At 40.8% G+C, this 70,931-nt stretch overlaps 4 protein-coding genes across 10 annotated transcripts in view; 3 read left to right on the top strand and 1 right to left on the bottom strand.

Annotated features, from left to right (window-relative positions):
• The window catches only part of arvcfa (ARVCF delta catenin family member a), a gene marked incomplete at its 5' end in the record, with an annotated part of 16,901 nt that extends 8,489 nt beyond the window's left edge, over positions 1-8,412 (top strand). The window contains 11 exon segments of the mRNA XM_036134468.1: positions 1-12; positions 256-424; positions 3,236-3,253; positions 3,428-3,499; positions 5,099-5,226; positions 6,002-6,152; positions 6,253-6,445; positions 6,665-6,776; positions 7,073-7,160; positions 7,279-7,355; positions 7,504-8,412. The exon segment at positions 1-12 is cut by the window's left edge and continues 106 nt beyond it. Coding sequence (XP_035990361.1) covers positions 1-12; positions 256-424; positions 3,236-3,253; positions 3,428-3,499; positions 5,099-5,226; positions 6,002-6,152; positions 6,253-6,445; positions 6,665-6,776; positions 7,073-7,160; positions 7,279-7,355; positions 7,504-7,596 — 1,113 coding nt within the window.
• A 2,127-nt stretch (positions 8,413-10,539) lies between these two features.
• On the top strand, positions 10,540-13,702 carry LOC105930794 (bone morphogenetic protein 10-like). Its single transcript, XM_012869160.3, has 2 exons — positions 10,540-10,977; positions 11,256-13,702. The coding sequence occupies exons 1-2, from the start codon at positions 10,641-10,643 to the stop codon at positions 12,299-12,301; spliced, it is 1,383 nt and encodes a 460-aa protein (XP_012724614.2). The 5' UTR covers positions 10,540-10,640; the 3' UTR covers positions 12,302-13,702.
• A 7,086-nt stretch (positions 13,703-20,788) lies between these two features.
• On the top strand, positions 20,789-32,990 carry smad4a (SMAD family member 4a). 4 transcript variants are annotated; one of them, XM_036134441.1, is made up of 11 exons: positions 20,790-21,121; positions 23,223-23,585; positions 23,668-23,842; positions 24,031-24,060; positions 24,142-24,345; positions 26,606-26,713; positions 27,356-27,406; positions 27,486-27,666; positions 27,748-27,919; positions 30,321-30,459; positions 31,455-32,990. In XM_036134441.1, exons 2-11 carry the CDS (start codon positions 23,346-23,348, stop codon positions 31,664-31,666), a joined length of 1,512 nt encoding a protein of 503 aa, XP_035990334.1. In that variant the 5' UTR covers positions 20,790-21,121; positions 23,223-23,345; the 3' UTR covers positions 31,667-32,990. The 4 variants fall into 4 exon arrangements, with proteins under 4 accessions (XP_035990332.1, XP_035990334.1, XP_035990335.1 ...); XM_036134440.1 differs by having other exon boundaries at positions 20,791-21,121; positions 27,486-27,669; positions 27,751-27,919; XM_036134439.1 differs by having other exon boundaries at positions 20,789-21,121; positions 24,031-24,345; positions 27,486-27,669; positions 27,751-27,919.
• A 5,209-nt stretch (positions 32,991-38,199) lies between these two features.
• rfx3 (regulatory factor X, 3 (influences HLA class II expression)) lies at positions 38,200-64,743 on the bottom strand. Of its 4 annotated transcripts, none has more exons than XM_036134447.1 (17): positions 64,583-64,743; positions 58,033-58,148; positions 57,851-57,939; positions 53,519-53,777; positions 47,543-47,617; positions 47,041-47,222; positions 46,806-46,925; positions 46,594-46,718; positions 43,508-43,623; positions 43,234-43,349; positions 42,959-43,110; positions 42,776-42,873; positions 42,509-42,658; positions 42,211-42,419; positions 41,952-42,105; positions 41,763-41,805; positions 38,200-39,564 (listed from the first exon to the last, which is right to left on the bottom strand). In XM_036134447.1, exons 2-17 carry the CDS (start codon positions 58,141-58,143, stop codon positions 39,284-39,286), a joined length of 2,280 nt encoding a protein of 759 aa, XP_035990340.1. In that variant the 5' UTR covers positions 58,144-58,148; positions 64,583-64,743; the 3' UTR covers positions 38,200-39,283. The 4 variants fall into 4 exon arrangements, with proteins under 4 accessions (XP_035990340.1, XP_021175465.2, XP_035990337.1 ...); XM_036134444.1 differs by having other exon boundaries at positions 39,284-39,564; positions 42,959-43,113; XM_036134445.1 differs by lacking the exon at positions 64,583-64,743 and adding an exon at positions 64,037-64,428 and having other exon boundaries at positions 39,284-39,564; positions 42,959-43,113.
• Between the last annotated feature and the right edge of the window lie 6,188 nt (positions 64,744-70,931).

The following is a 70,931-nucleotide window of genomic DNA, read 5'->3' as shown; positions in this document are numbered from 1 at the left end:
GCCGACAATAAGGTGCCTCATGTAGTCCTTTTTAGTTTTTAGCCAGCTATACCTTGAAATGATGTAACTTGCATCCAGTTGGTTCCGACGTTCATAGCAGCGGAGCTAGGCGATAAAAGAGCAGATGCCATTCTTTAGATAAGAAAAGTCTTTTTTTTAAAAAACTCAGCTTTGGGACTAGAAAGTTGACTGATGTGATGCAACTTCAACCAGGCGTCGACTCTGACGGGAAATGTTCTGCCCCTCTCGATTTAGTCGGTGGAGAACTGCGTCTGCATCCTCCGGAACCTGTCCTACCACGTTCATAAAGAGATACCAGGCGCCGAGCGATTTCAGGAGCCCCACGCTGGCCATGTGATGAGAACAGTGGGGCATCAGAAGAAGAAGAACGAGCCCGAGTGTTGTACAGGGAAAAGGCCCAAAGGTTTGTAAAACACATCAGTTGAAGAGTTTGATCACCTCTGACATTTAGAAAGGATTTTATTTCTCCTCTACTCTACAAAGTTGTGTATTTCTTGGCACTGTAATTAAAGTTTCAGATTTCAAAGTGCAAATCTAAACCTTCGTCTTCCCTCGAGCACCTTATACTACACTGACCTAAGGTGTGTTTTCCTTTGATTTTTGAAACGTTGTGACGTGGGCACCCGAAGTTTCTTTCTGGTCTCTTGAATTTGAAATGAACCAGACATCTTCAATAAAATCCAGAAATGTTTCCTCCCTAGTTTTTATTAAGTAGAAGTTGCCTGCATGTATGGATCTATGCCTGCATCCATAAGTTGAATGCATTGGGAATAATTTTTGGAAACGCACTATGCTCTGCAGTAAATCTGAGCATTGTATAAAGAACTTGAATAAAACTCCAATAACGGATATTATTTTGCTTAATTTATAACTTGCTTTTATTTAATGCACTCTTATGCAGCACCTTGCAAGAGTATTTACATCCCTTGGACTTTTTTATATATTGGCAAATGTCACTGTATTTTATTAGCGCTTTATGTGATAGCCCACAAAACAACGGTGCGTATTTGTGAAGTGGAAGGAAGAGGAATTGCATTTTTGAATTGTTTCTTACAAATAAAGAAATAAAAGTGCTGGCTGGTTTAGCATTTTATTCCCCTAGTCAGCAGATTGTGGGACCACCTTTCGCTGCGATTACAGCTGCAGCTCTGTCGCTACAGCCTCGATCCTGAAGAGAACGCCATTTGTGGACATTCATCATTGGAAAGTAGCTCAAACTCAGACCGGATGGAGAACATCTGTGAACGGCAGTTTAAATTCTCATTTTAACGTTCTTCGGGACATTAACTGCACCTTTCTATCTCAATGAATATGTCTTAACCCAGCTTTGCCCCTGTAGAAGAAAAGCCTCCCCACAGCATGATGCTGCCGCCACTTTATTTCAAATCAGTTTTAGTCCCATTTCAGCAGACGACCTTCTTCCATAAATCTTGGGTTGACTAAGAAACCAGATTTCATATTATTTTGTTTCAACTTGTTTTTCGACTTAGAAAAAATTGCTTTTTGGCTTTTATGGAAGGGTTGGTCCTTAGCTGAGGATCTCTGCGTCTCCTGGAGAGTTACCATGGGCGTCTTAGCAGCTTCTCTGCTAAGGCTTGCTTTGACCAGGCTGTCTTTTTAGGTGGACCATCATGAGCTGGTGGCTTTGCAGTTCTGTAAACTTCATCCCTGAGATTGTCTGGCGTGTCCTTGGTCTCCATGACCTTGTTTGTCCACCAATGTTCTCCCACAAACCTCTAAGGCCTTCACAGACAGCTGTACCGCTTCTGCAGGTCACTTCTGAAGGCATTTGGTTGCTGTGGATTTTATTTAGGGGTATCAGAATATAGAGGCCTGAATGCAAAGGCACACCACAGTTGATGTTGTTTGATAGGATTGTTGTTCTTTGATGTTGTTTGATAGGATTTGAAGATTTATGGGCTGGACGATATAGAAAAAAAACCTCACATTAATAAAATGTGTTAATTATCAATAGCAATAATTAGAAAACAATTCAAAACATGTATTTTAAGTAAAGTCCTGGACATTTCATGATGTTGCTTAACAACCTATTTTAGATAAAGAACTCACAAACACTTTATTCAACCATTTTTTTGTGTGCAAATTTTGTATCAATTTTCTAAAGTTTTTAAGAAAGAAAAAGAACAAGTGCTCTCTGAACTTCTTGAAGGGGGCGGAGCTTGGTGACAGCACTTTCCTTGATTCCAATGATTGGTGGGGAGGATGTAATGACTCTAGTATTAATCTACATGGCTAGAAGGCAAAGGGAAGGAAAACTGTTCTTCTATTGAACTTTTTATTGACCCTTTTATTTCTATCGCAAGACACGTCTATTGATCATTATACATTGTTATTGAATTATCGTCTGGCCCTTATGGCTAAAAAGCCTCCCTTCATAAAACAAATATGTGTAGCATGACTGCAGCAGCCAGAGCACTGTTCTGCTTGAACATGACAAGGGGAAACGAATATAAAGATTTAATTTGTAAAACCCTCAGAGATCCAAAGGTTTCTGGCACAACTTCGCCAATTTCCAAGGTGCATGAAGAGGGTCAAAGATCTGATGAGGTGAAAACCTCTTGGAACCAACTTTATTGACAGACCAACGCGTTTCAGCTTGTGACCCTGGTGAAGGCCTTGCTCAGTCAATAAATTTGGCTCAAAGTACTTCAAGGGTTACTTAAGTTTTCCCCTCATTTGAAAAAACTTTGCGACTCATCTACTATTTTGCTTCTACTTTACAAATACGCTGATTTAGTTGGTGTTGGTCTATCACATAAAAAGAACAAGCAGAAAAAAAAAAGAGACCGATGTTTGTTTTTGTAATGTCTCAAAGAACGGAAAGATCAAGACGTGTAGAAAAAGTTTGCCAAAGAGAGCCTAATAGTTTACAGCTGATCTTATTGTAGGTTGACTTATTTTTCAAAAGATCTGGAAGTTTTTATTTAATTTGTATTTGATATACAGTAACAGAAGAGACGGGACCAGTTTTTCCCGAAGGCAAAAAAAGCAATGGGGTTATTGCCAGTAGTTGCTATATTGCTTTCAGGAAAGCTGCAGATCAAAGTTGAGCTGATCCAATCAGCAACTCGGTGTGCCGCCACACGGAGGAGCTCTGTCCGCTCCTCTGCCTCTCCGTCCCTTTGCACCACAATCTAATCTATGAAATTGTTCTTTTCTTCTTCTTCTTCTCCCGTCAAACTCGTCTCATCAGAGGAGTGGTTCAGTCAAGGTCAGTCTCCGTGCTACGGCAGAACATCTTCAAGGCAGTGGATACTGTGAATCAATGCTGCAGTGATTTTGTTTTCCCCCTGCTATTGTCTATATTTGCCTGCTGATGAAACGAAAATCGGTGCTTGTGATTGTGTGCATGTGTGTTTGTGTGTATATATCTTGTGATGTACAGGTTGGAAAAATGGATTTATGGAGAGGAAATACAATACTTTGGACTTACCAAAGTGTGCAGAGCTGATAAAAGGTACATATTTAAAAGAATTTAACTTTTACACAAGCAACCTTTTTATCAAGGTTATGAATGATAGAAAAAAATTACAATGTGTATCTTAAGAAGAGCCTTCATGTGGTTCAACGTTATCATCATCATACAGTAGTGCATCCAACCATCCGGGCTGCAGCTGCCTTCTGGGCTCTCTTATCTGCTGTATAAGCATGACATTGGCATGGCCATGGGAAGGAAATCATTTAAATGCAGCTCCGCACATCAGCACCTGCACCACTAAAGCAAAACGGCCCGACACCTGAGACACTGATGGCATTTTGAGTTTGCAGCAGCGAGAATCACCAGGCTGGCACTGGCTGCGCTTTAAACACTGCATGTTTCATCCTCTCCACATGTCTTCCTCTGCTGCTGCACCGTCTTAACATCGTGTTCGGCTTTGTGTTCGCTGCTTGTTGCCATGAGTACAGTGTGGATAGAAAAAAAAAAAAAAGAAGAACTGGGGGGGGGGGACCCATGGTGCTACAGGCCTGTGGCTCTGACTGCCATTAAAACAGAGATCAGAGCTTAGCTAATGCCTCCCACGCTGCAGCCAGTGAATGCAAATCAGGCCGACAATCATGTTACAGTTCAGGGTCAGCCTTATACTCTTACAGTTGTCAGCCATCCAGCTGCCTCCACTGGCTCAGCGCAAAATTGTCTGTTCACGAGTCTGTCACAGTTGCATTTACTATTCAGAGCTGTCTCAGCTGAGTGTATTTAATGCACCGTGCGTATTTATCCAGTAACCTACCAATCGACCAACTAAACTTTGATCAAATTGAAGAAAAGCGGAAGCATACACAGTGCCTTTGTAAAGTATTCATTGAACTTCTGCACATTATTTCTCTTTACAAACACAAAGTTCAGTGTATTTTAGGGCCGCATTATGGCGAAGTGGAAGGAAAAGGACGTGTGATTTTCAAAACTTATTAGAAAGGAAAGGCCTGGGTGTCATCAATCAGAGAAGCAGTCAAGCGACCCATAGTATCTCTAGAGAACCTGCAGGGATCCACAGCTCAGCTGGGAGAACCTGCTGACAGGATAACTAATAATAGTTTATGCAACACATCTGGCCTTTATGGAAAAAGAGGACAGAAGGAAGCCACGAGCGGGCCCAGTTAAAAGGTAGCCACAAGCCATGTTGGGGACATCACAAACGTGTGTAAGACGATGCTTCGAGTTAAGAAAGAGGACAAAGCTGAACTTTTGGGGCAACATGCAAAAGCCAAAAAACCAACATAATCTTCAGGAAGGCTGGCTGGAGCTGATGGGAGGAAATACGGAGCAATCCTGAAAGAAAAGTGGTCGGTGACCGCAAAAGACCTGAGACTCAGGCGGATTTGGATCTTCTAGCTGAACAAAGGCATGAAATATTCAGCCAGAGCTGTAATGAGATGCGTCAACGTATTTTTCAGATTTTGAAACGGTTCTCCTTCCAGTTCCCCATTATGCAACACTTTCTGTCTATATATGACATAAAAATATGACAAAAGAAGGAACAGTTCTAGAGGTTTGCAAATGACATTTTTTACCCTACAGGGTAAAGATATTGACTGTGTTGCTTAATTTCTCCTGCAGGCTTGGATCTGCTGTACCAGCCGGAGGTGGTGAGGCTTTACCTCTCCCTTCTCACCTGCAGTCACAACCACAACACCCTGGAGGCCGCCGCCGGAGCACTGCAGAACCTCGCTGCGGGACACTGGGCGGTAAGCAAACGGAAAAGTTCAAAAGTTATAGATTTCGTGTTCCCTAATTGCAGGAACTTTGCTCGGCTTGCGCGGAGCTTTGAGTCACAGCGCGTCTGGCCGATTTCTGCGGCGGTGCAACGCCCGCTTGTGAGGATGATCATTTATTTAGGTGAAGTCACCACGGCGGCTGTCACAGTCTGTAAACATCATCTCAGTGTCTTAGGGGCAGATCCAGGATGTGCTTCTTGACGGTATTGTTGCTGTCTCTGATGTTCAGCTCTAGGAGAGACTCAAAATAGAGCCGTGCTGGAATAGAGTGCTATAAGTAAAGTGTAAATATGCCTGCACGGCGCAGGGTCAAACAAGACAACATCTAGAGGCCAGCACTCGGGGGGGTGCCATGACGGCCCGAGGCTTTTCTTCTCTTCTCAGCTGGCTGGTTTTGTTTTTTTTTCAGGCGGTATCATTAATCAACCTAATGTAAATGTGCACTGACCTTGTCTCCAGCCAAGATACTCAGAAAAACCTTTCCCCTCGAGTGGCTCCATATGTCTTCTAAACAGCATTTAAAGTCAAATATAAGAATATCATACGAGTTTAGAAGCAAATCACGACAAAGGCTCATGAAAGCCTTGATTTCCTGGAGTTTAAAGCCGATGCCACAAAAGGCCGACATGAAGGTGTTTTACCAGGCAGGTGTTATTTAGGAACGGTCCTCTCAATGTTTCTTAATCCCTCGTGAAACAATCCAAGATCGGACTGAGCCAACAGACTCTCCCGTTTCCTCTCGCAGTGGTCGAGCTACATCCGAGCTACAGTGAGAAAAGAGAAAGGACTGCCGGTTTTAGTGGAGCTGCTGCGCTCAGACGTGGACAAAGTCGTGCGAGCTGTGGCCATCGCTCTCCGCAACCTCGCCATTGACAGAAGGAACAAAGATCTGATCGGTACCGAAACAAAAAAAAACCCCAAAAAACATCTGGCTTCATCCACGGGGAACCTGCAGACTCGCAGTAACTCTGCCCGTACCTGTCTGTTCATTCACAGGAAACTACGCTCTGAGGGACCTTGTTGCCAACTTGCCCTGTGGGCAGCAGCACCCCGTGAAAAACCTGGAGGGAGACACGGTGGTGTCTATTCTGAACACCATTTACGAGATCATCACAGATAACCCCGAGAACGCCCGAGTGCTCATACAGGGTCATGCTGTGCAGAAGCTGGTGGCCATCAATAAGTCAAGGTACGTGAATGCATCATGAAATTATTGGACACAAGTCGCAATAACTGGTACTACTTGTCAAGCATTTGATATAATGTTATGTGCAAAAATCGGAAGAATTGAAAGACTTCAAACCTTGGGGTTTAAAGGAGTGACTCGTGTTATTACGAGCACATTGACCACAATCATAGATTTCAGTCATTCAGGTATTATTCACCTTGTTATCTCACATGTTGTCAGCCAATCAGCACGAGAGACCAAAGCAGCTTCGCATGTACTTCAGGCGATATGGGCCTACAAGGAGCTGAGACACACCCTGACCAAGGCCGGGTGGAACAAGAGCAACTTTAAGGTAATTTAATTTTTTATAGCAATTACAGGTAATAATAATTATCAAAATTATATACAACAAAAACAAAATTACTTGATTGCATGGTTGTTTTTGTTCAGTTAATTTAAATCAGAAAACAATAAAAACATTTGATTACCAGAACACAAGATGATTTAATATATGTTTGTTTCTTAAAAAAGGTAAAGTAGAAAAAAAAACTGTGTGGAGTGTCCTGTGCTGTAATAACATTGTAGAGGAGTATATTTGTGAAGTGTTTTGTTTTAAAATCAGCAGGGAAATGTGTTTCTCTTTTAAAGCCGACAGCTTCAGGCGTCGCTAAAAAACCCAAGAACGGAAAGCAAAGCGGCGACGACATCACGTTGCCTCTCATGGAGAAAAACCAAGGTTAGAAAATTATGGTATATTTTCAACTTCCCAATCCATTCCCACTAATTCCTGGAAAGAAAAACTTTTTTTTTCTCCGCCTTTATGCTTCTTCATGTTGTGTCATGTTCTCTTGTAGATGTTTATTCCACCTTAGAGGCAAATGATCGAGTTGGAGATGGAAAGGGGCCTGTTGTAGAAAGAGACACTCTACAGGTAATCACATTTCTTAATGCACCTTCTTTTATATATATATATATATATATATAGATGCTTATTTCATCTTTTAATATCAAAATGAGGATTTCTTTCTTGTCTTTTTTCTGCTGAATGACATAAACCCGGGCTTTGTTTTCGGACACAGGCGATAAGTGAAAGAAAACACTTCATCCGAGCTGGCAGGCCGGCAGTGGGACTCATGGATAACAAACCTCCACCGCTGGACTCCTGGGTGTGAACCTGACAACACGTCCAACCAAGCTAGTTAAATCCTGTAGAGACACTTTCTGTTGGTGAAATGCAAATCTGTGTCATCTATTCATTCTTGTAAAAAAAAGAAGAAAAAAGTAAAAAAAAAAAAAGCTTATTTGTTTACAGAACTTAATGTGCCAAACACTTCTATGTATTTAACCTGGAGATTAGCTGACAATAGACTTCATTGTTTTAATATCTACGATGACTTCTGCAAGCCTGAAACATACAACTGATGACATGTGATGTATGAAATAGCCCGAATATGCAAACTGTGGTGAATCATGACTCCAAAGAATATATAACATGTACAAAGTGAATCTGAAAATTTATTTAAAGCATAACACATAATGCAAGTTAGTAAAAAAAAAAGTTTCACTTGTTTTTTTTTTCTTTTTTTCACTTTTATGATTCTGGACCAATTCTGATCTGAAGAAAAAAGTCTCAAAACACTTTTTCAGTTTCTGATAAATTCAGCGTCCGGGGCCCTTGTTGGCCAAACGACCCAAATCATTTGGTACTCAGCGTAATTTTGATAAGTCAGAGTAGACTCAATAAAACATAATTGCATTTGTTATAAAGAAAGGCAAAAGGGGATTGTACATGTGTATCAAAGGACTGTTAATATTCAAAATAAAGGCATTTATATTGTAATGTTTATTGTAATACCCATGTTATTAATTAAGAGCTAATTATGTGTCTTAGCTAATGCCTATAAATAATACAGCTCTGCTTTGCAGTGGTCATTTTTGCATTGCAATGTTGAATGAAAATGACAATAAATGCTGTGCATAGTTTCTCATTTATGTCTGTGTAACTTCTTAAAACGGTTCAGATCAGATGTTCACGGGCATTGAAGATGGGCTTAAATGTCATATTGATTTCAAGCTTCAATCTTTTATTTTTTGAAATCGTCACTTTCCAGGCAGGATTGGTCACACAGCACCCAATTTCAATGAATTTTAACAATGATAACTCAGCACAGAAATCAGAATTCACTGTGGATTGTCTCTAACCAACACAGGTTTAAAATTATACACAAAAGCTTATTTATGATTTAATTCAATTTAGTTTATACAGTGCCAAGAACAGCAAATACCCTGTCAATGCACTTTACAGAACAAAACAAAACATCCAATTTATAAACATGAATGTGAAGTTAATTTAATCAAATCCTACAGGCAGATTCAAAGTCAATTACATGTGCATTCTGAGTTTAGCCTATTAAAACAATGCAGACAAGTTCATATCATTTAACATTTGTAAAGATGTTTTCTAAGGAAACCAAGCCGTTTGCATCATGTCAGTGACTTGAATGTAAATATCTATACATACATTTAGCTAAATATTTCATAAAAGAGGGCTGAATCTTTTAGAGCAGGGGTCACCAACATGTTGCCCCCACCACCTTATGTGGGCCCTCAAGCCTGTTAAAAAAAAAACTTCAGTGAGCTGCATTTAAAATGCTATTTTATTCAGTTGCTCTTCCTTTTTAATCATGCTTGTATTTAATAGATTTAAAAGCATTAAAAACATGTTTATATTACATGAAGTTAAGGTAAGCTCTGGGTCTTTAGTTTAAAGGTCTTTACAGGTAGCCCTTCGTTTGATGCAGTACTGATGAAGTAGCTCTCAGTTTCAAAAAAGTCAGTGACCACGTTCTAGAGTGTGTTTTAGTTTACACAAGGCCAGGCATATTGGCCTCTGGTAGGTGATAATCATTGTCTGCAGCATGGACTTTCTCTTTGCCAGCATAAAAACAATTTGTTTGACAGCACCAACACTAAGAACAATGGAAAAGGATCTTAAAAGTAAAACTGTAGATTTACACATTGGAAAAGTCTTTTCCAGGCATTTAACAACAACTACAGATTCAAAACCCTCTTTGAACAACTGCACAGAAGTTAAGCAGATGTGCCACAACTTTGTCATTGTGGGGAAAGGCACAGACTGTTACGCAGAAGATAAATGCGATGTCTGGAAGACAAGGAAAGACGCTAGAACACAATGTAGCCAGTTTCTGTGTTCTCGTGGAATAAATGAGGGAAAATGTCCCATCTCCAAAATCTATACTTTTTTTTTGCCAGCTGCTCCAATTGACAAACCAAATGCATTCTGCAGAAATGGTTTATGTATTTAACAGCTAAATTAATGTTGTGGACCGTCAATGTGAGGATTACAAACCTAAAAGCTCTGTGCCATATTTCAAGGATGGTGGTCATACTGTGGGATTTCCTTGCTTTTGTATATATATATATATATATATATATATATATATATATATATATATATATATATATATATATATATATATATATATATATATATATATGACCGACAAGACAAGAATTCCTTGAAATTTGGGTCTAGTCTAAAATAAAATGAAATGCCAAGAATAAAAGATAAAAGTAAAATCCAGTGTAAATGTTGCAAAATTAAAGATATGGCATATTCAGGTAAAAAAATAAGATGAAAAAATAAAGTTTAACAGTGGAAATATATATAAAGTGTTTGCAAGTTGAAGATCACCTCCAAAATACGCTATGAAGTGAAATAGAAAGTATAAAAAACCCCAACTCTACAAGCTCTACGTGTTTGTTTATAAGAGACTGCGTAACGCTTAGTAGACTGAATGAAATGTTTAATGAAATGCATGCAGAGGATTTGTTGTTTAAGGGTAGTTTGTTGTCTGAATTGAAAGGCAGCCCAGCGAGAGGCATTTAAATCAAGAATCCCTGCTAGTTGAGGTAGAACCACATGCGTTGATGGATGATCATAGGTCCCTGCTGTGGTGAGAGAGAGGAGGGCAGAGCAGGGCCTTAAGTGACATCTCCAAACATGTCAGCAGAGCACATTGGCCAGCCCTGCCCTGCCCTCACAACCAAACTTCAAGATCAACCAGGGCAAAGCTGTTTTAACTTTGGCCCCAACAGCAACCTGCTGTCCTTTAATGAAGGAAAGTCTCCAGGAGATCCACATTTTCTCATCTAATGCTCAGTCTTTGGATTTAAATCTTTCGGCTGCTCAAGAATGATCGCTTCGGTTTTCTCAAACCTCGGGCTCCTAAACATCGTGATCGTGGCGTTAACTGGCTTGAGCCGCAGCAATCCAATCAAGCCTGCCGAGACTCACCACAGGGCATCGTCTGGCATGGATGTGATCCACAGTCCTCTCCACAGCGCACACGACTTTTTGAGCCTGTTTCTGTCCACCCTGAACCTCACCAGGCTGAGGGATGCCCAGCCTGGGATGCCCGCCGTCCAGAGAGAGCCGCTTCCCGAGTACATGCTGGAGCTCTACAACCGATTTGCCAACGACCGCACGGCGGTGCCGTCAGCCAACATTGCGCGCAGTTTCAAGAATGAAGGTACAGAGACTTCTTTGAGCAAATTTAGCTAAACGTGTTGCATGCTAATTCTTTTAAGTGAACTAAGATGATGTTTGAGATTATGAAGGATGTGCAGGACCATTTCGATTGGAAATCAACAAAAGGTGCAGCAAACGTGGCGTTACTCTAATTTATGTTGCACAGCAAAAAAAAAAAACATTGATAAAAATGTTACCATTTAACGCATCAGTGAAAGCTCACTTGAGTGAACCCATGCAAACAACACTAAGATGCTTCTCGTGGTATTTCGATTTCAGATTCTTCGCCCCAAAGCTTAAGCACCACCGATGTATGGATACATCCCCTCCTGTTCAATATCTCCGTGCCGCATCAGGAGCGCATTGAAATGGCCGAGCTACGACTCTTCATGCTTGTGCGAAAGGCCCAGAGACCACACGCCGGCTTCAGCTGCAAGGCGACGGTCTACAAGATCCATGACGGCGTCGTCTGGACAGAAGAGGTGGGGAAAGAAGGGAGAGGGCGGGATAAAGAGGAGGTGGTGCGGGTGAAGGATTTGGAGGAACTGGTGACAAAGCACATCCATGCCAAAGATAATGGCTGGGTGTCGTTTGACCTCACTAATGTGGTGACAGACTGGCAGAAGTCGGGGGGCACGACTCACAGACTGGAGGTTCACATCGAAAGCCTGGGGGCGGACGAGGACGGCGCCACGCGGCAAGCGCTAGAAAGCGGTGGAAGTTTGGCCGAGGTTGATATTGAGAGGAGCGTGGAGGGGCAACACAATTCGGTGGTGATTGTGTTCTCAGATGACCAGACCGGAGATCACAGAGAAGAGCTGAGTCAGGTGATCAAACATGAGAACGGCCTCTCTGATAACATGGCTACAAGCCAACAACCTCTTGCCGGTCATGCAGATCTCAACTCTGACAACTACGGCCAGAACGAGCCGGCCCAGCAGTCTGCCTCGGAGCCGCGGTCCAACCTTATCTACAACCCACCCCCTCGAATCCGACGCAGCGCCAACAGCGTGTCGTGCAGGCGCACGCCCCTTTTTGTGGATTTTAAAGACATTGGCTGGAACTGGATTATCCAGCCTTTGGGCTATGAAGCGTACAAGTGCAACGGGGTGTGCAGCACGCCCATGACCTCGGAGGTCTCCCCCACCAAACACGCCATAGTGCAGACTCAGCTGAGCCACAAGCGTCCCGAACGAGTGTCCGCGGCCTGCTGTGTTCCCACAAAGCTGGAGCCCATCTCCCTTCTTTACCGCGATGATGGCGGAGTGCCCACATTCAACCACAAGTACGAGGGGATGGTGGTGGCAGAGTGTGGCTGCAGATAACATCGCAGAGAAAACTAGACTTTTAGTTGAAGATCTAAATCTATCAGTCGAGTCTCATGCCGCTTGTTTGTTTCCACAGAATCCCAGATTACAGTGGACTAATTGTGCATTAGGGATGAACACGTGATGTAAATTTGAAGCTGTATAAAGGCAAGTCGCTGATTGTTACATTAATATAGAACAGGAACATTTTAAACCGGAGCAACAAAGTGTTTCACGTTATTCTGACACATTTCCATTTATAGGTTTGCATTACGTGGTGTTTTGCAAGCACTTCAATTTATCTTAATATATTGTAAGTGGACTGGCATATTAATGCAGCGTTAAACTGCCTTGCAAAATCGATCACAACCCTTGAAGATTTTTTCTCATTTTGTCACTTTATAAATACAAATTTCGGCATCTTTTATTGAGATTTCATGAGGTAGACCAACACAAAGTGGCACGTAACTGATGTGGAAGGAAACCAATTTAGCCAAGAACCTCCTGGTAACTCTGAACAAGCTGCAGAAATCCAACATTCACACTGATCAAGATGGCCAACTATTAATCGCACACTACCGATATTCCCATTAATATTTTTCAAGAAGGATAGGCATAAATGTAAGTATCTATATGTGCAAACTGGTGGAGACGTCCCACAAAATACAACTAAAAACTAAAATATGGTTCTGCAAAGTGTGTACTCAGGTAGCCTGGATACAAATTTGCACCACAATCTGTGACTTTTATTACATTTTCTCCACTTCACAGTTACGCACTACTTTGTGTTGGCCTTGTGGATATAATCCCAATAAAAAGCAATGATCTTTGTAGTTTTAAAATGATAAAGTGCAAGAACAGGTACGAATCCTTTTAAGGCATTGCATAGAAAAGAAAAGTGGGAAACAAGAAGGTAAAAAAAGAAAGCTTTGTTATATTTAAAAACAAATTAAAGGGGTCAAATGTTGCAACTCTTGATTTCATCCACTGTAAGAAATGTAATGAGATGTAGATGTCAGAGCTGTACAGATATAAAAGAGGCACTTTTATTTACAATAGCTAATGTAAAAAGTCAAGTTTGTAAGAAAGGGATGAGGCTAAAAATTTGAAAAACACCGTCCTGCCAAAATGCTTGAGAGGATTATGCACTCGCTGCAAAATTGTAATTTGCAAGTTTCCAGAGGCATGCTGGAACCTCTTAGATCATTTCACGACTGTAATATTCTGTCTGTAAAGTTGCTTGCCAAACTTGTAAAAATATGTTTTTACTGGCTTTTGACCAAGGAAGGATTTGACAAAGTCTCTTGGAGCAGAAAATGACGTCTCCCGTCCTGTCCGATGCGACAGTCAGCTGCTGTGAAATCTCTCCTGTACAAACAGATCACATCCTGCTTTTGTTTCACACACCCAAATGTGAATAGTTTTGTGCTTACCAAAATAAAACGTCTGAAAACACACCTATTCATTGAGCGACCGTTCCTGTTTTCTGCACACCGTGTCAATGTCATGTTAACACATCGTTCCCCATCTAACAAGCTTAATCCCCCATCCTTCCACAGCCACATGCCTGGCGGGCCTCTCTCGGTCCGCTTCCATGCCATATTGATAAAAAGGTGTCAGAGCCCGGGGTCTCGTAGGCCATCACTCAGGGTGAGACGCCACTCGAAGTGGCAGGATTTGTGAGAAGGTGGTGTCAGATTCCTGGTCTCCAGGACCGACGTGTCCTATTGACAATCGCGACATCAGGTTGCACGGTGGACTTGGAGCCCTCCTACTTCCCTTTTCTGACAGTGGCATGCGCACGCCCTTGTCAAAGCCACGGCAACGGTACAAATGGAAAAAGAAATATTCCCTCCACATCATCACCTAGCTTTCGCTGTTAACAGTTGGAAGTAGGTAGCAACGGAACGACCCTCAGGAACCGTCCAAAGCAGCGGATCTTCACTCAGCGTGTGGATTTACGGAGGCAAAATATGCAGGGCAGAGATCCAGGCAGTCAGCAGAGTGATCTGCATCTAACAGTGCCAAATCTACACTCACCAGTAAGCTTTTTAGGGTACGCCCGCTCAATAGCTTGTAAACCGAAATAGCGAATAAGCATAGAGGTGCATAAAGGCATCTGTATGTGGTGAAGACAACTTGCTGAAGTTGAAATTTAGCACCACACTGGGAAGTTTAGGAATTTCAATGTTGCCAAAATGCCTTTTCTGAGTGAAAGTGTTAGCTTTCTGTGATTTTCACTCACAGCCATCTCACAGGTTTACAGAGAACTGTCTGAAAAAGGTAAGCGAATATTGTGCAGACTAGTTCAGGACGATAGAGAGACAACCAAAACTCAAATAACCTCATTGTATTCCAAAAAAAAAGTAAAAAACAAAGCAACTGGACTTGTTTTCCGTAGTTGAAGAACGTTTCGCTTCCTCTCCAGGAAGCTTTCTCAATCGAAAAGGTGGAGTAATGATGAGTACCAAGCTTTATACTACTGCCCAAACAAAGGCCTTGTAATGGCTTAGACAACATGCAAATTCAACTGAAACAGGTCCACCCCTTAGTACTCCAGTTGCTTTGTTTTTTACTTTTTTTTGGAACGACCATGACCTGGATGACTGTGAATCTTCACCAGCAAACCTCATTGTATCCAAGATATAGAGAATACCATCACTGAACCCTTGAAGCAGCGTGAAACCTTGAAGCAGATGGGCTACGGCGGCAGAAGACCACACTGGATGCCACTCCTCTCAGCTGTACGCAGAAGACTGACGGTAAAATTCACACAGGTTCACCAAAACTGGATGGACAACAGATTGGAAAAATGTAGCTGGACCTGATGAGTTTGAGCATGGCTGCCTCCTATCACCAGATCAGCCTTGTGTTGGTGGCGTAATGGCATGGCGGATTCTTCACTGGCACACTCTGGGCCCCTTGGTACCAACTGAGTACACCACAGCCAACCTGTCCATCCCTTTATGACCACAGTGGACCCTTCTTCTGATGGCTACTGCCAGAAGAATAATGAACTACACCACAAAGCTGAAATCATCTCAAATTGCTATCTTGAACATGACTAAAAGTTCCCCTTACTCCAGTGGCTTCCACGGGCAAAAGACCTTAATGCAACAGAGCACCTTTTAGGATGTGGGGCAACAGTGGAAATTGTGTGACTCCTGTATTGCTTTTAATGAACCAAAAACTCTGATGAATGTTCCGACAGCGTGCCTTGAAGAATTTAAGCAGTTCTGAAGGCAACGTGGGGTACAATGTGGCAGTAAACTGGCTGGTTCCCAGCTGAAAGAGGAATCTTAGAGGAGACGAGGGGATGATGACGACGACGACGATGATGATGATGATGATGATGATGATGATGATGATGATGATGATGAGAGTCTAAGACTAAAGAAAAGTGTGAACATATTGGTGTCCCAATCTCCAGGTGTTTGCGTTTTGATTTTCCTTTGTGTGATTTTGATGGTTTATTTGCTGTTAGGTTTCCTATGTCGATTTTTTCTTTAATATAAGTTAAGAAATACCTCTATTGTCCTACAATGGGGAAATTTGGGCAGGACAGTGGCGAAATCACTTAGACAGAATTACACACACATTACTATATTTAGTTATTTCAGTTATTCTTGGGTGTTTGGATTTTTGGATTTCTTTCTGTTTTATTTTTTTTCCTTGTTTATATTTTATAGTTGCTCCTGTTTTAGCTCATAGTTGTGCAGATTATGTTCTTAGTTAATCTTAAGCACATTTTGAAATATTTCTTGCTAGATTCCTTCCATGTGTTTCCCTTCTGGTCCTGTTCATTGCACTCCTCCCCTCAGCTCACCTGGTCTTCATTGGTCTCAGCTGTTCATCGCCTCCTCCTGATTACCGTCACCCCAGCCTCTCTTTCCTAAATGTTCTATTTTTTTTTTTATTTTTTTTTTTACTTTGCTCCCCCTTAAATTGCATCACTTTACTGTTTTTGTTAAAGCTATATTTTATTTTTGGTTTTCTTACAATAAACTTACTGCAGCTCAACCACTACAGGCCTAGTCAGCCAAGAATTTGGACTTGCAATGCCAGATTCACATAAAAAATTTAAGGATGTATTTGGTTGTTACTAATAGGTGCCACTAATTGCTTCCTTATTTTTACCTCATCTGCTGAAAAAAAAATCACCTTGCAAGCCATTAAAAGCATGTAATTCATTGCCGATTTGACGCGATTGAATGATTACCCAACAGACAACTTCAGTGATTTGCAAAAAATTGGAATTAATTGTGAAGTTTCTCTAATCCGCACAGGGGCAACATTAAACATATCGGCTCAAATATATAAAAACACTCAGACACAGTAATATTTTCTTCAGCAAGACCTCTCCCTTTTTGAAGCCATCAATAGGTTTTTGGCAGAGTTCTAGCGCAAATGGTAGATGTCATTTAAACTGGTTGGTTTCTAAGAGCCACTTATATATAAGCAGTGTCCATGAACGGGGTTGATGTCGGGTTTTGAGGAAGGCATTTGCAGAACTGCTGTGTTAGCCTGCTTCGTATATTCAAAAGCCAGTTTTAACCATCTCGGCAAATTGGTCCCTCAATGGGTCGGGATGTCCAACAACAACCCAGGAGCAAACAGCATTATGCACCTGAAACCGCCGGGGCACCATCTCTGTTCATAGTGAAGCAATATTTAGATTGTTCTGTACTGAAAGGGTGTCAAAAGCTGAGCTCCTGATTCAAAATGCACACCTTTAATTTGGACTGAAAATTGTAGCTGCCCACGCGGAGAAGCCAAATGCCTTTAGGAGAGAGATTTTAGTGTCAGAAGTTAGAAAGCTTAAGCGATCTGGACACAGTGGACAGCAAAGCACGGTGGTGGCAGCACCAGGCTGTGGGCCCGTTGTGGTGCCATTGGCACTGGTGTTCTGCAGAAAGTGAGTGTCACAATGAAAATGGAGAACTGTTTTATAGCATAGCCACGTTATTTGACTTTTTTTTTTTTTTTTTTTTTTACCTAAAAATCGGCTAGATTTATGAAATTAGAGCACCCTTGTGTGTTCACTCATTAAAACTGGGTTTGTAATGGCTAAAGCTGGATAACTTGGAGCTTCTGGAACAGCCCCAAACTCAACTATATTGAAAAATTATGGACCGTGCTTTAAAGCCATTTTGACTGCACACCAACCATTTAAATTAACTCCATCAATTCTACTAGCAGGGATCATATATCCAACACGGAATATGCTCAGACCTTGGTGACATCTAAAGCTCCTAGTTTCTCTGCAACCTGTTAGGGAGCGGTTTTAAACTCAAAAACATCAAGTGTGCATGTATAGAAATGAGCCAGGATTCATAATTAACACCCAGCCCAAATTAAACAGTAATTGATTGAAACAAAAGGCCAAATCAGTTCTTTACATAACAATTTACTGAACACTTGTTTCTGTAATTTGGCACTTCATAAGAAGGCATAGCATTTAACCAATTTTTTGGCTGTTAGGAGACATTGTCAACTGTGGTAATGACAGCTGTAAAATGGGAATAACAAAGACCCTTTGTTATCTTTTAATAGCCGAAAGTTACTGCAGAAGAACTATATTTAATTGATAAATATGTAATATTATAATTATTTTTATGATTATTATTATTCATAGTGGTTTCACCGGAAACCATCATTCAGCTCATGCAGTGTGTGCACGAAAAAAACATTAAAGAGCCACGGTTTTCGCCTAGTATTAATAATTCATTGCGAATATCATTAAAATTTGATTTTGTTTTATATCATAATTATTCAAATTAAACCTTATATAGCCGCTGTGAAGTGCATCACGTGAATGTAGACATTGACGTGAACTCGATCGCCTTACCTGTATGGAGGACCAAGTCTTCCAGATCTAAAAATAAATACAGAAATAAATAAATGCTCAATAAATAAATAAGCATACAATTAATTGCCACCAAATTAATAAATGTAGGTAGAAATTAAATTATACAGTGAGACATAAATGTATATATCTCTTTTAATTAGCTTATTCTTTTATTCGCCTTTGTAATAATTACCTTATTTATTTATTGTGCGTTATAATCTTCAACTTTATTTATTAATTATTATTTTTTTTAAGTATTTATTTTTGTGCATGTTATAATATTTTTGTCTGTTTTATTCTTCCTTTGTATTTTTTTACCCTATATATTTCTGTGATGCTATTTATTTCTGCCTGTCGTTTTTACATTTCTGCCTGTCCTTTTTACATTTCTGTATGCATTTCTGCCTCATTATGCAAATGAGGAGGGGCTGTGTCTTAAGGGCTCAACTTCTTCCCATTGGTTGGTTAGCATTTTACTGCCTCGGTCAAATCTACATGGCTTTTCCCCGCACTAAAGCTTAAGTAATGTCAAACTCATCAGGCAGACGTTCAGTGTCCAACCTCTTAAGGAAAGCTGCTAATAGACTGGAAGAATTAGAACGCTGTACATTTGGGATTTGAATGTTTTTCTGAGGTTTCAGATTCGGTTTTTCCAGATCAGTAACTCATCGGCGGATGATTTCTTCTACAAAACAGACACCTCTCCGCAACCACAGCAAGGCAGACACTGAGCTACAACCGTAGTTTCCTCAAAACGAGTCTCCCATCGCGCTGGGTGAATTACATTGGACCCTATGCAGAGCTCGCTTGATAAGAAAATACTGTAGTTGATTATAAAAGGCACAATATGAATTATCAGATTCACATCCAGGCAATAAAAAGCACTACATATTATCATTATTCTATCCATGTTGGTCTAATTTGTGAAGGAGGCGGAGTTTCATCAAGCCGATCCAACATTTCCCCTCAGCTGCAACACTTGGGGTTCATGCTGCGTCTTTACGCATGATCCAGCACCGCACTGAAGTTGGTTTGAATTTGGATATTGGACATTACAGCTCCGCGCAGTCAGCAGGATCTAGCTCATGGTTAATCCGGTTGAGGGACTCCGATTTCGGCCAGCGTCTCTCAGCTGCTCCCTCCTCCCACACGCGGTGGTGCAGTTAGAGACCGTCAAAAAACTTTTGAACCAAGCTCTCTTGAGAAATAAAAATCAATAAATGTATTATCTTGTGACCAGCTAAGATAAAGTAATATAAATTGATGCCAATAGATAAAAATCTGTAAGGCACACTTGTTTTTATTAATTTTTAAGCTATTTTCAATTTTAAAGACAAAAATTTGGACTTTTCTTCAATAGCTTCCAGGTCATGTGACCCACTCACTCAAATTCTTTGTGAAATTGTTCTACTACTTCAGCCAACTATTGTCTTTGAATAAATCTTAAAAATTGAAAATAGCTTAAAATGGAATAAAAACAAGGGTGCCTTACAGATGTTATTTAGTGGCATGATTTTATATTAGTTTTGTCATAGGTGGTCACAAAATACGGAATTTATTGATTTTTGTTTCTCAAGAGTGCTTGATTCAAAGGTTTTTTGGCGGTCCCTAAATGCACCACGCGTGTGGGAGGACGAGGGAGCAGCTGAGAGACGCTGGCCGAAATCGGAGCCCCTCAACCGGATCAACCATGAGCTAGATCCTGTTGACTCCGTGGAGTCAACGGGACTTTTATAATCAACTACAGTATTTTCTTATCAAGCGAGCTCTGCATAGGGTCCAATGTAATTCACCCAGCGCGATGGGAGACTCGTTTTGAGGAAACTACGGTTGTAGCTCAGTGTCTGCCTTGCTGTGGTTGCGGAGAGGTGTCTGTTTTGTAGAAGAAATCATCCACGATGAGTTACTGATCTGGAAAAACCGAATCTGAAACCTCAGAAAAACATTCAGATCCCAAATGTACTTCTAATTCTTCCAGTCTATTAGCAGCTTCCCGTAAGAGGTTGGACACTGAACGTCTGACTGCTGAGTTTGACATTACTTAAGCTTTAGTGCGGGGAAAAGCCATGTAGATTTGACCGATGCAGTAAAATGCTAACCAACCAATGGGAAGAAGTTGAGCCCTTAAGACACAGCCCCTCCTCATTTGCATAATGAGGCAGAAATGCATACAGAAATGTAAAAAGGACAGGCAGAAATGTAAAAACGACAGGCAGAAATAAATAGCATCACAGAAATATATAGGGTAAAAAAATACAAAGGAAGAATAAAACAGACAAAAATATTATAACATGCACAAAAATAAATACTTAAAAAATATAAGTAATTAATAAATAAAGTTGAAGATTATAACGCACAATAAATAAATAAGGTAATTATTACAAAGGCGAATAAAAGAATAAGCTAATTAAAAGAGATATATACATTTATGTCTCACTGTATAATTTAATTTCTACCTACATTTATTAATTTGGTGGCAATTAATTGTATGCTTATTTATTTATTGAGCATTTATTTATTTCTGTATTTATTTTTAGATATGGAAGACTTGGTCCTCCATATACCTGTGTGGCGGCATTAAATTATGTCCCTTCTTTTCCAGGAGACGCGGCAGCCCCGCAGCGCCACGCCTGTCACGGCTCAGCCACAGCGCGGTGGGTGGAGGGCAGATTTTTGTTTATTTTCGTGGCCAGCTAGGTTTTCGGCGGGTTGGCGTCAGCTGAAAAATCCGGGTGAAACTTTAATGACGTGTCGCCGGGTGATCGGGTGAACGTGGTTGACTGGTTAGCGGTTGCATTATTCCGTGAGATGCTGGATTTTGGGGACAACAGAGAGGAAAGGCTCGTTGGCGTGAAGTTGGTCTGTTAGCGCATGTGTGCTAGCAGGCTAGCGAGCTGATCGTAAGCTAGTCTGTCAGCCTTTAGGCAGATAAAGCTACTTCGACTCCGTCTTTTTGCGGGTGGGACTGCTCTGCTGAACGGGGAGCTACTGTAAGTCAATGGATTCGTTTTCACTTCTTTTAACTTTTAGATTTAATGTTGTTTTAGACGCTAGCTAGATCGTGGCTAACGCTAACAGAGCTACTTAGCCTAGCCCCGCTAGCTCAATCAGTGCTATAATGCGCTTGCTCTTTATGTGAAAGTGTGCTCTATCTGAACGCATTGTTGTAAATTATATCGCAGCAATGTGCTTAAGCGTCATTTAAGATAAACTCTGTTTAAGGTTTACTTTTTTGTTTCTTTTGATCGTAAGGTGTTGTAGATTAGCCTCTTTGGCTAAGCCTAGCAAAGTTTAGTTGATACTGTATGGTTAAAATCACAATTATTGAAGTTTTCTTTGCGATTTTCCTCATTTCAAACGTTTTGTATTTGTTTGTCAGTCAGCTGGTTCAGGCAAGGTGTTCATTGACAACCAGCGAGGATGTCAGTTTCCATCACATTGAACTCGGTAGTTAGCGCTTCATTGTTTTCTGGTTGTTTACTCAGACATTCATGGACAGCTTGTATTTTTCTGTACAGTGTGTGTAGTTGCTGAGATCCTTGTTGTTTCCTCACCTAAATACCCCAAAAGATCATGAGAAGTCAACTATTTTATTGAATGACAATGTGCAACGTTTTGCTGAAAGAAAAAAATCGACATTATTGATCTTTTTAAAATCATAAATATAAGCTTAAATTGTTTCATGCTGTAGATTTTACTTGCCTGTAATCTATCTATCTATCTATCTATCTATCTATCTATCTATCTATCTATCTATCTATATGTGTAAATATGTTTTATTTATTTTGTTCCTGTTTAACTCAAGCCATTTTGATATTTTTTTTTTCACTAAATGTTGTTAAACCTTTAAAATTTAAAGTCCGCTTGTATTCACGAAAAGTCCTAAGACTAAAAGTAGCTCTTTTGGTCATTTTAGGAAAAATCTTTTTTTCAGAATTCTAGATTTTGTTCCTAGAATTTCACCTCGATAAGATAAAAGTTATTCACAAAACCTTTTAGGCCTTCAGAGAGCTCCTAAAGTGACATGTTAGGAGTGAGGAGGACTATTAGTGAGCCTAAGAGTGTCTGAAGATGGTTGAAACAGAGAGAATGCAATTATTAATATGTAGACAAGTTAAACTTAGACAAATGGAGAGAAAGTTACAGCGTCTCTAAAGGCGCGGCTCTAGTAACGTTATTTCATTGAGGATAAATTCTTAACAGGAAAAATGTTGGATAATCGTGAATAAAAAGTTGAGAAATTTACAAACAATGCGTATAAAAGAGGTGAGGAAGTGTTGTCTGTATTGCACAATAATGTCAGTAGCCTTTAAATGGTGATTTATTCGTTTGCTTGTGTGATGCCATCTCCTCGCTTTTGATCGCTTCATTTTCTGCCATTAGAGAAAAAAGATGCATTGGTCTGCGGCATTACGTATCAAATAGATGAAGTAGTAAAATGACTGTCGGGTAAAAATAAATAAGCAAATCTTAATCCAGCGTAGTCGGGCCATTTCTCTCCTTTGATCTCTAGGAGCAAATGTTGAAAGACAGGTTTTTGCTGCTAGGAAGGAAAAAAAATTAGACGATGAATTGTTTACGTAGTTTTGTTTAATTGTCTTTATTTTGAAGCAGCACAGTGCAAGTATTGACTCAAGTATTAGCTTAATTTGAGATGCATCTTATTACTTTTTAGGTCGATGTACAGCACTTGGCGCATATCACAAAGGAGGATTTAATCTAGAGGGGCGGGTGTGGCCTCGTAGCTCCATGACTTCTCAATCTGCTGGTCCAAAGTGGTCTACTATCACATTCCCAAATGCAGAGGGAGACTTTTTAATTTTGCGACAGTGCAGTGTTGCCAGTGGCCTTCAGAGGCGCTAAACCTGAACGGTACAAGTCTAGTGCCCCTAGTGGCTAAAAATGACATGGCGCTTCTTTAATCTTTACGAACAAATCAAGAATATGTTAGATTGTTGACGTTTTGAACATGTTGCTAGGTTTCTCTTTTTTCCCCCTATTCTTTAAAAATGTTGTTTGAGTTACTAGACAAAAAGCTGTAGGTCATAAAACAGTCCTCACTTTTTTTTTTTTTGTTTGTTTCTTTTTTAGGTGGCTTGACGTTGACTACCTTGGGTAAAGGAATAACTTCTCATTGTCACTACAAGCGGGGGGAAAAAAGCATAAAGGACGCAGCTGGAAAGGCCCACCCAGTGCTGAAAACGGCGAAGAAAGATGTCAATCACAAACACTCCCACAAGCAACGACGCTTGCCTGAGCATCGTGCACAGCCTCATGTGCCACCGGCAGGGCGGGGAAAGCGAAAGCTTTGCCAAGCGGGCCATCGAGAGTCTTGTCAAGAAGCTGAAGGAGAAGAAAGATGAGCTGGATTCTCTTATTACTGCCATCACCACAAACGGGGCTCACCCTAGCAAATGTGTAACCATACAGCGAACTTTGGATGGACGCCTGCAGGTATCGCGTAGCGCCCCCCCCCATCGTAGCTAATGTGCGAGGAAGCGTTAGGAAGTTATTAAATCGCCTTTCTGCTCTTTAGGTCGCAGGGCGTAAAGGTTTCCCCCATGTCGTCTACGCCAGACTGTGGCGATGGCCGGATCTCCACAAGAACGAGTTAAAACACGTGAAATACTGCCAGTATGCCTTTGACCTGAAATGCGACAGTGTTTGTGTCAACCCATACCACTACGAGAGGGTTGTTTCCCCGGGAATTGGTGAGTTAGGATCACATGTTTATAGATATTATTCAACTTGCTAACACATTTAGAAAAGCAACACGGATTAAAATGACGGTCTTTGCTTCAGAGCACACCGAGTTGTGAGAAAAAAGACTTTATAGTGAGCCGTTAAACCTGATTTATGTTGGATTTTTTATTTTATTTTTTTTTTAATGTGTTTGCAGACTTATCAACATTGACCCTTTCAAATTCAGGTACAAAGCTTTCCTTTTTCCTCGTCGCAGGCTTTGTTGAACGTTCATCAGTCTTAATCGTGTCTGTCGTTTCTCTGCCAGGTCCGCTTATAGTAAAAGACGAGTTCGATTACGAGAACCCGCAGTCGCACTCCAGCTCCGACGGCCACCTGCAGACAATCCAGCATCCTCCGTCCAGGCCCGTTCCACAGGACACGTTCAGCAGCCCCCCTCTGCTGCCGCCATCGGAGGGCAGCACTGCAGCCTCCTCCTCCGCCTTCTCTACCATCAGTGCTGGACCTTCAAGTGAGACATGACACAGTCGAAGGTTTTAGACCAGGCAGTCTGTTAAAATGCTGAACTCTGTTCTTTGGTTCATCGTAAGAGCTGCTGCAGGTACTTTAGAAGGAGGCGGGTTCTCCTAGCTGCGGCCGCAATCCAACGAGCTAAATTAAATTACAACAGAGATCATTATAAAAGCTTAATGTTAGAACTCTTGATAGAGAACTAACATTTTCAAGCAGTTCAGGTTAATGTCAAGCTACCAGATATTTACTTATAACGTGCTAAGAGACACTGCTTTTCTTACTGGCGTTAAATCAGGAGAACATTTTCTTGAGTCAGTGTTACCAAAATGATTTGGTAAATGGCAAAATACATTGCAGGGGGATTTTTCTTACGTTCTTTAAAGCTAAGCATTTTGTACAAACGTCATTAGTATTTTAGGGCTGGGTATCGATTGACATCTCAACTGTCGATTCGATTCCGTTTCCCAAGATTTAGATTCGATTTCTTTTCGGTACGATCTCGAATTGGATTGCTGGTATATTAAAAAAAAAAATAAATAAATAAATAAATAAATAAATATATATAGATATAGATAGAGATATATATAGATATATATATATATATATATATAGATACTATATATATATAGATATATATATATATATAGATATATATATATATATATATATATATATATATATATATATATATATATATATATATATATATATATATATATATATATATATATATATCTATCTCTCATCAAAGTTATGCAGCACTTTGATGCTAGTTTCATATTAACATCTTTAACAGCAAACAAATAAAGCAATGGTAGTTAATGGGCGGCTGTAAGGACCAAACCCTCTGCCTGAATGCTGCTTTCACAAACATGCTGTGGGGCAGAATAGCCAAACAGATCCAGGGCAGAACACGGAGGACACCAGAGATATCTACAGCGGCCGTTTCAACACTAACCTGGTGTATTGTTAAAATTTTTTACATTAAACATTCACCTCCCGCAGAGGAGTGTGAGGCGGAAACATTTGAGTTCACCGTCTTTGGTTATATGAATAGATCTTTAGGAATTAATGAGAATCGATTAAGAATTGGAAAATCTTTTTTTTTTTTTTAAACACAGTCCTATGGTATTTGGTAGGACTTCCTTAAAACTGGAGGATTTCTGGAACACTTTCCTGGACTTTCTCCTGACAGAACGGGTGAAATCGAGTCAGGTTTATAAGTCAGTGTTGGAACTCTGCCCACATGTTTTCCACAGGCTCCACATCAAGACTCTGTGATGTCCTCAGTAAAACATCGACTTTTTAATGCTCTGTAATTAACGTGGTGGTCATTTTCTGGCTGCTGCAATAGTTCCACATAATGTTTATTTCCTCCTGACGCCGTCCATTTTCTGCATGATGTTGCCACCGCCATGCCTCACAGTTGGCTTGGAGTTCTGAAGCTTACAACGTCTCCCCTGTTTTCTCCCATTTAAACAGTTATCAGGATTTTTAAGCCTCTAACCAGCTTCAGCCAGCACCCTTACTGGATTTCTTGGATCAGTTGTCACGTTGATATGCACGTTTTACACCTAAAGATGCCTGTGTGTGTAAAATGCACCCATTTCTTTCCTGAACATCATGCATGCTGGAAATTCCCACGCTGCTTAACTTGTTTTACCAGACGGACCTAGCCTACCTTCTTAGGTATTTGCAATTTATACCAGACTGGCGGAGGTCCACAGTTCTCTTCCTTTTCTTATTTTTTTTTCTCTTGTGTTGTCACACAGACAAAGCAGTGTGTTTTGAGGTGTGGCTTAAATTATATCAACAGTGTAACTCCGTGTAGTTCAAATGAGAGGAATTAAATCAAGTTTGCATAGATGACATCCAAATGTTTCCAAATGTGAAGTTTATTGTCACAGTAATCTTACTGTATGTAAACTAATGAGCTTGTTGCACATTGACAGGATTTTGGTCATTAAACTGACCTAAAATTAGATGTTTTGTTTATTTAATGTCAGAGTGAGCTTGTTTTATGTAACATATATAAATATCAGCTGTTACCTGTTGAACAAAACTTCTTCCTGGTTCTCTGAACTAGGATCCCTCCAGGTGTCGTCTTCTGCATTTAAAAATGTGGACAAAGCTGCAACAAAAACAAACTAGCTCTTTTATAATTGAGCATTATAATGAGTTGCATTGCTGTTAAGGTTTTGGTTGCTTTTTATAACCGTTAATATCTGTCAACACTGGTCTTGTATGTGCGCTTACAGATCCAACCCCGAACTGGAACAGAACCAGCAGCTTCCCCCCGGCGGTGCCCCAACACCAGAACGGCCATCTACAGCATCATCCACCCATGCCTCACACGGGCCATTACTGTAAGTGGGTGGAGAAGATGGATGGTCTGCAAAATAAACTGAACTCGCGAGCAAATCGGCTTCAACTCCGTAGCGGTTTTCCAGCGCGGGTGTTTAGTGGAAGTTCTGCACGGAGCGAAAGCAAGACTTTAAAATAAGAAATGCATTAAAACTGCAGCTGGATGCTGCAGTACGGTATTCAGAAAAACATAGAAGAAGCACTACCAAAAGGTCTTTACACAAGTTACACTTCTGATTATCTGCTTCCCCCTTTAAAATGGAGAAGATGATATTTAAATGATTATCTGAGCTGATTAGATAAACTGTAGGACTGTTGTAACTCGCTGATGTTTTTGTTTTAGGCAGACATGAATGTATTTGCTCACTAAGCGTTTTCACATAAAGGCTTATTTATCCTTTATTAGTCCTTTTAGTTTGAATATTGACATTTATTAGGTATTACCTGAATATTAAAGCTGCATTTAGTTGGCATTTTTAAAGCATAAGCTGAATTTTTATCTTTGCTGTGGATAGAGGAACTACTTGTTTCCCCCAATTAAATTTAGTTTTTGATAGATTTGTCATGAATTTCGGTCCAAGTATGTTGAAAATGAAAAGGTGTGGTGAACAAAAAATGAAAACTAACCTTTATTTTTTCCCCAGGGCCTGTCACCAATGAAATAGCATTCCAGCCCCCTATATCAAATCACCCTGGTGAGTATAAAGTTGGAGGCAATTAATATACTAGAAGTGCAAAAACCACTGACGTTTTTTAATTAATTTTTCCTTCCAGCTCCAGAATACTGGTGCTCCATTGCGTACTTTGAGATGGACGTCCAGGTGGGGGAGACATTTAAGGTGCCGTCCACATGTCCGATAGTCACTGTGGATGGTTATGTGGATCCTTCTGGAGGAGATCGCTTCTGCCTGGGCCAGCTGAGCAATGTCCACCGGACAGAGAATATTGAAAGAGCCCGGTAAGAGCAAATAGTAATTTGTAGTTATTCTGTATTGTGTAAATAAGATATTCATTTACTTGTTGTTCTTTGCATCTTTAGGCTCCACATTGGCAAAGGTGTGCAGCTGGAATGCAAAGGGGAAGGCGATGTGTGGGTGCGCTGTTTGAGCGACCATGCAGTGTTTGTTCAGAGCTACTATCTGGATCGAGAAGCTGGACGCGCCCCGGGCGACGCTGTTCATAAGATCTACCCCAGTGCTTACATCAAGGTGAGAAAGGAGCAGGTTCTTCTACTGCAGGGCTCCTGAAAGGTGAATTGGTTATTTACCACGCTCTGAAATAGAGCTAAGCATTGCTGCAAAAACTGCTAAAAAAATAATTTGTCTTGAAAAGTGCAGAACTTTAAAATAGAACATTTTGCAGAAAGCCAGCTGCAATACTATTAGGGTTGTCAAAATAATAGGTATTTCATTATAAACACCAGGAAAAAAAATTCAAAGATACAAATTTGCATCGAACTGGATAGAAACCAACCCTTTCATATTTGACGTAATTGTGAAGTTTCTTCTGACAGCAGCGCTGCAATGACAGAGACAATGGTCCCCCCCCCTCTCTGCAGCTACTCACTCGACCCAAACAATGAGCTGCTGCTGGAAATTTAAACTCTGCTAACATGGCGAGTCCATCAAAAGATGGGCATTGTCTGGAGGTATTTTCTCTACAGGCAGAGGGACTGGCAAAAAAAAAAAAAAAAGCAATGGCAAGCTATGCCGTATGCTAGCTGTGCTAACGCTGCGTGCTAGCTGTGCTAACGCTGCGTGCTAGCTGTGCTAACGCTGCGTGCTAGCTGTGCTAACGCTGCATGCTAATGCTTGTGTTTAAGAGCAAAGTTTAAAGCTCAGTAAAGCTCCTGTATTTGCAACAGTGAAGTAGAAAAACCACCAGATGATATAAGCTAAATGTTAGCTTCATGGACCCTGACACCCTAACCATGGTGCTGAGCTCTCCATCTAGATGTGCGTCGCAAGTAAGAAGTTCTGCATCCCACAACGAAATCTCGAAACCAACCCTTTCATATTTGACGTAATTGTGCGCTTCTTCTGACAGCAGCGCTCCAATGACAGAGACAATGGTTCCCTCCTCTGCAGCTACTCACTCAACCCGAACAATGAGTTGCTGCTGGAAATTTAAACTCTGCTAACATGGCGAGTCCATCAAAAGATAGGCATTGTCTGGAGGTATTTTCTCTACAGGCAGAGGGACTGGCAAAAAAAAAAAAAAGCAATGGCAAGCTATGCCGTATGCTAGCTGTGCTAACGCTGCGTGCTAGCTGTGCTAATGCTGCATTAACGCTGCGTGCTAACGCTTGTGTTTAAGAGCAAAGTTAAAAGGTCAGTAAAGCTCCTGTATTTGCAACAGTGAAGTAGAAAAACTACCAGATGATATAAGCTAAATGTTAGCTTCATGGACCCTGACACCCTAACCAAGGTTGCTGAGCTCTCCATCTAGATGTGCGTCGCAAGTAAGAAGTTCTGCATCTCGCAACGCCCTTTTATACTGCGGTACGAATCAACGCAGGAAAATGTTTATCAGCTGCTGGCACATTCGGCTTCTAAATAGTAAAGCCGCTAAACATACTATTACTACTCCTTGATTAGTTGTAAAGATGTTGGAGGCTAATTGGCCTCCCAAAAATACAGGTTGTGGTTGAGCCAGACTGAAACTGACAAGAGTAGAAAAAAGTGGGAACCCTGCTGCTCTCGTTGATAACTAGAGCTAATTTTAGATTAGACTAGTTTGTTCTTTTTCAACGCTAATAATTGTAACTGGCTGTGTATACCTCCTGAATTTCCTCACTGCGGAACAATAAAAGGAATTCCAATCTTATTTTAACTAAAGAAAATCTAATGCAGAATTATGAGAAAGGTGGAGAATGTACACGGCTGCTGCTGAGTACATTTGTATGGCACCGATCCTTGTTTAAACTGTAACAGATCCATGTCTGTTTTGAAACACTATATTAGCATAGGAGGATCTTCTATTTTTCCCTTAGTAGTCAAATTTATTTGTATCAGCGTCAAATTCACAGACCAATGTCAGCTCACACACTAGCACTCTAAAGATGAACAATTCTAATAAAATAACTGCATGACTGAATCAAAGGTACAGACTTCCATAAAGGATATTAACATTTATGCTGTTTTCTTTTCAATTGTTTTGCCAAACAAGGAAGTGAGACCTTTTGGTTATATCATTTTTCTAAACAATGGCTGCGTTGTCCCTACTTATAGGTTTTGCCTTAATTAAGAAAGTTACAAGATAGCCATATTGAAATTATTTTTCTCTTAACTAAAAGGAAAAAAATGTCTCTGCGCTGTCAAACTGTCCAGTATTGTATTTCCCTTTGCATCGGCAACTAGTTTGACATTTTATTATCTTGACAACCCAAACATCCTATGAAGTATTTTAGCACATAGTAGTCTCGGTCTCTTTTTCCACATCAATGCATTCATTTCAGTTCAGTCAAACACAGAATAATAAATAATTAAAGCCTGCAGTTTGACTATCACTTTGCTCTATACGTCTTCTATTCCAGTTCTTTTTTTTTTGGATTTTCCATTGAGAACCCCTTTGCTTAAAGACAGCTGTTGCATCTCTGAACGTTGACAGGTGTTCGACTTGCGCCAGTGCCACAGGCAGATGCAGCAGCAGGCGGCGACGGCTCAGGCAGCAGCTGCAGCCCAGGCAGCCGCCGTGGCTGGGAACATACCGGGGCCCGGCTCTGTGGGAGGCATCGCGCCCGCCATCAGTGAGTGCTCCTACCGCTGCACTTGGCCTCCAACAAGTGTATTACTGTGATTGCTTGTCATTATCGCAGTCTGTGGGGGATTGAATCTTAAGTAGTGTCAGGGACTTCCTCAGGGCGGTGCGTTGCAAAGCATTGCAACCAAGAAAATTATAGAGCAGCATGAGAATAGGGGAGAAGAAAAAAAAACTCTTGTAGTACAGAATAAGACTTTTTAGGCTTTAACGATGTTGTGACAAGTGCTTTATTAGAGGCAGGTAATATATATTAACTCATCACAACTTTTAAATGTCTCAATTTGAAGCTTAAAAACAACTTCCTCATCAGTGCCTATGAACACACCCCAAAAGGAAGTGGCTCTGGAGTGGTCTAGTCAAAGTCCAGACTTAAATTTGATTGAAATGTTGTGGCTTGACCTTAAACGGGCAGTGTTTGTTTGAAAACCCTCCAATATTGTTGAATTAAAACAATACTCTAAAGAGTAGGCCAGCATTCCTCCACAGCGATGTAAATTATTCATTGCCGGTTTTGAGAAACGTTTGACGGCCGCCGATTCCACCAAGGAGGACAATAAACTGCTTTAAAGAAACAAAACGTTTACTCATGTTGCCTTTCTCTGAGATGAAATATGTTTGGTCATCTTGAAACATTTAACTATGGTGGGGAAAAAGCTGAAATCCTTAAGTCAGTAGATATTTTTTACTCCACTGTAATGTAAAAGTAAGCAGCCATATTCTTGACAAATTTAGCAGGATGGCCTTTTCCCCCGTATATTCCCTCCATTCAGGGTTTCTACTGATACCATTTTCAGTAAATCCTAAAAATCTGTACAACTTTGGCCTCAAGTAGTGGCTTGTAAATAAATTAAAATGCTTGTTGAAGCGTTTGCTTAAACTTATTTGAAGACGAGTTTGTGTGCTGCACAGGTTCTGCCTCGCAGATCCTGCCTCTCATGCAAGAGTAATTAAGACGCCTGTCCCATAAATCCCCCCCTGCAGGTTTGTCTGCCGCAGCGGGAATCGGAGTCGACGACCTGCGCAGGCTGTGCATTCTGCGCATGAGCTTCGTGAAAGGCTGGGGGCCCGACTACCCACGGCAAAGCATCAAGGAGACCCCCTGCTGGATCGAAATCCATCTACACCGAGCTCTGCAGCTCCTAGACGAAGTCCTGCACACCATGCCCATAGCTGACCCTCAACCTCTGGACTGAAGTAACATTAAAAAAAAAAGGAAAAATACGAAAATCAACAGAAAATGTAGAAAAACAAAACAAAAAAACAACTTTGAACAGACCGCTCCATCTGTAGGCCTGGGGTGCTAAAGGAGGACTGCAATCATGTGAATGCTGTGTAGCTTGTAGAAGAAAGGACCTAAAGACCGGCCGTATACTCCAAGCTGGAAATTGAGCCGTTAGCAACGCGCTAACTGCATTTCAGGACACCGCTGGGTTGAACACGTCAGTATTTTTTATTTTTTTTTTGAAAACGTGCAAAATAAAGTGTTAAAATGTTAACTTATATGGAATATGTAACAGGAAGAAGTAAAGCCTTTATCCAAAAATAATAAATAATAATAAAAAAAAAAAGATCCTCTCTAAATTCATGAAATGACTTTAGTAATTCATTTGACTGTGATCTCTTGTGTCTGTTTGTCCTGAATGTATTTTTAGTTGGGAGTATACTGCTGGTATGTTGAGCTGAAAAGGCTTTCTGTAATGTAGAAATCATTTCCACGCTCTCAGATCAGGGCCTGGAAAGAAAAACCGTATTATTCATGCTCTTGTAAAACTTGGATCTTCACAGTAAAAAAGATCTTTTGTTTTTCCATTTTGTATTCTTTTACTTAGATTTAACGACACTCAGACCGTTTTAGAGCTCAGCACCATTATTGTATCATCATTGTACCTTGTGATTTTTTTTTTTTTTTTTTTTTTGTAAATCAGCAATTTGAAACCATTTACACACCAACAGAAACATTTTTGATTAGGTGTCCATTAGCACTTTATTAGTTTTATGTTTACTCAGCTGTATTCATATTCCTAGCATGGCTATTTTTAATTGCGATCTGTGGAAGATGGGAATTTGCTGTAATTGCCCCCAAGATTTCACGTTGGTTTGAGTGGTAAATTACATCGAAGGGGCTGAAATTAGTAAAAACTATGGATGAATTAATCTGATCAACAGGCTAATAAGTGTGTTACAGGAACAGCGAGGAAGTGTAAGCCATAATGACGCCAACGATACATTTGGAGGTTTGACCCGACTGAAGTGGTTTCAGTATTACTTTGCTCATTAAAGTTTAGTTTTCTGGATTTTTATTTTTTTTCTCAGCATGATTGATGACCAAGTATTCAGTTTTCTGTTAACCAACTAATGTGGCAGTATTTTATACACCTGCTACCTTTTAGTTATTTGTTCTGGTCAATATACATATACATATATATATAAAGAATGGTAAAGAAAGCTGTAAAACAAAACAATCTTGATCTTTACAGTAATGTAATAAAAGCTGAATAAATGGAGTTTGAACAACAATGGTGTTTATATGTATGAGTAACAACCAACAGCCCAACCACTTGTTTACTGTGAGAGTTATGAGACGGGACAGCGAGTGAACAAGAAAACGTTTATTTACTGCAAAGACAAATCACAAGTTTTTAAGGAAACCAACACTAAGAAGCTAGCCTGAGCCGAGATCTGAAATATTCAGAAAAAACAAAAACTACGTGTCTTAATAGTTTCTATCATTAATACGACACACTAAATGATAACGTCCTTGTAAATAGAAAAGTCCCCCCTAATCGTCCTTGTTTTTTTTTTTCTTTTCTGTAAAATACACAACACGCGCCGGTTCACTTGCCAATTTGAGAATATACATGTATGTAGCAAAGTCATGACACAAAAAGAAAGTCACGTGAAGTTTGTATATATATTATATCAGGTACTATACATTATCCAAAAAGGGTGAGGAAAAAAATCACAAAAAGCACTAAAGTCAACAGAGCCGATAAAATATTCACTAAATGAACAAAACAAATCATTAGGAAACAAATAAATATAACTTCTTTTTTTTAGTTTGATATACACATTTTGGTGAATTAAAAGGCTTCTCCAAGTGCCGCCGCGTGACGCTTGTCCCAGCGTCAAGCGGCGTGCTACAGATGGCCACGACTCACCAGACTGTCAAATGGCACCTAACGAATCTCAAGAACAGGTCACAGCATTCAGAAAATATCATCGGACGAAGAAGAAATCACGATCCGGAGAAAACGACTCAGAGGAGGGTTTTTTTTTTCTTTCCTTTTCTCTCTGTACTAACGGCAACTCTCCTGGTGCTTTTAACACTTCTATACATCGATAACGTTTGCAGGTACTCGTCTGTGCGTTGCTAGGTTATAGTGTTTCAGCAGGGTGTTGTATCCAGTGACTAATCCGTAGGCCTGAATGCAACTGATTGGTGACAGAGTCTTTTTTTTTTTTTTTTTAATTGCCAGCCCCTGGCTAACGAGATGACAGCTATTTAGACCGAGCCGAGCCAACCACAGACCCAGAAGTCCAATAGGTCGTCCTGCTGCAGCCAGGGAGCTTAATTAAAGGCACCAGAGTTTTCTGTGCTTCAGGGAAGCCGTTATTTCATTCATGTAAAGAGGAGCTTCTTATAGATTTCAGATTTATAGTTTTGGAGCTGGGGTGTTTTCCTAAAAAAACTAATCAAACTCAACCCGACTGGCAGCAATAACATCAGTCCAGAGTACAGGTGTATTTAACCGTTACAAATGTAATTTCTGTTAGATGCTGGTGAAGATTCTCAGTCATCCACGTCATGGTCATTCCAAAAAAAAAGGAAAAAAACAAAAACAACTGGACTTGTTTTCCGTAGTTGAAGACGTTTCGCTTCCTCTCCAGGAAGCTTTCTCAATTCAATTGAATTGAGAAAGCTTCCTGGAGAGGAAGCAAAATGTCTTCAACTACGGAAAACAAGTCCAGTTGTTTTGTTTTTTACCTTTTTTTGGAAAGTCATTTCTGTTAATCAATATAGACTTATATTTGAATTGCTGTTAATTTTGGAGATGGCTTACAGCTAGCGAAAACACAAAATTTGGTTTCTCAGAAAGTTTGAATACAGCATAAAACCAATTAAAAAGATTTTAAATACACAAACGTTACACTATGGCTTACAACGTCATGGGGGAGACTTGCACCGACATCCTCCAGGTTAGCCACAAAAGGTCGCTGGTAAAGAAGCTGGCTTTTCACACAGGGTTTTATCCAAGCTTAACTGTGGAAAGTTAGGTGGAAGGAAAAAAGTGTACCTCCAGACAACGCCTTTAAAAAAAAAAAAGTTACTCAAAAATGAGAGCCCCAGGGTCAGGAGGTAGATTGGAGACGTACAGGATCCACGTCATTGTTTGAGGTCCACTATGAAGTTTCCACAGTCAGTGAATTGAGGAGTCATGTCCTCTGCTGGTGCTGGTCTACTGTTTTCTAAAGTCCAAAGTCAGAGCAGCTGTCTACCAAGGAGCGCTTCATCCTTCCCTCTGCTGACAAGCTTAACGGAGACGCGGCGTTCGTTTCGCAGCAGAACTTGGTACCTGCCCACCCCGCCAACGGTACCAACACCTGCTTTAATGGGCACGGTAGAACTGGGCTCGACTGGTCAGCAAACCGACCGGACCTGGACCCCACAGGGAATCTGCAGATTTCTGAGAAACTTGCATTTTTTCATTTTCTGTTAGCTGTAAGCCATAAACGGGAAAATTAAGCAAAAATAAACAGTGTGTAATTAGTTTGAACGAGTTACGCTTTTTGAGCTAAATTAGTGGGCTTTTAATGACGTTCTAATTTATGGAGATGCACCTGCAGTTTCCTGCCAGTACATCCAGCAGCAGGTGGCAGCTGTGCTCGACCGGAAAGCACTTCAGATTTAAAGAGCACGCGTCTGAGATTGAAATAAACACCTTTCAGGCACCAAAGAGAACTCATGATCCATATTGTTTGGTAAAAACATAAGATAAGGAAGCTGAAATGTAATTAATAGTAAATAAGGGCTGTAACCATCTCATATGGACGCAAAAAAAACCAAAACATTTTGTAACTGTTAAACCAAGATTGGACCTTTTTGAACCTTTTTTTGTTTGTATCTGTTAATTCAATGAGTCAGTTGAAGAGATTAGAAATTACAGTCTTGTTCCTTTCATGTTTTAAGACACTCTACTGCCTGAACTGGATTAAAGTAAAATAGGCACAAAAAAAGCAAAGTTTAAAGGCCTTCATCCTGCAGCTACTCACAGCATAGTTCATTGTCTTTTTTGAGAGTTTAAATCGCTAACCAATAAAACTGGAAAGCCGGATCTTAGTGCACTCAGTTCCTAGATCTGGCTAAATGTTTCAAGTCGGCACGACTGGAGCGAGAACCTGGCTTCCAAGATTTTCCTTTTCAAATTCCTTCAACAAACAAACATCTTTGAGTCCGCTGACTCGAACATAAACGACACAAAGTATTTGCACTTTCCCACCGTATTCAATGTTGAGGCCCATCTAAGTTGCACATAAAAAAAACAAAAAAAAAAACAAAAAAAAAAAATCACCTGTGCACTGTTATTAACAAAGATTTGTAATTACAGCAAATACAGTGCTACCCCCTCGTTCCTTTAAAACAATTCATCAATCTACAGCGAATGCAGAGAATAAACAAAACAACCAGCCTCCAGCTCTTTCTGTACAGTAGGTTTGCACTTTGCAGTGGGATATTTGCCGATTTATCCTGGGACGCCATCACAACGTACGCATAAGCACTTTAAACAGAAATGCAATAAATATCAATAAATAAACATTATGTGAAGAAATGTTACAGACAGGCATTAAAAAACAAAACAAAACAGAAAAACGGCAAAAATGTGTTTAAAGTAAATTCCTACATAGAGGATTAATCTCAATATTCCCCAACCTCCCAAACATAAAAGGCTAGAACAGTTCAAGTATAGTCGTAGTCTAAGGATTCAAAGGTTACAGCTCCTGGCAAAAGCATTCATGCCTCTTGAACTATTTCCACGTTTTCTCGAAATACCACCACAAACTTCTTCATGTTTACCCGGGACCCCTGGGTAATACAGCAACACTAGTGCACAGTTGTGAGACGTGGAATAAAAAATAAATACAGGAAAAAAAAATGCGTGGCTTCTGTCTGATATCCACAAATAATATCCTGTTTCCACACCTGAGGTGTTTCGTCTGGTACTGAACTTTATGGCCTTTATTGTTCATCGTTTGCAGATACTTTTCTGCAAACCACCGTTTTAGATCAAAGCAATATTCCTCTGTTAGAATGGCCTAGTCAAAGTCTAAGATATTTAGCATCCAACCAAGTAGCAGTTGTTCAAAGATGCTTCTCATCCAGTCGTATAGAAATCCAGCTATTCTTCAAACTGGGGAACATCAGCCTCTGAGACAGGGCTCAGCAACCTTTTTGAAACTGAGAGCTACTTCATTGGTAGCGTGGCAAGAGTCCGAGCTCACCTTAACTTTCCGCAATATAAATATGTTACATTATATAACAATATAAATGTTTTAAATATTTTTTTGACAGGCTTGTGGGCACCACATATGGGCCTTAGGGGCTACCTGGTGCCTGCGGGCGCCATGTTGGTGACCCCTGGTCTAAGATGTGCAGAGCAGGTAGAGCGAGTCTCGACAGACATGAAGCAAAAAGGTGCTACTAGGTTATAAAAAGGCACGCCACACCTTTCAGATATTTATCACTAAAATCCATCCAATCCACATTTACGCACCGACTTAGTTTGTTTCTCCATATGAAATAAAGTTTGCGGTAGTAAGGTCGCAAAAAACGTGAAAGGAGGTATGAATACTTTTGAATACAAGACGCTGCAGTTCCCAAGCTGTTCACTTTTCACAGTCAATGAAGTAATTACAGATGAGCTACCAAAAGAAAAAAAAAACAAAAAACATTCACGTCTTAACAATCGGATCAAGCACATAAAAAGCAACAAATATATGTAGTGTATCATCATTTTATATACTATACATATATATATCTATATATCTTTATATCTCTGAATATTAGAAAATATCTACTTTTGGTCCACTGTACAAAGATGGTCTCTAAACAGGGAACAAAGGGTTTTAAGCATCTTATGGGCTAAAAACTGAAACTCGGAGTACATCAGAAGTGAGAGAAAAAGCAATGCAGGTTTTTCTCTTCGCGTCGAGATTTGTGCAGTACAGTGGTGTGTGTGCATTAAGGTTTGGTGACTGTGCTGCACGCATCAAAGGGTTGGCACCACCGGTTTGAGGTAGGGTGACTGATGGATGTGTTCCCAACACACACACGCACACACACAAGCACACAGATGAAGGGCGTAGGAGCACATAAAAAGCACAGCGCAGACCTAAGAAAACAAAGTCAAAGGACACACACCCACGCGGACACACGCTCACTTCATCCGATGACAAAGGCTAAATGCGAGAATAGGCCTCGAGAAAGGCAGAGTGAGGGCAGGACAAGGCTAAAACCGTGACTCGGATAGGTTCAGAAGTTAAAAAAAAAAAAAAAACGAACTAAAAACAACAACAAAGAACTGATGAGCCAGCCCAAATCCAGCCACGAGTCACCAGAAAGCCAAATCTGCGGCTGGGCGACCTCAGGACTACGCGGACGAGCTGCATTTAAGGATAAGGCACTATGATAAAGCCGAGGTACATTAAATCCCTGACATTCTATATAAGGTTTTTTTTTTTTTTTTTTATTCTGCGTCGCGACATGGCACTGCGGGACAGGGAACAGCATCCGTGTGGCATAAGGAGGCTCGCGCTTATATCTTCCTCTGGTGCTTGTCTTTTTTTTGGTCCACTGCGAACTTAACTGCAAAAACAGGGGAAGATGGCCGCCGAGTTACTTTCGAGACTGCGTCACGTAAAACCACATTACGAAGCATCTAATAGGCAAGCATTATGCACGCTGTGCATTTGGAAAAAAACGAAACACAAAAAAAAAAGCATTTTTTTTTTTTAAGTTTCATCCCCAATATCGTCTTTATACACAAAAGCAGCAGTACAGGTACTTTTTTTTTTTTCTTCTTCTTCATATCGCTAAGAGATGCAAGTGTTTCTGTGCAAGTGGCTACCGTATAACTGTCAAACCGAAGTTTCCCCATCGTTTCTGCGATGCACGTAAACTGACCCCTTTTGTTTTCTAGCTACATACAATACTCGGAAACATCCCGTTCCATCAGAAGTCTATCAGCATGTTGACAGAGATCAGAAAGGACAAAGAAATTCCATGAAAACAAACCACAATGATAGCACCATGAGTTTGGAGTAATCTCAATCCAAAAGACAAGCAAAACTATATACAACAGGTGGAGTTTTTTTTTTTTCTGCTTTTTTTTTTTTTTTTTGAATGAGTCGATGCATTTTTGCTCTACTGGGACTAGCGACGTGGATTTGAGCTCTGAGACATCAGCAGTTTTGAAGGAATAAAACCCGTCAGTGTACACAGACAGAAGCGTTAAGTCGTGTCTGAAGAGGAAACGTTTAACGGCGCACTCGAGTCCCTTTTTCCTCCGGGTTCCCTTCCTCAGACTGAACAAGGTGACTACACATCCAGAATCCAAACAGACAAGGACAGAGCACATCCTGGCCAGAGGGTCGCTCCTCCACCCACTACGCTGGGATAGAGCGCAAACAGAGACAATGCATGTAAAAAAAAAAAAAAAAGATGCAGACATCTAGACGGAAACGAGAGAGAGAGAGACGTGAAGAGTGAGACGGGGAAAACTAGGCAGACAAGGTGAGCCGTGCCCCTCGGACCCTCAAACGGAGGCGTACGTGTTGCCTGTGGCGCTGCAGTGGCGGATGGTGGGAGTCCCAGCGGAGGGCGCTAAGATGTGTTCGCTGTGGTCCTGCAGGGACTGCGGCAGTGAGTGGAGAACGCTCGGCTGGACGACGCCCACCACAGGGTGGGACCCGTCCTCCAGTGCCCCCACCTGGATCACCTGGATTACCTCATGCTCGGGCTTCTCCCGCTTGGGGAGAGGTTCCCCGGACTCCTCCGTGTCTTCTTCTAAGTCACTGTCCATCCCGCTGGTTTCATCTGGACGGAACAAAGCGGCACATGGAGCTTATTATTTAGCGTTGAATTCCCGGATCTAACATTTCACACCAAATGTATATAAAATATCAAAACTTGAAATGACAGGTTCAATTTAGTTGTTTCTCAACCCGGCTTTTACTTCGCAAAACAGTAAAATAATCGATCTGATTGGATGGAGGTAGTCAAAGAAGAGTAGTCTTGAAGCCTTTGCTTCAGATTCTCAATTGGATTTACATCTGGACTTTGACTAGGCCATTTTAATGCTGAAGCTCTGGCTGTACGTTCAGAGTTGTCCTGCTAGAAGGTGAACCTCCATCCCGGTCTCAAGTCTTTTGTAGCCTCTAAGGCTACGTTTACACTGCAGCCTGAAGTGACCCAATTCCGATTTTTTTTGCCCATATGCAACCTGGATCTGATCTTTTCATGACAGTCTGAACAACACAGATCGGATTTTTTTAAATGCGACCCAGGTCGCTTGGATATGTGGTCCTGAATCCGATACGTATCGGATCTTTTCAAATGCGACCTGTGTCTGTACGGCCGAGTCGCATTTATCCGACCTTTACGTCACCGATACTTGACAAACGTCACTAACGCTGGACTTGGCTATGCCAAAGAGGTTGGCTATTGTGCCGTAACAAGCACCTGTTGCAAGTCCATACAGCACCACGGCAACGCATTTACTCGCTGCTATGTCTGCCGAAGATGTGTGTTTTTATGTGAGAGCGCTAAAGAGATCCGTTCAGACGCACATGACCTAGACTTAGACAACTTTATTTGTCATTTTGTATGCACAGAGTGCGTACACAACGAAATTTTGTTGCATACAGCTTTTAAATTGCAGTGAAATTAAATTACAGTATGAGGTGCAGCAGTGATTTAAAAGTAAGCTATTTAAATGTAAACAACGCAGTAGAAGTCACAGTGCACAGGTGTGTTTTTTTTAAAACTGATGTCCTCCAATTGTTTACATTGTTTACATTTCAACTGTTTACATTTCAACTATTTACAAAATCACCGCTGCACCTTATCCTGTAATTTACTGCAACTCACTGTGATTTTTCAAGCTGTATGAAAACGAAATTTTGTTCTGTACGCACTCTGTGCATACAAAATGACAAATAAAGTTGTCTAAGTCTAAAACCATTTGTATGTGCAGAATTGATTGTGCAAAGGGCATTTGTGCAAGACTACAGCTTAACATAAAGGTTGCCTTTGTCATTCGAAAATTATGAATGGAGTCCCTATCAGTAAAGCCGCCCATGTCGCTAAAATTTTCCTTTTCGATCTTCGTAAAAAGATTGCGTCTGTAATGTGCTGCTCCGGTTGGAGAATAACGTAAAGAACGCAAGATACGCTGCAGCATTACGATCCATGTTTACTTCCACAAACACTGAGCACGCTTTGCTACGTATGACGTCATTGCGTCCTCTACTGCGCATGCGGGACACTTAGGCGTATGAATGCAGTTCACACAGGAGATCACATACAAGTCGGATATATTTGGAAATGTGAACGGACACACAAAAAAATACGATTTCACAAAAACAAAACTCAGGATTGAGCATCAAGGCCTGCAGTGTGAACGTAGCCTAAGAGGTTTTCATCCAGGATTGTCCTGTATTTAGCGCCGGCCAACTTCCTGTCACAGCTTCCCTCTCCCTGTCGAAGAAAACCACTGCCACAGCATAATGCTGCCTCTACCATGTTTCACATTTAGGCGGAGGGCCAGGTCTCTGTATACGTGCTACAGCCTTTCCATGTCATATGATGGACGGGTTTAGTAGAAATCTCCACTTTTGAATGCATTTTTTTGTTTCTTCTCTCCACAAATTGCTTTTCTAGTTGCAGAAAAGAGGCGCAGACGCAGCAGAGCGCGTCTGTTTTGCTGAACACAGTGTGGACATTTGGAAACGGGAGACGTGTAGGAATCCGTTTTCTACATGTTTGGGTGCATTTTTACTTGTTTCATGAACATTTCTCATTATGTTTTATTATTAATTTAGTAGTCAAAGTTTGACTTTCTGTTTATTAAAGTCTTTTTCCTCCAGCCTCGACTTTCCTGTTTCAACATATTAACCCAAGTTAAGCCTGTTTGTGGTCGACGGTCTCAAGTGTTCAGTGAACGCTTGTTTCATTTTAAGTAGACGACAGTGTGGAGACTTGAAGGTTACGGTTTCTACTTATTTTTGGCTTACCTTTATCAATGCTAGCAAGAGATAAGGTGTGAAGGTTGTCAAACTGAAATAAGAGAGTTGTAAACAGAGGAGATGTTACTGGGTTGTACAGTTATATCCAAAATAATGAATATAAACAAAAGAAAAGCAGGCAGAGATTTAACATGGAAATGGACGGAATCAAAGAGAGGTGGGGGGGTGCAGCTGTACCTCGCCCATTACTCCAATTGGTGTTTCTCCAGTAGCCTGAGCCACCCGGTGTTCCACAAGGTAAAACATGTACTCGTCATACAGCAGGCGAATCAGGTGGAAGGAACCAAAGCTGGCAGCACTACGCAGGGTCAGGTCTCTGATCACCATAGAACTGGAGGAAACAAAAAAAAAAAGCAAGATCGATGAGAACGTTCTCGTCTTGTTGCTGTACAATTCACAACAAGACTCTGAATGCTTGAGCGTTTTATTTATAGACCTGTAGAAGGACCACTTCAGCAGGAACTGGCGCGCTGCCCTGGGGAAGCTGGGCCGGTGCTCGTAAGGCTTGAGCACCTGGGTAACCACGTTGTCCAGCCAGGCTGCCCATTGCTCCAGGGAGCTCTGCTGCTGCAGGGTGGCCTTGAAGTCCTGCTCCAAGTGCTGGACCACGCCCTCCTCACACTGGCACACCCAGGACGCCTGCTCCTGTACAGCGACGAGAAGGACAAATTTATGCGGGGCCGGAATAAAAGAGAGACGCGGCGGAAGAAGCGAGCGCTCGGGACGGCCCGGACCTGTACGTTTGCAAAGTCCACGCGGTTGAGATCGCTCAGCATCTGGTTGATTTGGGACGTGTTCTGCAACACGGCCCGTGCCGCCTGAGCCAGGTGGTTCAACGATGTATATCTGCGCAAGGTCTGCGCAAAGGCACTAACAGCGGCAATCTGTGACGTGAACGCACACAAGAGCTCAGGTTATGAATGCACGCGGATAAATAATTAATCTTAAGCATAGTACGGGAATTTTTGCATATTCTTTATACACATTACTGGAAAGTACACCTTGGTCTGGATCATTCTCTGCGGAATGGCATTCATGGCATTACTAAGCCAGCCTTCCAGGCTTTTGGCAAAGTTGCGAATGGCTTGAGTCAAGGCACCTGTCGACAAAAGACGACCCACAACAGTTACCACCTGAGAAGCTTCATCGGGCAAATCTGAGTGCTGCGTGCGACTGCGGCTCACTGGGAATGGGTCTCAGGACATCAGGGATAAGGATCTCCACGAGGGCCTGGTACATCAAATGGTCACAGGTGCTCATCCACTTCAGGACGGCCTCGTTCCTGCACAGCGCCAGAAGCTGCGCTCGAGGGAGCCGCGCTTCAATCTCGCTGATGCTGCTGCGGAGGGAGCAAACCTCACTCATAAGCAACTCCTCTAAAACGAAACCTGGTTAGCTTTAACGTAAAATGCTAACCGGTGCAGCAGGACGCGCCTCTGATAAAGAGCTCAGCCTTTACCTGTTCTCTGTTATGGTGGCGCCCTCTACTGTGTCAGGAGGAGAATAACGCCAGAACGTCTGCCACAGCTTCTCAATCAGACTGAACTGGAGGTTGACAACAACATCCAAGATAGCCTAAAAAAAGAGTAATAAAAATAAATCTAGATTGTAGAGAAATCCTTTCATTTTAAACACATTTAAAATAATTTTGCTATAGCAACAACAGGCATGAACGTGGGCTGCTTAGCCATTTCTGATGTTGCACAGAAAACAAAGCGTCTCCTTAGTCTAACCTCACAGTGCTCTCTGTAAAGGGACTGGAGCGCTTTCACATCCTCCGGACTGATGTTCTCCATGTTGCTGTGTCCCAGGTCCAGCTCTACAAAGTCAGGGAGTGCTCGCGATGCATCTGTTGAAAAGCGATAACTGTATAAGCGCCACATGATCTCATCTAAGCCACATATTGTACACTGGTTTTGCATCAGCAGAACACAATAAAAACCCCCATTGCTTCTATAAGCTTTGAGAAGGAAACTGGCGCCCAGCTGCTGCAGATCAAAGTACCGGTACTTGTTTGATTGATCATGAACTATATACAGCGGCTTTCCCCATATTGTCACATTTAAACCACAGACATAAATATATTTTACTGTAATTTTATGTAAAAGACCAACAGAAATTGGTATACAATTGTGAAGCAGAAAAAATATTTAATTTCTTTTTCTTTTTCTTTTTTTACAAATAAAAAAATTAAAAGGCCACTATGCAAAAGTATTTAACCTCCCTGAGTCAATACTTTGTGGACCCACCTTTTGCTGCAATTACACCCGTGAGGCTTTTAGGGTATGTCTCTACCAGCTTTGCACATCCAGTGACTGAAAATTTTCCCCATTCACAGTCAGATTAGATGGAGAGCGTTTGTGAACAGCAGTTTTCAGATACTGCCACAGACTTTCGACGGGGTTCAGGTCTGGACTTTGACTGGGCCGTTCTAACACGTGAACATGTTCAGTTTTAAACCTTTCCATTGTGGCCCTGGCTTTATGTTTAGGGTCGCTGTCCTGCTGGAAGGTGAACCTCCGCCCCAGTCTTGTCTTTTGCAGACTCCAACAGGGTTTCTTAAAAGATCGCACCGTATTTTTCTCCATTCGTCTTCCTGTCATCTCTGACCATCTTCCCTGTCCCTGCTGAGGAGAAGCATGATACTGCCACCATATTTGACAGTGGAGATGGTGTGTTCAGAGTGATGTGCAGTGTCCCACAGTGTTTTGCATAAAGCACCTTCTTTCACGTTTGCCGTATCCCCAACATGGCTTCTGGCAAACTGCGAACGTGACTTTTAATGGTTTTCTTTTAACAATGGCTTTCTTCTTGCCACTCTTGCAGAGCACGACTAACAGTTGTCCTGTGGACAGATTCCCCCACCTGAGCTGTGGATCTCTGCAGCTCATCCAGAGTCACCCTGGGCCTCTTGGTTGCATACCTGGTCGGCGCTCTCCTTGTTCAGCTGTGATTTCAGGTGGACGGTCTTGTCTTGGTAGGTGTACAGTTGTGCCAAACTCTTTCCCTTTCCATTGATGGATTGAACAGAGCTCTGTGAGATGTTCAAAGCTTGGGAAATATTTTTATAGCCTAAGCCCGCTTTAAACTTCTCCAAAACTTTGTCCCTGACCTGTCTGGTGTGTTCTTTGGACTTCATGACGCTGTTTGCGCCCCGATATCCTCTTGACCGGCCTCTGAGGCCGTCACACAGCAGCTGTAGTTGTACTGAGATTAGATTACACTCAGGTGGTCATCAGCAACCGTCAGTCAACTTTTGAAGGCAGTTGGTTGCCTTCAGAGAAAGAGGGGGCCGAATACTTTTGCACACCGGACTTTTCAGTTTTTTATGGGTAAAAATTGTTTTAAATCATGCATACCTTTTTTTTTTTCACTTCACAATTGTATACCTCTTAGTGTTGGTCTTTCACATGAGATTCCTCTAAAATATGTTTGTGGTTGTAATGTGAGAAAATGTGGAAATGTTCAAGGGGTAAATAATGCCTCTTTGGTGAGTGGTAACACAATGTCAATTTGGAAAGAAATCAGCAATAATATTAGAAAGTTTATATTCTGTGTTCGGACAAAACCAAGCAGCAATTCAGCACAAACGGCTCATACCAGCTGCCAAACGAGGTGGCATGGAACCAGGCCACCTCACAGTCAAACAGTACTAAAGGATTCTGGAGGGAAATGTGTTGCCATCTGTGTGCCAGCTAAAACCTGGCCCACAAGCAGTTCATAAAGAGGACATTGACATCGAACGGGTCAACACAGCTACAACAGAATAGATGAAAAGGAAATTGAATCAAGCGGCATCGGCCTAGTCAAAGTCCATATATGGTATTGATCCGATTCGAAAGGTGCTCAACAAGTAAATGCTTGCAAAACTCAACAAACTGAAGCAAGTTGTTAACGTTTCTGGCTGCAGCTGATGGTGGTTCAATAGGTAGGTGAATCATGGGAGGTACCGTATTTTTCCCCCCACTTAAAGTTTTGCTATTTCAGCGTTGTTTAATGGTGGAGAGGAATATGTTTAAGGTTTTTGTAGGGCTGGACGATATATATATATAAAAAAAAAAGGCATATCGATAAAATAGAAATCATAATGATCGATATAGATAATTATCAAAAAAAATCAAAACATACATTTTAAGTGTAGCCATGACCATTTTATGCTGTTGCTTAGTGCTGAAATAAATGGATTTAAACGCAACCCTTCCGTCAATCAGCATTTTACCAAAACTGTAAGTGTTAAAAAAGAAAAAAAAGAAAACGTGCTCTGAACTTTTTGAAGGCTGACAGAGCTTTCCTGGGTCTGCGTTTGTGATTGGTTGGGAGGATGTAATGACTGTAGTATTAACCTGACATGATAGGCTAGAATGCACTGTCATCTTATTGAACTTTTTATTGACCCCTTTTTTATTCTATTGAACCACACTTCTATCGATCGATATATATTGTTACTGAATTATCGTCCAGCCCTAGGTTTTTGTACACCTTAAGTAAGAATTCATTTATTCATTATCTGGTAAAGACCAGCTCATCTTATTATGTCCTGATATAAAATTATTCGTTTTACATAATTCCAACACACGTTTATCCCGTTTGTTTCTTTGTACCTTTTTAAACTCTACTTACCATTTTAAACGCTGAAAATTATGTTTTGCTTTGGCAACATACGGTACCGTGTGAAAACCATTTGTCTCCTGGGAATATCAAAGTATCCGTCTAATCCAATCTAATATGGAACATCACGATCTGGAAACTCTTTCCTTCTCCTTTTACCTATCATCATAATCATCTTAAAAATAGTGAAACAACAGCGTTTCGAGCTGACCTAGGAACTGCTGGTGGTGCTGGCTCTGTGCAATGACTGTCTGCTCTGCGGCTCCAGGATGGTGCTGCCCCCCGCTTGTGTAATTGTCCGCGGAGCCGCCGTCGAACTTCTGCACCGGCTTGAACCTGAAACCACATTGGTGGAGCCTTATTATCTCTAACAACCGTGATTCGCGTCGCAGCGGGGGGGCCGCCGGATGAAGGCGTTTCTACCTCTGTTTCTGCTGAACGGGCTGCTGCCTGAGCGCCATGTACTGCATGTCTTCTTGAAGTCGGTTGAGCGGGGAATCTGGTTTCACACGGATACCGTAGTAGTGATATTTCGAGTTCCCTCTGCAAAGCAAAAACCTAAAAAAGGTAAGTTCACTGGAAATCAGGCGACGTACACGGAAGGTTTTAGTATCGCCAAGAAAGGGAAAATATGAAATCTAAGCCAAAAAGGGCTGACCTTGTCCCGAGGCGCCTCGTACGGAGTCCCATGAAGATGGAGCGGATGAGTTTGCCGAAAGATGCGGCGTTTACGGGGTCCAGTTTCTGCTCCTGGCAGTGCCGCAGGTAATGATTGTAGAGGGTGGATCGTGGTAGACTTACTCCCTCTGCTGTCTCGTAATTGTCCAGCAGCCACTGGAGCTACAAGAGGGGAACATTTGCGTTTTAACTCACCTTTAAACACACTGTGTACACAAAGTGCTCTGGGTACCATTCTGTAAACCTGATGCTGCTCCACGACAGCTTTGCAAATAAAAAAAAATAAAAAAATAAGCCTATCGCAGCCGGGCGACTTAAAAGCAACGCTAACTTATAACGGCAAGCACCACACCGAACGTTGATTTACAACGAAGAGAAAAGGGCAGAGCAGCGAAAGAGGGGAGCGAGACTAGCGAAAGTTCAGGTTGAGAGAGAGAGAGAGAGAGAGAGAGAGAGAGCGAGCGTTTAGAAAAGCAACTTACATGGCTGTTGAGCAGCGAGCTTCTCTGACTGGATAAACCCTCAGATTTTTGGAGCGTCTCAATCGCCATTTCAATCTGATAAACCACGAAGCACAGGACAACAAAATGTAAGAGGGGGAGGGGAAATCAAAACCGAAGCAAGAAAACTAAAAGAGCCCAATCAAACACATTACCGGCATTAAGCAAAAAATAAAAATGAAGAAATGAAGAGTCTAGTAAAGATCCCAAAGCAAGCACCGCTAACCCAAAGCAGAGCAGGAATTCTTGGCATTTTAGGAACATTTTGCTTTGCAATGAAACAGGCAAATGTAAACAGGTAAACAGGACAGATAGAGTTTTTTGTAAAAAGGAAGTACACCTTCTTTCAACTCTAGGGATTTATGGATCAGGGCATAATAAAACTGATCTGGTCTGGGCGGATTCTCGAAGTATTCAAGTCTAACCGAAAGTGCCGAAAATACAAAAGAAAAACCCTCCCAGTCATCACCTAGAAACCAATGTGAAAGTCAGAATGGAAAATAGAGGGGAAATAAATAAACCTGCCTCCGTAGGATTTTAAATGGAAAGTAGAAGTCAGTTGCTCTTGCTAAAGTAATCAGTAAATGTGGCCCTTCTCTGTGAAAGCAGGCCTTTTAAATTTGCAGGACGCTCCAGCTGTATTGCTCCAGCTCAGCAAAGTTTTCAGTCTAGTGGAGGATACAGGGACGTGCTACCACAGCGCTGAGGACCGAAATCAGCAATGATCTTCAGGAATCAACTGTTGCCGCCAATCAATGCGAAGCAAGGTTTAAAAGACAATACATCGATCCAAATCCAGAAAAGCTTACTTACAAACGGGAAACGTTTAAATGGCCTATGTCATGCAAAAAAAAAAAAAAATCAACAATTTTTTTAAACTTTTAACTATGTTATGATGTTATTCCTTGATTATAATCATCCCCAAAGTAGAGGCCATTACTGCCCCCTCCAGGAAGTTCCCACCTTGGCTTCGCTGCCCCAGCCTGAATAGATTCTATCAGCATGACTTCAGTTCAGTTCAGTCTGCAAAGTGGCACCTGAATGAACCACGTGACCGCTGTCCCTTGGACGGATGAGAGCAAAAAGTCAGAATTTTTGGTCATGATGGACAGTAGCAGGTTTGGTGAAAACCATACTAATAACTTATATTAGCTGTCAAGTACGGCGGTAGAGGGGTGAAGATTTGGCCTGGTTTTACAGCACCAGGATTTGGGTCAACTAGCAGTCTGTTAGCTGAGTATGAAACCCTCTCTATATTAAATCCTTTGTTATGAAAGCAGTGCAGCATTGTTGGGTAAAGATGTTCACAACAGCCTAACAAGACTGATATTTATGCAGAAAACAAATATATCAAGTGCTAAAGGTGGTTCTATAAGGTATCGAATCATGCGGTGTATATACTTATTTCTCCCTTACAAGCCATATTAGTTTTGCCTAATAAATAATACGAGTGTGGAATCTGTTGTGTGTTTATCGCACCTGAGGTCAGATCTTTGTCTTTTTGGAACCTATTAAAGACCAGATCAGTTTTACCCTGTCCTGATGCAGAAAAGCTTAACACTGAAAAGTGTGTACCATCTTTTAAAATTGACTCAACACAGGACTCATCAAGCACACATCCACTCACCACAGCTGTAAAAGTTTGACTCAGAGACATGGGAAGTTATGTGTAACTGTTTGTGTGCGTTTCTGGTACATCCGTGCGTTTCTGTTGTAAATAATATTATCGATACCCAACTCTACATAAGAGTTGCTTAAATGGCTCAAAGCTGCTGCTGCTGCCAACACACTACGCCATTTGTTGCCCAATTTTTTTTACCCCAGATTCCCAGTCAGGGAAAGTCTGCCTCAGTCTACAGTGGTTAGGGACACTCGGCACAAGAACCAGTGGGAATCTGCAAATGTGTGAGGGGAACCGACCAGATCAGGCCTCACTCGCAGTCAAACGAAGATGTTTGTAATCTTTCAGCCAAATCTGGATGCAGTGTGATAGTTTGAACAGATTACCGAACCAACTCCAAACGCATGTTGCCAACAATGAAAGAGAGGCTGGGACATGACATCAACTGTGATCAGTTTTTACTATTTTTTTTGTTAATCAAAATTACTTTCGTAACAATTAAAAACAAACTCAACTCTGTAATTAAATAACCAAAATACAAACACTTTATGATAAAAAAAAGGATAAACAAAACAGACACTTGAAAATTTAAGACTAAAACAGAGGATATAATGATGGACCTCATTAAAATAAACAAAACTTAACTTAGATTTTTTTTTAACAAAGGTAAAATTGCAATGACATGAAACAACAGCCAGTATTTTCTAAAGCAAAGTGGTTTAATTAGATGACTTTTCTGAATAAAATATTTTTATCATTTTATCGTTTATCGTTATTTATCATAACTTCTGTTTTTGTTTACTTAATCCAGGCCAAAGCGAGAAATAACATGTTTAGATTAAAGCCGGCACTAAAAGTCACTCTACGAACAACCTCGCAGGAGATAATAAATGTTACAAACATTAAACACGACCACTATCAAACAAACAAACAAACAAATAAAACAGCACTATCAAAATAAAATGATCTTTTGAGAAATTCAATGAACACATTTAAAGGTTTAAAGCCCCGATGTGTAAGATTTTCACACTGGGGCATCATCTAGTGGTGTCCTAAATGAATTACAAACGACCTCGCCATTAAAGGAACAGTAAGTAATAATGACACCTAGTGGTCAAAATCAGAACAACACACACAATGCCTTTCACGGACATCCGCCATTTACCTAACGTCTGTTGTTGCACTGAGTTTTGACTTTCACAGGATAGGTATATGATGCTGTATTCTGTTCTCTTTCTGGCTTCCATGTTAGCAGGCTGCTGCTCTTTTGCCAAGATACCAAATGCTGCACTCTGTTTTGGGAACTCTGGGAACTCTCATATGATTGGCTCAGGAACCAGGAAGTAAACACGGGCTACACTCTGAACCGAAGTAGTCCCATACCTCTAGGTTTGAAAGGATAAAAACGTGACTAAGACATTGCTGATGGAGAGGACCGATTGTTTATAGGGAATGTTACTTTCATCCCGGTCGACAAATGAGAATAATTTAGGTTGATTTTACAGTAAATATCTTACTTATCGCTCCTTTGAGCACGAAATAAGCTGGAGTATAATGAGTGTGACAATGTCCACATGTCTTCTAGGCATTAGCTGCTGCTAATAGCTACGGTCATTGTGCGAAAGGGTTTTTGGCACTGTTGCCAAGTCCGCTTGTTTATTGAGCTCATTTCTGAATGTGCACTCACTTTTTTTGAACTATAAACACGAGTGAAGAGACCTGGTCTCGCTACGGGGAATCGGCCGGTTGATATATCCCTCCGCCTCTCTTCCACGTGCTCCCTGGGAGGGAGACGAAGACGAATAAAACGAGCTGTCTCTGCCAGAAGGACAGGGTAGTTGCTGGACTACACTGCTCTGTTTTTAACATAACGGCAAAATAAACTTCACTGTTATATTGAATTAACGTACATGCTGTCCAGCAGAAAGCCTGCAACCCTCACATTCGTTTTGAATCCGCTCCCTCATGAATAATCTCCACCTGGTAACAGTGTTGTAGTCAAGTCACTATGCCTCGAGTCCGAGTCCAGGTTCGAGTCACCAGTGTTCAAGTCCGAGTCAAGTCCAAGTCATTAAAAAAAAAATCCGAGTCGAGTCCGAGTCGAGTCCACTACTCATCCGAGTCGAGTCCGAGTCGAGTCACTTATTGATCCAAGTTTGTTGTAGGAACATGCCGTGACGTGTGATGTATGACATGAATCAGTAACATTCCATTGCACTAATAACTCTTTCGCTGTAGTTACCCTGGTTTTACTCGGTAAAACTACTGCTTTTTCCAAGTCTAAGACGTCTCCTAACCATGGTTTTTAAATATTGTTGTTATGGAACGTGCAACAGCGACTCGAGGTACGCTGATAGGCCGCATATGAAGGATGTTAAAGCCGCAAGCGGCGTCGATCGGCCCTCGCAGCCAAGCGCACTCCGACCTATTGGCCACCGGCGCGGTGCCGGCCGGCGGGCGGGGTTCGCGCACCGCCGCGGCTCCGGCCGGCCGCCCGCCACCACAGATGCTGTCACGCATTTTCCTCGCCCGTCCACCGGGCGATTCCCACAAACGCGTTCGGCAGCGTTCCCCCATTACTCACAACAAATCTGGTGAAGATCGGTCGGTGCAGCGAGGAGATACAGCCGTTGGATAATGATAATGCATTTGGCCACCGGACCGGACTAAATTGTTCGGCGGGCCGGACAATTTATACCGATTCCTGGACGGTGACTACAAACAGAAAAAAAAAAACGGCCGAGGACGCAATGAACGCCGAGCAGGAGAAAAACATCGACTTACCTTTCTATCAACTCGGCCCGTTTCCCAGTTTTTCTAAGCCCTCGACACTCAATCCATCGTTTGAGCTGAACGTTGGTATGTTGTTCCACAGTTCTACCAGTAAAATGGGCGCCTGGACATCCTCTTGTGAAAGTTTAACAGCTGTAAAGTCGGTCATATCGTATCTGTTGCATGTGTAACGGCTGGTTGCTACGTGCGCTCTCACACTGTTTGCCCAACCTTAGCGGCAAGGGGCGTTGCTCATGAGATGGTGACGTCACGTGCGCGGTACGACATTTAGATATTAAAATCATACATCAAATAATATTCTAATGACATATTAAAATTATAGCCTAATGATATTAAAAAAAGTCGAGTCTTTTTCTCAATCTCCGAGTCAGAATGATCTGAATGTAGGAGTCCGAGTCCAAGTTCGAGTCATCAGTGCTCAAGTCCAAGTCAAGTCACGAGTCTCTAAATTTAGCTAATGACTCGGACTCGAGTTCGAGTCTCGGACTCGAGTACTACAACACTGCCTGGTAATAATAGCTGCACTGATATAGACTCGTTTTCTCTTGCTTTTTACTTCTTTTTCTTTCGTTTACTTTCTCTTCCCTCTTGCTGGGCAAAGAGTATGAATGGTCCTCCATTTCAACAGAAAACGGCAAACAGAATTGATCTACAGCCATCTTTGCTTGTGTTCTACTCTTCCAGAGGAGAAGGCCCCTTTAACAATTTCAAATTGCAAAGATTTAATTTTATGGGAGAGTGGATCAGTCTTAATTCTAAGATTCTGTGGTTTGTGATCCCTCAGCTACCGGAGTTGTTAAGTGTCTCAGTCGGTCCTTTAAGCAAAAAGCTGAAAGCAGCCTGCTAAAAAGTGAATGCCGAGTCTTTCCAAAATCTGCGAGGACTGTGAAAACCGTGCAGCGTGTCCATGGGGTGACATTTTTTTTTGTTTTTGTTGCAAGCAAGTCATGGGACTCTGAACATCGCTACATAAGTGGTGCTGAAACTTCAGTCCCAAGCATCCAAATTATGCTTTCAAATTACTGCTGTTGTGTTGTTTACTCTGCTACATCCAAACAGGGCATTAATTAGGAGTGTTTGTGTCTGAAGAGCTTTGATTTTCTCATCATTCTGCCACTTGTCTCTCATGTCTTAGCACCTCGTTTCCTTTTCAACCAAACAGATCCAATTAAAAAAATAGATATCAAGCAATTTTATTAAAGCTTTAGTCATAATAGCTCTTAGGAACCTGTTTGTAGTAGTTAGATCATTATATGATGTCACATGCAGCCTCTGTGGTTCACTGAATACTTTAGCAACCTGGTATAAAAAAAAAAACAAGTAGCAAAATGAGACAAATGTTGAGTTTTAATATGAAGTGCCATTTCCAAGACTATTGAGCTGCATTTGATTAAACTAGAAATCAGACACTGATACAGAACAATGGGACCAGCATCTAAGGTGATGTGAGTGGTTGTAAAAACATTCATATATAGAATTAAAAACAGCCATACACACAGCCACGCACGCAGCAGCCCCGTTCCCACAGGTGCCGTGTTACTTACGGTGGCTGGAGACGCCCGTGCGGTCTGGGTGGCAGGATGGGGTCCAGCGTTATCCATCAGGTAAGCCCCGGAGCTGCTGCTGATTACCTGACCACCTGCCATACCCATGCTCATCCCTCCAGCGCTCCCCCCTCCGTTGTTGGTCATGCCATGAGACGTCACCACAGTGGACACTTGCGACGAGCTGCCCTGCGTGTCAAAGTAGCTCCCTCCGCTGTTCTGGCTGTAGAGCTGCGGCTCCGAGTATGTGTAGGTTCTTCTGTTCAGAGGAGAGGTCGGTAGTCAGATAAATAAACCGTTATGGGCACCGCTCAAAGTGCATCGGCACTGTTAAATGATGATGGGCTTTTCCGGAGGTGATATATATGCAACCTTAATGGGTTTATATTCTGGTTGTTAAGAATTTATCTGCTAATAAATACGTGGGATTAAATGAATTATGCAGAGCTTTCTCTTAAAGTTCATCTTAAACATTTGATCTCTAATTTAAGGGTGAAGATTGGTTTCTATTATAGAAAAATAAAAATAAAATCACGTTTCCCCCTTTAGAGCTTGATTGTGACGATGTTTTTCGTTCGGTCCTTGACTCTGGAGGACCGCAGTGCTCCGAGATCTATCACTGGTTGTAGCCTCCTCATCCACCCCTGTGAACTGTATGCTAAAGCTGGCATGCCATCCCTAAATCGACACGCTGGATGACTTAAACTGGTATATAAAGGCTCGTATTAGTTTGGATCCCACTTATTTATGCACTTTTCTTCAGAGAAGCTGTTACGCCTGACGCTCAGATGATATTTAGTATTTGTCTGCACCCCGTGTTCGAACCGAAGCGAGAAATAAAGCTTTCAGTTTTTCTACCTTCTCTGCTTGGAATGGCCTCCAGCCTGAGCTGAAGCTGTCAGAGCTGGTTTCAACGAGAGCCTTTAGCTTTACCTTAAGAAATAGACAGCAGAGTGCCTAGGTTTTAAAACTTGTATTGGTATTGTATTGGTATGATCTTAAATTCTAGAGATTGTAACTAAAACAGTAACTCCTCAATTTTACTCATGAATTCATTTAAACTGTATATTCTAAGGGGTGTTTTGTCATTGTTTTCTGAGGCCTTGCCCACACGTAGCTGGACACCTGGGGAAGCGAATACATTTTTATACGTTTTGGCCTTTCATCCGCACCAAAAGACAATTTTAGTGGAGATTTGAGAAAATCCTCCATTTGTGTCTGCATGTGGCAAAGCTGAGTTTTAGCGTCCGGCATATTTCAGCCTGCAAAAAATAAAGCAGCGCTGACGTCACATAACTACTGACTTGGGCATGCAGTGGAGGGAAAATGGATACTGGATAGAGGTGCTGATTTTTGCGTTGCTTGAGGGTGCAACTTTTGCTTAACCTGACCCTTGCCAGACGGATGTCGCTCTGCCTAGCTCCACTCACATCCATCTGGGACATCTCCCATAGAGAGTGATTTCTCCAACCAATTTTATTGTCCAGCCAATCAGGACGCAGGTCTGGAGTTTCATAGATGTGACGTAGTGGAGAAGCGACCGTGACGTGAGACTGTTTTGATTCAAACAATGGCGGCTCGCATCGAGGAAGCAAGCGTTAACATTGATGCTGCTATTTCTTCCGTGTTGTCCAATCTATCTGATATTGTTTCATTAAAAGAACATCAGAGAACGCCTCTGAAGGCTTTTGTTGGTGGAAACCATGTTTTCGCCCTTCTCCCGACCGGATTTGGCAAGTTTTGTTTTCCGGGGCGCGCCTGTGGCGAAGCGGTTACCGTGAACCATGTTAGGAGGCCTTTAGTCCTCGATGCAGTTGACCCGGGATCGACTCCGACCCACGGTGCTTTGCCGCCTGTCTCCTCCCCTCCTCCTGTCAGCTCACTGTCAATAAAACACGTGCCACTAGAGCCGCAAACACATTTAAAAAAAAAAAAAGTTTTGTTTTATCCTGCGTCGCTCTCACAGTGTCACGGGTTAGCTTCGGTGTGAGTGGTTGAAATAGCACGTCGATAAAGATGACAGACAAGTGGCTTATCCAATCATATGCAAGGATTTTTGATAAGGCCTACCTTCAAAAAAGGCAATTCCTATGGAGAGGTCCCAGATGGATGTAAGTGAAGCTAGGCGGAGCGACATACATCTGGCAAGGGTCAGGTTAACTTTTGCTTGCATCTCCAATTCTTTGAGGTGCAATGGTGAAAAGTGCTTGCAGGTCAGCTGTTTTACACCCTTCTAATACGGAGGGACCACATGGTTGGTTAGAAGAATTCTGATTGGCTGACAAAGCTTTTAGCTTTGCCTATGTGTTTGGCATGTTTAAAACAACCCTCAGTGGCGTATTTGTTTGGGTTTATTTGGATAAAAACATTTATGAAAACGATAACATGTGCACAACATTTTCAAAAATGATGTGGGAGAGATATTCATCTTATAAAGACCTGGCTACATGTGTACAGGGTCTGATTTGTCTACTATTACACGTCCTATAGCCTTTCCTGGCCAGGTCACCCTTGTGAAACAGGCATTGATCTCAGTGGGTCTTTTATCTGGCTGCATAAAGATTTTGTAAAAAAAAAAAAAATTATAATAATGTTCCTCCCTCCTTATGTAAATATACTGGATAAGTCATATAGTAGGATTTATACGAATACAAACATTAGAATGAGTTAGGTAGTCAACCCACCAAGTATTTTCACTCTTATTTATTTTAGCATACCAGTCATGCTTTGGTTGCACCAAACAAAACATTAGCAAGGGGAGGCAGAAAAAGGGTACATTTTCTTTAAAAATCAAACTATTTGGTAACCATGTCTTGCACAAGTAGTCGTACTTCTTGAAACTTTTTCACATTTTGCTAAATGACAGCCAAAAACTTTGATGTATTTTGTTCTGGTGTTACGTGACAGACCAACACCAAGTAGAACATGACTGATAAATGGCTTTCAGGTAGTTTCTTTTAATCAAAGTCTGAAAATTGTGTCCTGCATTCATACTGAGTGCCTCCGAGTAAATATTTTATAAAACCACCTTTTACTTCTGTCCTCCTAGGAAACAGCTCAAATTTAGTCAGATTGGACGGAGAGCATCTGTGAACAGCAATTTTCGAGTCTTACCAGGGATTGGGTAACTTTAGCTCTGGACTTTAACTAGGCCATTTTAAGACATGAGTACGCTTTTGCTAAACCATTGTAAAAATCCATTGTGGATCTGCCGGTGTGTTTAAGATTATTGTCCTACTGGAAGGTATTTTTCCTGGGTTTCCCTGTGTATAGCTCCATCTTTCTTTCTGTTGACTCTGACCAGCTTTTTTTTTTTGTCTCTGCTAAATAAAAGCATCCCCACGACATGACGCTGCCAACGCCGTGCCTAATGGTGGTGATCGTGTGTTTGGGTGAACTAAACATAGCGTTCTGCGTGTAGTCTGATAATCTGACCAGAGCACAGCGGTGTTCTTCCATAAAAGGGCAAATAGCTGTCCAGTTGGTTTCCAAAAGAATTTTATTTATTAGCATAAAAAGGGACTGAATATAAATATATGCCATACTGTGTCAGTCCCATCACATAAAACCCCAATTCATTAAACATGTAAGCCTGAATGTTTTTAAGTCCTTCAAGGACTGGGGATACTTTTGCGAGCCACTTTATGTGTGCTATGTTGCAAGCAACCGACTATTAGAAACACAGTTCTGCTTCACGTAACTTCTCCGTTGGCTGTCTAATAAGCTCTGCAGGCGATAAACGTCCCATAGGTGGTGCAATCTAAGGCAGGCCTGCCTTAAAGCAGCTACATGATGATATTAGCCCAGTGCTTGCCCATCACCCGCCAGCACCCCTTACATAAATGTTTCAACCAGTAGCTGAGGTCTGCGTCTGTCTGTCTGTCTGTCTGTCTGTCTGTCTGTCTGTCTGTCTGTCTGTGTGTGTGCATACACTGATGTGTGCGCGTTTATCACAGTAGGACAAGCCCAGATTGGACCCATTTGTTGGTTATGTGCGTAACCCCGTTCCTCACACCAATTTTAAAGAATCGTCATATTAAAAAAAAACAACAAAAAAAAAAAAAACACCGGCCTACTTCTGGTCACGTTCAGGGGACTGAATATAACAAGACATCTGCCTGCAAACTCTTCAAGAAAGGAAAAAAAACAAGATAAGAAAAACAAGATGAACAAAAAAAAAACAACCTCTGCTTGTCTATAACATCACCCACTTTGTGACCTGAATGGTCACTTGAAGAGACTCGAAAAGAAGGAAAACGGGGATTCAGGGCCGAAGTGTTGACATTTTCAAAAAATGTGACAGAGCAGAGCTGGGAAACCCCCCTGACTCACATGTTGCCGTTAGTGTAGACGCCGCTGTTTTCCTCCACATACTGCACCTGTGCTGGGTAAACATGCTGAACCTGTTGAACAGTCTGCGCCTGGCGAAATAAGGGGCAAAAGCTTGACATTACTCAGCGAATCTGCTAAGAGCCGCAAACGGGGCGGGTGCGAACATGGAGCCAGGACGGTACCTGCTGCTGCTGAACAGGCACCTGCTGGGCGGAGCCGGTAGGCTGGACAGGCACGGCGGTCTGGAGGGGGACAGTGGAGGTGGAGTCAGCGCCTGCTTCAGGGGTCTGCATGGCGCCTGAATGAAAAAAACAAAAAACACAAAACAAACCGTCTGTAGGACTGATGATAGTCTCGGTGGTGTGCAAGCTTCACAGATGAATCAACTTTATGACGTAATGAAGACCATATCATAATCCTAATGCTGTAAAAAGCTGGTCCCTGATTACCGGTGACAACTTTTATTTACACAAACCAGCTGGAAAAGCAGGCATAAAAAAACAACAACACCTCAACAAGTACAAAACTCAACCCATCCTCCGGGCGCTGCACCAAAAAATGTTTTGTCCACAAAATTCAGCAATCACCCACATCTGAGTTTGCTCTGTACGGCTAAATGTCAATCTGATCTTGGGAGAACAGGAAACGTGAAGTGTCACCATAAAGGCCCCAGGTCTGTTTTGCCCAAATCGATGCCAGTAAAAAAAAAAAAAAGCCGCTCGGGCCGACTGTACCCAAACACCTGCCTCTGCCCCGCGGTACGCAGTGTACTCAGGGACTCATGCATCACTGACACATGGTCTTGTCTCCCCATTTGCAGCCATAAAACAAGTTAATATTTAACCGACTCTAAATAGATGCTGCTTCTCTTTCCAATGCCACTCCACACTTTGACAGGCGCAACATCACCTCTGAGAAAAGACCCTCAAAATCACAAAGGAAAACTCCCAGAATGAATATATATATATATATATATATATATATATATATATATATATATATATATATATATATATATATATATATATATATATATATATATATATATATATATAGTAATTACTTCTACTCGTCTAGGTGAAAACATCTGCAGGGAGGAACCAGAGGACCCACTTGAGGTTAACCCATGTTTGTGAGTTAATAATAGTGCCGCTGCCATCGCCCGTTCCTTCCAGGGAAAGGCCATCTTCTCCCCCATCACAGTTTCCATGAACAAGCCTCTCTTGGTTAATTAAGCTGGTTCTCCTTAGAGCTTCAAATCACTCCAGGGACAGCTTGCCCCTTTCCATCACCTTCACAACTGCACCGGTCTTTCTATGCAGACTTTCGCTTTATTCGTGCCGGGGTAACAAGAACCAAACTAGGTGCAAGATGAAAAAATTAAAATCACTAAATGCAGAACCTTTGCCTTTCAGTGCAGCAGCTCGAACACCTTCAGGAAGCCGTCTGCCGCCCACCTGTACCAGGGTACACAAGTTTTTTTTTTTTTCTGTCACTTCAGCAGTTTAAAGTTAGTCTGCGTATGGAGCATGGAGTAACATCCACCTGCTGCTGCGCACTGCCAGTCAGCTAGCTGAAAGATGGCATTTGCACCATATTAGAAAATAAAATTGGTATATTATTTTTGGATATTGCAATGACGGCTATACGACATTTTCCTAATTTTTCCCCTTTTCCATCATCTAGATGTCTTCAGCACTTAAACTTTAGCGTCTTGGTCGCCACAATCTTTATACAACGCGGGCACAGAAGGTGGAGAGAGCCCATTCAACTGGCTAAATACATTATTGGCCAGCAGAGACTTAATGCAAGGACGCATGAGATATTACAGCCTACCAAACTTTACACGCTAGAGCTGCACAATATGTCGAATTGTGATTGAAATCGCAATGGTAAAAATCTGCTTGAAGGTATATCTTGGTAGGGTATCGTCTTCCAGGTATCTTCCATGCATGCAAATGTTGCCTTGTTGCTTGCAAAGTGGTGTGGGCAGCATAATAAAGGAGGGTAAAGGAAACAGTCACAACAATGGGGGTTAATTGTAATCATGATATCATCAGCATAGTTGTTAAGCAACAGTATTGCAATGAAATGCATTCCTGATGTTTTTTTGGCCTGTTTAGAAATGGTTCAGTTTGGAGTCCTGCTGCACCTAAAGGAGAACCACCCATAACTAATGCCACAACTGACCAAAAACAACTCATATAGGCCAAAGACAAGGTGGAGTTTAGCAAATACTGACATTTGTAAAAGAAAAGAAGCCTCTTAGGTTTTTTTTTTCTCCTTTATATTCAATAAATGCTCCAAAAATATGAACCAACAAGATTTTCAATTTATAACTACGGTAATTATACATTTATAAAGTCCTTTAATTTAAAAAAAAAAAGCAGACATCTATGAAAAGCAGGCACTTTCCTGCACCAACAAAACTAAGTTGGATAAAGCTCAGGGAGATACAGAAGTAGGGCTAATCTTGCACTTCCTGGACTCAAAACTACTACGTCCATCAAAGAACACGCAGCACAACATTTTATTTTTCCTTTCATGGGTTTTAAGTTGTTGGGACTAACTGCAATCAGCAGGTCAGACCTCAAAGAACGGCAACAAATCAGCTTCTGCCAGAAAAAAAAAAAATCTGATCAGTGTATCTTTAATTCTTATTACTCAAAGTTAGAAAACCTTGAGAATCTCTGGCCTTCCTGCCCATCCCTACTGTCCAGGTAGAAATGTTAGGTTCTCAGGCAGGCAACAAAAATAAAATAAAAAAACCCACCTGTGTGTAAAGCTTAAAGAGAAAATTCTGACATCAAGACTATTGAAAGTTTTTTTTTTTTAAACTTAGAAAAATGTCGCAGCACTTTTCCAACCTGTCACTCATACCTTACCACATCCTGATACAAAGAAGAAGAAGAAAACAAGAAACACGTGGAGCAAAAAAAAAAAAAATATTGGAATTATATTGCATAGCGTGGTTTGAAATCTAAAGCACCCCCAGTCCCAGCTGAGTCCATCTAATTGAGAAAAGGAGCCCCTGCATCACAGCACACCCTTGTTGCCTCACCTCAACCCCCTTCACAAAAACACACTCACACACACACACACACACACACACACACACACCTCCTGCCACACCATTCAGGCACTCCCTTGTGGCCCACTTAAATGCTGTGCTCCACTGAGCAAGTGCAAGCCCTACAAAGACTCAGAGGAACAAAAGCCACCAAGGAGTGCAGAATTTTGCCCTGAGTTTCCTCCCTTCAATTTCTCCTGCTTACATCCTGGGGAAAAAGAAGAAGAAGAAGAAGAAGGAAAAAAAAAAAAACGTGAAGCACAAAAGGTTCACAGTCGCAGCTACCACTAAATACAAAGGACTACAATTTGCCTAAGTAATGATCATGCATGACAAAGTTGGAGGGTAATGAGTAGAGCCAAGACACGTGAGCACGGGAACAAGACTGTGTGCATAAGAGACAAAATTCTTCCTCTTTTTCCACACACAATGACTTGATCAGGTGTTTGTATAGCAGGAAAGCAGGTGGAGGGAGACGCAATTTGGAGCTGAAGAGGTGGAGGGTACGCCAAGGAGTGTTTGTTTTGATGGGGGTTTTAGAAATACAAAAGAAACCTGGAAAGGAGTTACAACGCAAGGAGCCCTAATGCTGATTGTAACGCATTAGTGCAAAAGCAAATCTTACTGCTTTAAGAAATAAAAATAAAAAAAATAATCGGACTCTGTGTGTGGGTTTAAATGTCAAAAGTCACCAAAAAAGAAAAAAGAAAAAAAGAGTTTAATACAGGTAGTAAGAGAGAAGAGACCTTTAAATAGACGCACGTTTGTCACTGCAGAATCTACAGTTGGTTCACATACAAATGATTTTTGTTATTTATTAATTTACATGGCAGCGAGGAAGGCCGTGGAAAATCACAAAGCAAACATGCAGCGAGGCCACGAAAATGGCTGGTGGAATAATTGAATTAATCAGGGCCTCTTTAAGTGATTGGAAATGCAACAGGATCCAGGCAGCAGGTGGCACGGTACTATTTCTGCCCTCCTGGACCACAGGTAAGTGGTAACATGATCTGATAACTGGCGGTCCCTGACATCCTGTTTTGATTGTGTATGTGGTCAAGGGGGGGTGACCCAATTTAGCTTGGACAGACGTCAACAAATAAACATTTTCTTTTTTTTTTTGGTTTGGTTGAGTATGGCTCAGGTGTCATTAGGTCCAACCAAACCCATGTTTCTCCCACAATGAGGAGTAAGAGGATTCACACCTGAGATGATAACTACTTGTTCTTTGTCTACTGTTAAACACCTCTTCTGCTCTGTTGAGGACAGATTAAGAGAAATTTGGATGGTCTTGAGTCCCACACTAGAAGAGACGCACCTGCTCTCTCTTTCCTTACCCTCATCTCATAGTGTACACACACACACACACACACACACACACACACACACACACACACACACACACACACACACCTGTTTTCTCTTCCTAATGGGAATCAGAGGGTTGAATAGGTGAACAATAGACCCAGTGGACCCATGCAAGAATAAATGTGATGCAACACTGAGAAACTAGCTCAGATAAATAAATAAATAAATTATTATTAAATAATAAAAACTGAAAAAAAAAGAAATTTACTGAATTTAACAGTAACAGACTCAACAAAGACTGATTAAGGTATCTGGGTCTTAAAAGGTGTTACAGTTTAATATTCCCAATTCTAGGTATATATATATATATATATATATATATATATATATATATATATATATATATATATATATATATATATATATATATATATATATATATATATATATATATATATATACACACACCCACACACTAGGTCTTATAATAATAGTCATTTAATTATGTGTCAAATTTGAATGTATGTTTAATGTTTGTATTTACTCTTACATCAATTCCCCCCCACAAACATAATGCAGTTTCTGTAGAAATTGGGTTATTGTATGCTTAGGTAATAAACAGCCCTTGTATTCTGCACTACTAGCTAATAACGGTGGTATAACATAGAGAAGAAGAGAACATTTAAAGTTCAGCTTGAAAACAGGAATAATCAATTCAATAGCTGACTGGAACGGGTAGTAAATAACACTCGTGAAGCCTTCTGTAGTTAATAACTTAAGCAAGTCAATTAAAAATATTAAACTATCAATTAGAGATGCACTGATCAACTGTTTCCTGTCCGATACCGATGCCAATTGTTCTTCTTCCTGTTTTCAAAATCTGACCTGCTGATTCACATTTGGATTTTCTTCCCCCACTTTCCCCAAGGGCTTCAGCACATCCAACCAACAACCCCTATTTTCATGGAAGATGGAAAGTTGGAATCCAAAAAAAAAAAAAGTTGATGACTTATGAGATCCAACCACACGTCCTCAACCTTGATCTGGGTTTCATTAAACACATAAAAAGGTGCATCAACGCATATCCTGCAGCTGGATGCGTTTACAGATTGAGAACTTTGGGAATGCTTAGTTTTAATGAATGAATGAAATGCAATAAAACCATACATTAATGAAGAGCTTTCTCCTGATCAAGAGGGAATTGGCTCATCCCACATGCCGGCTGACCGACAGGCACATCTCTATTATAGTTATTTTTGTAATCTCCAATATAAACATACACATCAATGTAATAAGACATAGTCATGTCTTCACTATACAAAGTGAGTTCATTTCTGGGGGGTTGGAAAACAAAGATATACTTGTATGGAAATATAAAAAGTGCATAAATTCAAGTCCAATCTTATGATCAACTACAAGGCTATAATACCGTCTATTTTCAATTCGTGGGATCAGTATGAATAAATTCTCTACTAAGCGACAAACACGGGCAAATGTTAATCAATTAGGGCTTATGTTCCCTTCAAACCTGGCCCCTGCACAACTTTAGCCCCTGTGTTATCGCGGAGCTTATCACAGCCATCTGATTCCACAAAGAGGGCAGATGGAGAGCTAGCGAAGCTATCTTGCTGCCTAAGACAAAAGGGAAAGTAATGGCTTAGCTATTGTCAACCAGTTAGTGAGAGCTGGGTTAGCTCACAGCACTCCCCCCCATACCCCCCCTCGCTAATCGGCGTAGAGATTTTTGCACGGCTAACGAGAACCCAAAGCCTCCCCCCCTGCAAAAAAAAAAAAACTTGCCATCTCACCGCAACGTTAGCCCCCCAAAATGGAATACCCAACAGGCATTGTGAGCAGGGGCATCGCTGGCGTTAGCAGCCTAGCAACAACAGACACCTGCTCCTGCTCCAGCTGACCAGCTAGCATCATTCACTAGCCCGAGAAGGCTGCTACCGCTTCAGCGTGGCAACTTCACACGGGGGATATACGCGTAGGAAATGCCCACTCCTCAAACAAAAAAAACAAAAAAAAAAAAACAACAACGTTGCGCTACAGCTCTCGGCGAGCCTACAAATGTAGTTTCGGCTCTAATGCCAGAGTGAAACCATAGCGAGCAGGCTAACACGTTACAAAGAAACACCCCATCGGCTAGCAAACTACCCGAGCTATTATCCGGCAGCGAGACAAAACACAAAACCAGAGGCGCTTCTAAATCCCCTTCCAAAAAAAAAAAAAGAAAAAAAAGAAAAGAAAAAAAAGAAAAAAAAAAGAAAAAGGAAAAGCAGTGACGGGACAAACCAGTTGCATTCGGGTTGACAAACAAACAAACAAAAAAAAAAGAGTTTGAAGCAAACCTGAGCTGCGGACTGGTTGATGAAGATGAGGATGGTGGAGGAGGTGGTAATGATGGAGCGAGAGGTTGTTGTTGGTGGGTTACAGTCGCCAGGACTACGGGGACTATGGCGTTGCCTCACCGGGCAACAGTTGCTATAAAACTCACCGGCTGCGCGGAACCTTACCAGGCAGGTGGGAGGAGATTAGGCGCGCACACACTGGCCATATATATATATATATATATATATATATATATATATATATATATATATATATATATATATATATAATCTAAAATAGAATACAAAATATCAAAATATATGTAATATGTATATAATGATATAATATATAATGATATGTATATAATAGCTCCAGCTATTTATGCTCCTTGTAAAGAGCAATAATTTCATGCAATGAACGTTTTCACATTTTCTCGCAACATTACAGGCCACTTATTTTATTGGGACTGTGTATGACAAACCAACAAAGGGATGTGGCTTTTGTTTTTATTTAATCACCAATAAAAATCTAATAAATGTGTTGTACATATGTCCTTTACTCTGGTACCCAACAATAAAATCGATTGTGTCCCAGATGAGGTCTGATAGAAAACATAGGTTAAAAAAAACAAAAAAAAAAACAAAACAGGATCGTAAAGACCAGTGAATAAGCCAAGTCAGGTATGTACCTTAAAAGCAGGGTTAAGTTGTCAAACCAATATGCCAATATCCATAACACAGATGGCAGTATTTGTTGAATGGAAAACTGTCCCGCCATTCACAAATCTGAACTCTGGTGAGAAAAATATGAAGGTGCTCTGTTTAGACAAGAGTAAAATTTAGCCGCTATAAAACATGGTGGTGGCAGAATCATGCTTTGGAGTTGCTTGTTCCCCAGCAGGGACAGGGAAGCTACATGAGAACATGAATGAAGTTAAATACAGGGCAGTCCTGGTAGAAAACCTGCTAGATGCCTAAAAATACTTCAGACTGGGGCACAGGTTCACATGAGAGAATCAGAAGTGTTGTTATTTTCCAGTGTCTCCAAATAACTCTAACATAACAATGTTACCTTTTCTTATGGACGTGCTGAAAATAAGGTCTGTCCCCAAAAAAGCATACAACAAGGGACTGCCGTTTAACAGCAGCTGCAGCAGGAAACTGACAACTTTAACCGAGAAGGTGATTATAAATGTAAATTTCTCAATAAACATTGCAGTTCTTATCTCTTGAACCACATATCGTCCTTAATCAATTTGATTCAACGTAGTCCAATAGAAATGTGGAAATGCCAGAATCTTATATTGTGTGACCTACTCCTGTCCCCTTCAACCTTTTTTCGCTACAGTATTCAAACAGTTCTAAGAGCTCATGTGTAAATTATATTCTCAAATCTTTCATTGTCACAGATGGTGACTCATCTCTAATTGCAAGGTTAGTTATTGTTTAGAAAAGGCATGTGCAGACATTTATGTTGGTGCAGGTGCTCAAGCCAAAGAAAAGGCCACCCATTACCACATTTATTCATAAAATTAAATCAAGAAACCACAGTAGTTTATACTCCATTTACATACTTATTTTTGTTAACACAATCAACACATGTCAAATTAAATGGGGTAACTCAAATTATTAAGTTGAATAAATAAATTAATACCAGGCATAAACAGACAGAACAGGGCCATATTGTGCATGCTTCTTAATAACTAAATAATATATTAGATAAATAAAAAAATATTTAAAACTTATTTAAAAACCATGCTCTTAATAAGTTAAATAAAAATAAAACATCCAGTATTTTCAGCACTATTATTTTATTATTTCCACCACTTTATTGTGAGAGCATTTTCCAGTAAAATGTTTATAGTCATACTTTTTCCCTTTGAGTTTTCACATTAGAAATAAGATTGTAAATGAAAAAAAAAAAAAAAAAACTAAAAAAAGTTGCTTAGTTTGTGTCTGTGAATTCTTTGTCCTTCTGTCTTTTTTCTCTCCACATTTTCATTATACCTGACAGATGTCAGTAATAAGCTGGGCAAGGCTTTAAAATTGCAGATTTCATGAATAGACTGCAAAACATTGCTTTATGCATGGAGGCTCGTTGTAAGGAAAGGTGAGCATTTTCAATGGGTTTGACACTACTCCTTTTTTTATACCAAACATCATCAGGGATTCAAGTAACATGAATCCCAGACACTTTAAACCCAAACTTAAAACTAGACAGGGTGTATACCTCACAAGAGCCTGATAACTAAAATATCATCCTCCCATTTTAATTTTAGAGACTCTGGGAACCACCAGTAGACCTGCTGTCTGAGAGCGACGTGCTCTGTTAGAAACATATGGGGTAATCAGATCTCTGATAGATGATATTTGTATAAAATATATCTATATATACACACACATATGTATATATCTATATCTGTATCTATCTATCTATCTATCTATATATGTATATCTATCTATCTATCTATCTATCTATCTATCTATCTATCTATCTATCTATCTATCTATCTATCTATCTATCTATCTATCTATCTATCTATCTATCTATCTATCTATCTATCTATCTATCTATCTATCTCTATATATATGTATATCTATCTATCTATCTATCTATCTATCTATCTATCTATCTATCTATCTATCTATCTATCTATCTATCTATCTATCTATCTATATATATATATATATATATATATATATATATATATATATATATATATATATATATATATATATATATATATAAAGAGAAATGGACCAAGTACTTAACCCTGTGGCATTCCACAAGTAAATTTAGAGTTTGAAGAGGATATATTGTTATATAATCTGCTGAACAAATAATCTTTAAACCAGCCTATTTTTCCCCCTTAATCCCTACAGCACATTCAAGCCTAAGAGAATATTGCGATCAACTGTATCAAATGCAGCACTGAGAACCAATAGGACAAGTACAGACACAAGTCCATTATCTGAGGCCATGAGAATATCATTAGTGACTTTCACTAGTGCTGCTTCAGCGCTATGATGAGCTCTGAAAACTGACTGAAACTCTTCAAACAGGTTATTACCCCATTATTGCTCGCATACTTGATCATCAACTATATTCAAAATAATTTTACATAAGAAACAAGGATTAGATAAAGGACTGATTTATTAAGTCACCCTGATCAAGAGAATGTTTCTTAAGAAAAAGGTTTGATTACAGCTTCCCTGACAGCCTGTGGTACATATGCAATTACTAAGGATATATAAATCATATCTAAAATAGGGGCTGTGATCAGAGGGAACACTAGTGCCTAGTACTAGGTCTAACTTACAAGTTGGAGGTTTAGATGAAGCTAATATTTTGATAACTGGGAAAGCTCAACTTGATCAATAAAGTCCAAGCACAGATCCGGTACTGCAACCCTCACCTCCAATGTTGCCTCACTAACTGAGCATGAAGTATAGCCTAATCATGTTTGGTAAGATGCGAATCAAATGTCTGTCAAATATCAGAACACTTTTGGGAGGAATTGATGTAATAGAGGGTAATTTAAAATATCGACAAATGAAGGAAAAGTTGGGCTCCAGCATGGAGGATGCTTTTGTCATCCAGGGCATTTAATTTCTCTTTGGGATTAATGAAGTATTTTTGAAATGAATTGAATTAAATTGAAAGGGACAGGTGCATGACCACCGCTAGGGGTCTATATATGAACGTACCTGCTGTATATATTTCATACAGCTTGTGATTTTTAAATATTTGCCAAAAATTTGCTTTTTTTCCCAGTTTTAATTGGCTGACTAGTTCTTCATGAGGCATAGTTTTACATTTCTTTACATAGAATTCCTATTTGTTAACAAGCCACTTGAACCTCTTAAAGATGCAAGGTGGTGGGGTGGAGAGCAACGTTAAACTGAGGAGTTCCTATCTTTTTATTACAGTATTTTTTATGCTGAATTATTATTAGCATAAATGATCCTTTATGCTAATAATAAATTATTAGCATAAAGGATTTTTCAACTTTTTATGTATATTTTGTATATTTTCAACTTAAAGAGTTGAGTTATGGTGTAATATGTAATATAATAAAAATAATAATACTTTTTTATGATACAAAACAATTTCTGAGTTCTGTAAGGAAAAAAAGAAAGCCATTCCTTGTAATTTCATCTGATCTCTCCAGTATTTTAAATAATATTAAAAGTTAAACAATCATACACAGAATTAAAGGTGCATACCCACCTCCACTTTAATCGACCTGTTGTAACCCAACATGAAAGATATAAACAATATTCTACCTTAGGATGTTAGTAGATCTCACAGTTTCTTTGCTCTTTTGTTGTTTATCAAGTTCGACAACATCAGTGCATCGTTTTGCCTAAATCAGAGATCAGGCCCTAAATTTTGCATCCTAAGTCACAGGATGGCACACAAAAAAAGAGGTGGATGGAAAAGGAGCGAAAGGAAGCAATTCTCCTCGGAGTGAAATCTACGTTAATGGCTGCCTGTCATACACCCAATTATAGGCGAACACGTGACCAGAAACGTGCACAAGTAATGTTGCATTCATTGTGTCCGACAAGCGAATAAGGTCTAGATAATTGTCATTCTTCTCTCCTCCACTTTTGTCTCATTTCTGTCATAATGCTCATCTTTCAAGTAAGGGCATTTCTCCTCATCAATAGCTCTGTTGATTGGGATTCTCAAGTTTGTCTCATTTTACTTTCAACACAAACTTGCTTTTGCCCTTAAAAGAAAATGTTCACCTTTATGGTTTTTCCTTCCGCAAAAACAAATTTAGAACCTCTCAGAAATCTCTATGTGTATACCTTGGTGCTAAAAGTAAGAAAATGTGGGCAAATTGTACAAGTTGGGCTAAATATACATGAAAAACTTTTAAACTGACAACCGCAACCAAACAAAGGCACATTGTTTAGCGGCTTTATGCCGACTACAAAGCCTTACTAACCACCTGTCTCCGCAGCACAAGACTTTTTTCATTTGATTTGCACTTACTAAACAGATGCTTTTTGGAAACGCCGTCGTTGTTGTTGCTAAGCAACTAGTGAAATCTATCTGAAGCACAACAGTCTTGGTAAAAGATTTGAGTAAAAGTGTTTGTCCTTTCAGTTTTAACTAAGTGGATGTGAAAACTGATCCCAACTGGACCCATGGGTTTTCAAGGCAGTGGTGGTGGCAAATTATTTCAGATTTAAAGGGCGTCACATTTTCAAGCTGGAGAGCCTGAAAGTAACGAAACTCTGAAACATAAATAAAAAAAACACTCGCCCTTCTCACTGTTTTTTTTTTTTTTTTAAACAGAAGCAATCCTGAAACATGTTTTTGAATAACACAAGCCTTTTGGGTTTTAACCGTTGACGCATGAAGGAGCTTCCATAAATGGATACTACCGTAGTGTCTGTAATAATGACACCATCTTAAAAAAAATCTCACTCAAAGCACAGAAATGTTTGATTTTTTTAAAACCTTTGGTCTATGCATGGAACATGGGTGAGATCAGTGATATTAAACATAGGTAGGGGTAGGGATGAAGGTCTGCTTTTCACCCACCATAACCCTCCCTCCTGAATTATTATGAACTACCTGGAATGTTTGCTCAGGGCAGTGATGTCCAAAGAGATTGCCATTAGGGTCAAAAGTGTAAATTTGAAAACCTTTGTGGGTCATAAAAGTAAGAAAAACAAACAAACAAAAAAACAAACAAAAAAAAATACCCATTTTAGATCTAAACAGAAAAGTATGATTTAATAAACTAATACAATATTTTAATATAGCAAAAAGTAGATGGAAAAACAACGAGGGTCTTGTGCATCGGAGTTTTTAAAAGATACACACCTTGAAAGTTTGCTGAGTGTATAATTTTCTATATTAGTCTAGAATCATATTTGTCTAAGTGGAACAACAAGATCAAGACCTTTTAAGAGCAATGTGTGAAAACGTACTACAGAGGAACATACAGAGAGTGAGTGAGTGCCGTGACAGACAATGTCTTCAGAGCAATGTTTTTTGACAGCTGCATTACTGCACTGCATCTTAGCCCTAATGAGGACGACAAGGAGCGATTATGTAGAAGAAAAATCAGACCTTTTTCAATCTCTTCACGGTTCCTTAATATAACGAACCGTGACAGTATTTTAGTGTTTTGAATTATAGGTTATGTTGAAACCTGTCTTCCATCCCCGTGGTGTCTTACCCGCAGACTTGGGTTGCCACAGCAGATTCTAAATCCCTCGGTAAGGTTTCTGTTTGTCCAAGCTACTGTACTCAGACACTTCTGACCTCCTCCTCCTCCTCCTCACTGTATAAAAAGGCATACAGATCTTTACTTTACGGACGCAATTTTCAACCAAAAAGCTGTGA

Source organism: Fundulus heteroclitus, unplaced genomic scaffold (assembly GCF_011125445.2).
Source record: "Fundulus heteroclitus isolate FHET01 unplaced genomic scaffold, MU-UCD_Fhet_4.1 scaffold_82, whole genome shotgun sequence".
Classification (NCBI taxonomy): Eukaryota; Metazoa; Chordata; class Actinopteri; order Cyprinodontiformes; family Fundulidae; genus Fundulus; species Fundulus heteroclitus.
Note: the sequence above shows the minus strand (reverse complement) of the source record. Positions and strands in the feature narration are given on the sequence as shown.

Coding starts and splice junctions, on each gene's coding strand:
- LOC105930794 (XM_012869160.3), top strand. CDS start 10,641: ATGATCGCTTCGGTTTTCTCAAACCTCGGGCTCCTAAACATCGTGATC. Junction 10,978..11,255: donor GCGCAGTTTCAAGAATGAAG/GTACAGAGACTT, acceptor TTTCGATTTCAG/ATTCTTCGCCCCAAAGCTTA.
- rfx3 (XM_036134444.1), bottom strand. CDS start 58,143: ATGCAGACCCCTGAAGCAGGCGCTGACTCCACCTCCACTGTCCCCCTC. Junction 43,624..46,593: donor GCACCACCAGCAGTTCCTAG/GTCAGCTCGAAA, acceptor GCTTTTCAACAG/ATGCATCGCGAGCACTCCCT. Junction 39,565..41,762: donor TCTTGCTAGCATTGATAAAG/GTAAGCCAAAAA, acceptor TGTTCCGTCCAG/ATGAAACCAGCGGGATGGAC.
- smad4a (XM_036134439.1), top strand. CDS start 23,346: ATGTCAATCACAAACACTCCCACAAGCAACGACGCTTGCCTGAGCATC. Junction 23,586..23,667: donor CTTTGGATGGACGCCTGCAG/GTATCGCGTAGC, acceptor TCTGCTCTTTAG/GTCGCAGGGCGTAAAGGTTT. Junction 27,407..27,485: donor CCCTATATCAAATCACCCTG/GTGAGTATAAAG, acceptor TTTTCCTTCCAG/CTCCAGAATACTGGTGCTCC.